The sequence below is a fragment of the Plasmodium brasilianum genome, chromosome 9 (genome assembly GCF_023973825.1).
Source record: "Plasmodium brasilianum strain Bolivian I chromosome 9, whole genome shotgun sequence".
NCBI lineage: Eukaryota > Apicomplexa > Aconoidasida > Haemosporida > Plasmodiidae > Plasmodium > Plasmodium brasilianum.
In genome coordinates, this window is record NC_090122.1 from 701,427 (window position 1) to 760,943 (window position 59,517).

General features: G+C 28.6%; 13 protein-coding genes and 1 pseudogene across 14 annotated transcripts in view; 6 read left to right on the plus strand and 8 right to left on the minus strand.

Moving 5' to 3' along the window:
* The window catches only part of MKS88_002783 (AP-1 complex subunit sigma), a gene marked incomplete at both ends in the record, with an annotated part of 779 nt that extends 176 nt beyond the window's left edge, over nucleotides 1-603 (plus strand). The window contains 2 exons of the mRNA XM_067215823.1: nucleotides 1-6; nucleotides 318-603. The exon at nucleotides 1-6 is cut by the window's left edge and continues 176 nt beyond it. Coding sequence (XP_067073364.1) covers nucleotides 1-6; nucleotides 318-603 — 292 coding nt within the window. The remainder of the gene's footprint in view (nucleotides 7-317) is intronic.
* A 1,285-nt stretch (nucleotides 604-1,888) lies between these two features.
* On the minus strand, nucleotides 1,889-4,567 carry MKS88_002784 (heat shock protein 90; the record flags this gene model as incomplete). Its single annotated transcript, XM_067215824.1, has 1 exon — nucleotides 1,889-4,567. The coding sequence occupies one exon, from the start codon at nucleotides 4,565-4,567 to the stop codon at nucleotides 1,889-1,891; it is 2,679 nt and encodes an 892-aa protein (XP_067073365.1).
* Nucleotides 4,568-8,501: 3,934 nt separating this feature from the next.
* On the plus strand, nucleotides 8,502-12,917 carry MKS88_002785 (uncharacterized protein; the record flags this gene model as incomplete). The annotated part of the gene is made up of 1 exon (XM_067215825.1): nucleotides 8,502-12,917. The coding sequence occupies one exon, from the start codon at nucleotides 8,502-8,504 to the stop codon at nucleotides 12,915-12,917; it is 4,416 nt and encodes a 1,471-aa protein (XP_067073366.1).
* A 1,318-nt stretch (nucleotides 12,918-14,235) lies between these two features.
* Nucleotides 14,236-15,150, minus strand: MKS88_002786 (haloacid dehalogenase-like hydrolase; the record flags this gene model as incomplete). The annotated part of the gene is made up of 1 exon (XM_067215826.1): nucleotides 14,236-15,150. One exon carries the CDS (start codon nucleotides 15,148-15,150, stop codon nucleotides 14,236-14,238), a length of 915 nt encoding a protein of 304 aa, XP_067073367.1.
* Nucleotides 15,151-18,976: 3,826 nt separating this feature from the next.
* Nucleotides 18,977-20,932, plus strand: MKS88_002787 (nucleolar protein 56; the record flags this gene model as incomplete). The annotated part of the gene is made up of 1 exon (XM_067215828.1): nucleotides 18,977-20,932. One exon carries the CDS (start codon nucleotides 18,977-18,979, stop codon nucleotides 20,930-20,932), a length of 1,956 nt encoding a protein of 651 aa, XP_067073368.1.
* Nucleotides 20,933-22,447: 1,515 nt separating this feature from the next.
* Nucleotides 22,448-24,094, minus strand: MKS88_002788 (histone acetyltransferase MYST; the record flags this gene model as incomplete). Its single annotated transcript, XM_067215829.1, has 1 exon — nucleotides 22,448-24,094. One exon carries the CDS (start codon nucleotides 24,092-24,094, stop codon nucleotides 22,448-22,450), a length of 1,647 nt encoding a protein of 548 aa, XP_067073369.1.
* Nucleotides 24,095-26,600: 2,506 nt separating this feature from the next.
* MKS88_002789 lies at nucleotides 26,601-32,156 on the minus strand (annotated as a pseudogene). The gene is made up of 18 exons: nucleotides 32,004-32,156; nucleotides 31,624-31,655; nucleotides 31,403-31,466; nucleotides 31,065-31,204; nucleotides 30,756-30,881; nucleotides 30,395-30,475; nucleotides 30,084-30,167; nucleotides 29,893-29,989; nucleotides 29,623-29,705; nucleotides 29,398-29,452; nucleotides 28,867-28,995; nucleotides 28,530-28,634; nucleotides 27,866-28,228; nucleotides 27,660-27,707; nucleotides 27,356-27,508; nucleotides 26,981-27,072; nucleotides 26,759-26,812; nucleotides 26,604-26,622 (listed from the first exon to the last, which is right to left on the minus strand). Coding segments are annotated over exons 1-18 (1,878 nt in total).
* A 1,864-nt stretch (nucleotides 32,157-34,020) lies between these two features.
* MKS88_002790 (actin-related protein 2/3 complex subunit 1) lies at nucleotides 34,021-36,729 on the minus strand (the record flags this gene model as incomplete). The annotated part of the gene is made up of 7 exons (XM_067215830.1): nucleotides 34,021-34,329; nucleotides 34,559-34,701; nucleotides 35,031-35,100; nucleotides 35,298-35,364; nucleotides 35,657-35,753; nucleotides 35,903-36,215; nucleotides 36,541-36,729. 7 exons carry the CDS (start codon nucleotides 36,727-36,729, stop codon nucleotides 34,021-34,023), a joined length of 1,188 nt encoding a protein of 395 aa, XP_067073370.1.
* Nucleotides 36,730-37,565: 836 nt separating this feature from the next.
* On the plus strand, nucleotides 37,566-39,225 carry MKS88_002791 (uncharacterized protein; the record flags this gene model as incomplete). The annotated part of the gene is made up of 6 exons (XM_067215831.1): nucleotides 37,566-37,904; nucleotides 38,098-38,147; nucleotides 38,298-38,443; nucleotides 38,653-38,678; nucleotides 38,999-39,032; nucleotides 39,128-39,225. 6 exons carry the CDS (start codon nucleotides 37,566-37,568, stop codon nucleotides 39,223-39,225), a joined length of 693 nt encoding a protein of 230 aa, XP_067073371.1.
* Nucleotides 39,226-39,563: 338 nt separating this feature from the next.
* MKS88_002792 (acyl-CoA-binding protein) lies at nucleotides 39,564-40,649 on the minus strand (the record flags this gene model as incomplete). The annotated part of the gene is made up of 1 exon (XM_067215832.1): nucleotides 39,564-40,649. One exon carries the CDS (start codon nucleotides 40,647-40,649, stop codon nucleotides 39,564-39,566), a length of 1,086 nt encoding a protein of 361 aa, XP_067073372.1.
* A 2,482-nt stretch (nucleotides 40,650-43,131) lies between these two features.
* Nucleotides 43,132-45,143, plus strand: MKS88_002793 (tRNA m(1)G methyltransferase; the record flags this gene model as incomplete). Its single annotated transcript, XM_067215833.1, has 5 exons — nucleotides 43,132-43,758; nucleotides 43,913-43,981; nucleotides 44,186-44,245; nucleotides 44,549-44,671; nucleotides 45,078-45,143. 5 exons carry the CDS (start codon nucleotides 43,132-43,134, stop codon nucleotides 45,141-45,143), a joined length of 945 nt encoding a protein of 314 aa, XP_067073373.1.
* Nucleotides 45,144-46,175: 1,032 nt separating this feature from the next.
* Nucleotides 46,176-46,418, minus strand: MKS88_002794 (uncharacterized protein; the record flags this gene model as incomplete). Its single annotated transcript, XM_067215834.1, has 1 exon — nucleotides 46,176-46,418. One exon carries the CDS (start codon nucleotides 46,416-46,418, stop codon nucleotides 46,176-46,178), a length of 243 nt encoding a protein of 80 aa, XP_067073374.1.
* A 1,648-nt stretch (nucleotides 46,419-48,066) lies between these two features.
* MKS88_002795 (splicing factor U2AF small subunit) lies at nucleotides 48,067-48,999 on the minus strand (the record flags this gene model as incomplete). The annotated part of the gene is made up of 1 exon (XM_067215835.1): nucleotides 48,067-48,999. One exon carries the CDS (start codon nucleotides 48,997-48,999, stop codon nucleotides 48,067-48,069), a length of 933 nt encoding a protein of 310 aa, XP_067073375.1.
* A 2,290-nt stretch (nucleotides 49,000-51,289) lies between these two features.
* Nucleotides 51,290-57,355, plus strand: MKS88_002796 (ubiquitin-protein ligase; the record flags this gene model as incomplete). The annotated part of the gene is made up of 1 exon (XM_067215836.1): nucleotides 51,290-57,355. The coding sequence occupies one exon, from the start codon at nucleotides 51,290-51,292 to the stop codon at nucleotides 57,353-57,355; it is 6,066 nt and encodes a 2,021-aa protein (XP_067073376.1).
* Nucleotides 57,356-59,517: the final 2,162 nt, after the last annotated feature.

Below are 59,517 nucleotides of genomic sequence, written 5' to 3' on the forward strand. Positions count from 1 at the left end.
CAAAAGGTATGACAGTTGCATATACACGCGTACATAAATGTGTATATGTGAATATGTATTTATGCATATCTATGTGTATGTACGTATGTATGTATATCTATGTGTATGTACGTATGTATGTAAGCATGTATGTATGTGGGTATGTATGCGAACGTGTACACTTACATATCATGAGCATAAGTGCGTTTTTTCTTCCACATTTATCTGAGAAATACCCAAAAATAGTGAAATTTTCACCTTGTGGATATTTCTTTTGACATTTGATGAATAGCGGGCGCAAATATATGTGTGTACTCGTTACTGTTTACTTGTTGCAGGTACGCCAGCCTGTTCTTCATAGCGTGTATTGACAAAAATGACAACGAGTTAATCACCTTGGAAATAATACATCATTATGTTGAAATACTGGACAAATATTTTGGTAACGTGTGTGAGTTGGATTTAATTTTTAATTTTCATAAAGCATATTATTTGTTAGATGAAATTCTAGTAACTGGAGAGTTACAAGAGAGTAGCAAGAAAACCATTCTTCGAGTTGTTTCTGCACAGGATTCCTTAATGGAAGATAATAAAAGCAGTAAGAAGTTGGGGACAATAATATAGGAATTGTACCACATAAGAAACATGTAGATATGTTTATATAGCACATATTACCCCTGCACGTCTTTCATTCCTTTTCGCTCCTTTTCACTATATTTTATTCCATTTTATCGGTTATTTTATTTTTATTTTATTTATTTATTTTTTTTTTTTTTTTTTGCATAGAACAATATATATGTGCACACACAAAAGCATTATAATGTTTTTCACTATTGATTAACATATGAAAAAAATAATGCTTTAGTTTATTTTTCTTTTTCTTTCTGATTTACCTTCATTCACTTTTTCAAAATGATAGAATATTTTATTTTTATTTATTTTATTTTTTTATTTTTTTATTTTTTTATTTTTTTAATTTATCATTTTGTGTATAAAGTAACTTAAAAGGGACTAATTTGTACCATTTTGTGCCAATTTATACTTTTTTATAATTCTTCATAATTTTTTATAATTCTTCATAATTTTTTATAATTCTCCATAAATTTTTATAATTCTCCATAAATTTTTATAATTCTCCATAAATTTTTATAATTTTTTACGCCATTTTATACTTTTCAAACTTTTTATGCTTTTTATACTTTTTACACTTCATTATATTTTTTGTGTCTCTTTTTTTTTTTTTTTTTTTGTCGTATCTTTCGAAGCAGTTTTTTCTTATCATTTTAAAAAGTCATTCTTAACAAATTGCTCACTAAAGATTTCATTGTGCTAACTGATCAGATATGCACTCGCATAGTTAAGTAATTGTACAGTTATGTATTTACGTAATTGTGCAGTTACATAGTTACATACATATAAAATAAATGCGAAAAAAAAAAAAAAAAAATATATTTTATTTAAAAAATACACAATTACAAAAAAGAGCTATTATTATGCTATATTTTTTTTTTTTTTTTTTTCTTCTTTAAAATTGTCCACTCCTGTAAGGATTGCCTATTTACAACTTAGCACAGATGGGAGAAGGTGATACGACAACATTCAAGCAGTTACTAGTTTATTGGTACGTTTTAAAATGCATATGAAATGGTAAATGTAATTTCAAATGCAAAAATATATATATATATATACATATACATATATGCACATGCATGAGTAGGTAACCTCAATTGTACAAGTTATGACAAGAATTGTCGATACGCACACTTAAAATGAACCTACAAAAAGAATGATGAAGCTGAAGCTGTAGCTGCCACCATACGTGTAAACATGTAAGCACACCTTTCACGTAAAAGTACCGTATGCTCATTTATTCATGCAGGTACATGGTATATACCCGCGCATACCTTCTTTACAGTTTGGATGTTTGCGTTTCTTTCCTTTCCACTTCGTCAGTCGAATTCATATTTCCGTCGTTTATGCCGCCGCTACTTGAACTACTGCTCATGCCGCTACCACTCACATCGTCATCATTTGCACCCCCTTCTCCTACAACTTTGCTTGACTTAGTATCTGATGCTTCCCCGTCCACCGGGCTAACCTGCTCAGATGAATCCTTTCGTTCATAGTGATATGCATACCTTGCCGTAAGTAAGAGCAATTCATTTAATCGGGTTAGAAGCGAACGAGGGTCGTCTAATATCCCTGCTGCAATAGATGCGTTGTCATAAAGTTGGTGCACTAGCAATTTCGCTACCTCCTGATTAGTATTTTTTAAATGATAAATGGATGTAATGATTGTATGCGTGGGATTCAGTTCTAAGGTTGCTGGTAAGTTATGTAGCATATTATCTTGAAAATCTGCATTTTTCATAGTTGCTTTCATAACTTTCCTAAGTGTTGGTGATAAAAATCCTGTAACAACAGCAGGTGATACAGTTAAGCGTTCAGAAAATTTTACTTCTGAACATTTCGATCCTAGTACATCTTTAAAATATTTTTGTAATTCTTTCTTCTGTTCTTGTGTAAAAAAATTGGACTGTTCATTTTGTTTTCCACTATTATTATTGCTGCTATTACTACTATTAATATTCTTATTAGCGTTTAATATAACATCATCTAGATCTTCATTCTGGGATGTGTCAATTGAAACAAACTTTGCCCCATTATATGATTGCAAATTCATTAAAACGAATTCATCGATCTCTTCTAATAGTAATAGTACATCCATGTTTTGTTTTTTAAAAGGTTCCATATATGGTGACGTTAAAGCTACATCTCTATCATTTGCAGAAAAGTAATATATGTTCTTCTGACCATCTATCACACTGTTCATATATTCTTTTAAAGATATATATTTGTTTAGATTAATGGAATAGAATCTCAACAAATTCATCAAAATGCCTTTATAATGATTCTTTGTCGAATCTTCTAAAATACCTTCTTTTAAGTTATAATTAAAATTTTTATAAAATTTTAAGTATTTCTCTTCATTATGATCTGCTTCCTTTTCTAAATTTTTTAAAATCTTTGTAACAACAACTCGAGATAACTTATTCATCAATGTACTATCTTGCATATTTTCTCTACTTATATTTAATGGCATATCTTCACAGTCAACTACTCCTTTAATGAAATATAACCACTTGGGTATAATGTTATCTGCGTTCTTTTTCACTAACATTTTTTTGCAGTATAACGATATTTCTATTTCATTATTTTGCTGAAATAGTCTTGATGGTGCTTCTTCAGGGATATAAAAAACACTCTTGATAGACATAGGTGCATCTGCTTTGTACATAAGCTTATATATATAACTAGTATTGTCATCATAACCTTTTTTCTTGTTCAAAAATTTAAAGAAGTTTCGATGCTCTTCTTCCGACACGTTCTCCTTACACCATAATGGTTTTTGATTGTTTATCAGAATTTCTTCCGTCATTACATCGTCAGCTCTACAACCCTCAGTTGCACTCCTTTTCTTTGCCTCTTCTTCTGATGGGCCTTGTTCTGCTACATCAGCTCCGGTGTTCATTCTCTCCCCTTTGGAATCCGTACGTAGGCCGACCTGCTCCACTGCATCTGCTTCGGCCGATTCGGATACTTCGACTGCTTTTGCTACTTTTGCTGCTTCTGCTGATTCTGCTGATTCTGCTGCCTCTATCCCCTCTGCTGAGCTTCCCTGGATGCGCTTTTTCTTAACTATGTAAACAGGAAAATTAATGAAGGAGGAGAACTTTTCCACTATCTGCTGAACTTTCTGGATATTGGAAAATTCCCTGCACGTATCTTTCAGATGACAAACTATTCTTGTTCCTCTGGGTATGTCATCTACTTCTTTCAATGTAAACATTCCATTTCCATCTGACTTCCAATGATAACCCACAGAATTTTCTTCATACGAACGTGTAAAAACCTCCACCTCATCTGAAACAACAAAAGAACTATAAAATCCAACTCCAAATTGCCCTATGATATCGCCTGTATTTGACAATTCTTCCTTTTCACCTGACTCTGTTAAGGTATTTTTTTTTTTTATATTTTTCTCCTTTATCGAATTCAAAAAATTTAAAGAACCACTTTTTGCAATAGTCCCCAAATTATCAATTACTTCTTGCTTGGTCATTCCGATTCCACTGTCTTCAATAATAAATAATTTTTCTTTTTCATCCGTAGAAATTTTTATGTAGAACGGAATGTTCTTTTCCTCTTCTACTGAGGAATCTGCAATTTTTATGGATGCATTTTGAGTAAATCTTAATTTTTCTATTGCATCAGAAGAATTGCTTATTAGCTCTCTTATAAATACTTCTTTATCTGTATACAGCGAATGAGCTACTATTTGTAGCAATTTCTTTGTTTCTGCTTTGAACTCATAACTTTCTCCTGTACTAAAATGTTTTCTTCTATCACTATTAACTCGACCGTTCACGTATCTCCTATTCATCCATTTATTATGTACATTATTAATACAGCTACTCACATTTCGAACTCCGTTCTGTGTTGTTATTTTATTGCTTGCTTTTTTTTCCGCTATGGAACATACTTTGCTAATTTGCAAAGTATTTCTAGCAAACTTCGACAAACTCATACTTACAAGATATGGGTTTTCCTCAATCCGGGTGGAAGAATGGCAGTTAAGAAGGAGTACACACCTCTACACGCGGATGCTGTATACCGATGTAATATATATGTATACTTACACGTACGTGTATGTATTGTTGATTATGTGCATATAATTGCAAATAAATAAAAATTAATACAGAAACTTCTGCCTCAGTTTTCTTTTTTTTTTTTTCTTTTTTTTTTTTTAAAAAAATTTCTTAAAAATGGGGTGCCCCTTACACTTGCTCGTTCAAAATGATGTATTTTCATACATTCGAACGGATTCGTACAAAGGAACGCACGCGCATACGTATACAGGTATATACAAATATAAACGCATATATATATGTTTATCTTTTTTTTAAAACAATTTTTATTTTACGGGTGTTAAGAAAAAGAGCTTTCCATATCTCTTAATTGCACCGCAAGTTCGTATGTATGTACTATTTACATATGCAATTCAAATTTGTATATATATACATATGTTTGCATATTTCTTTCCCTTTTAAATGTTTGAAGAAAAATCATTCTAGGCAAGCATGAGCAGAAAATTTATTTTTGTGCTGATTTATAAAGAGCCCTTTCAACAGTTTTGATTTTTTATTTTAGAAACTTAAAAAATGGCATGAGAGAAAATAAATTTATACGCATATACACGCTTGTATGCATACATTTATATATTTGCATATATATATACATGTTATGTATATTATAATTACATTCGCATATATACGTTTGTATAGAAGGACGTTAACCCATGTGCAGTATAATATATGTAGCAAATTGAGCTGTAGATGCCGTTTCTTAATTTTTAGTGGAATACTCTTTTTTTTTTTTTTTTCCTTTTTTTATCTATTATATAAGTACAATGCACAGTTGACAAAGGCATGGCCCCGTGAAGGTTAATTACATTTTTAAAAGAAAAAAAAAGAGGTATTATATAGGTTTCCTTAAGTGCTAAATGTATTTACTTGTTTATATACGCATACATATTTATATATGCACATGTTTATATTTATATAAGTATAGGTGCACATGTTATCCTTTTTGCAAAAAAACAGGCACATAGGGATGATTTAAACCAAATAAAAAAAAGAACGGTTTCCACAAAATTTTGGGTAATACATTGTAGTAGTTTCTGTTCATTAAAAACAGCTATTTTAATATTTTATTTTAATTTTTTATTTTATATTTATTTTTTTATTATTTTATTATCTTATTATCTTATTATTTTAATTTTTTATTATCTTATTATTTTATTATTTTATTATTTTAATTTTTTATTATTTTATTAATTTATTATTTTAATTTTTTATTATCTTATTATTTTATTATTTTAATTTTTTATTATTTTATTATTTTAATTTTTTTTTTTTTTTTCTAGCTATTTTGCAGCTTCTTTGCTGTTACTGTTTACCCCTTTACAGAGTAACATCTTTCCTACACATTAATGGATCGATATAAATTGCAGTTATTGTTGTATTAATGGGCCGCTCATTTTTTTGTGTATTATACTTTGTGTAAGAAAATTTTAATATATTTGTGAAGTATTATCTGTGTGCTGTTTTTTTAATAATGTGAGTAATTTCCCTAAATTATTAACACCTTTGTGGAGGTGGGGGGTGGCAATTTGTTGCATAGGGAGTACACACATATGTATAAAAATATATATATTTATATGTGTATTTACGCATGATAACAAGTACACGAGTACATGTAAAACGTACTTCGTGCCAACAGTTAAGGCGCAATAAATGGACAAAGAAATGCATTTAAAGTAAGAACAAAAAAGTAGGAGGATACACATACGTACATATATATATATATATATATGTGTATATAAGTATACGGAAAACGTATTATATGTCTGTCATGTACCAAGGTTAAATTTTTAAACGGAGAAGGGCTCATAGAAAAAAATATTTTATACTATGCCTCATTTTACTGTGCATCATTTTGTAGTTTTTTCTTTTTCTTTTTTTTTTTTTTTTTTTTCATTTTTTCGCTTTCATTGGGGAGAAGGTAAATTGTCATTCAGTGATAGTAATAAAATTTGGGCAACTCATAAATTTCTTAAATATAGCAAAAATAATACCCCACTCCAAGATTTAAGCACGTATGGAGGTGGTTTAACATATGTTATGAACAAGTTAAGGCAGGTAAAATATATCTCTTTGGCTCGCCCTTCTCCTCCTTTCAAAATAAACTATTTATTCATCCTATTATATATTTGTTCTCACAAGGGATAAAGCGTTCGGTTTCTTCATATTTGTTCTCACTTAAGTTTACATTAAAGCACCCTAAATCCTAATCGTATGAAGAGCTACCATCACATTGAATCATTCAAAAATGACCTATGTATGATTTCTTTTAAGTTCATTCTTTCTTTCTAATGTAAAGTAGTATAGCAACTTTCACAAAGAATTATTGTTATTCCCCAAAAAAATAAAAATTTTATTTTATTTTTTATTTTTTATTTTTATTTTTATTTATATATATATTTTTTTTTTTTCTTTATTGCTACAATAAAATGCATGCAACATTCAAATAAAATGTTTGGTTTAAAACTAAAATTACCTTAAATATAGAAACTTTTTTTTCTCGTGAACAAGAAAAAAAAAAAAAAAGAGTAAACGAGGAGTATATACTTTTATTTCACCCATTAAACGTCAACGCATATATATGTACATGGGGTGCATACATGTATATATATATATGTTACATAATACACTTACTACGTATACACATATTTCATGTACACATATTTCATATATGCATACTACGTATACACATATAACATTTATACATATTACATATACTCATATTACGTGTATACATATATATATATATAAATATATATATAAGGGCGTTCATACACGTATATTAGTGCACATACTACTTATCCAGTTTTATCCAGTTCGGAGTAGCAAATTGCAAATATGAATATATCCCCTTACAGGAAGCACATAACAATGGGGAATTTTAAAATCAATTTGCTAGTTTCAAAGGCAGATCAATATGTTTAATTTTCTTTTTTTTTAATATGTGATATAGTATTTTTTAAAAAATTTATAAACCTGCATGGAGATATAAAAAATTGTATACGCACATATACAACATATTTTTAAGATAACACAAAAAAAAAAAAAAAATTTATATTTGGTGTGGATGGCGCATTATGTATATATATATTATATACATGCATATATATTATATACATACATATATATTATATACATGCATATATATTATATATATGTATATATATTTTGTACTTGTATTTATATTATGTATGTGCATATATATATGTATATATATTTTGTACATGTATTTATATTATATATATGTATATATATTTTGTACATGTATTTATATTATATATATGTATATATATTTTGTACTTGTATTTATATTATGTATGTGCATATATATATGTATATATATTTTGTACATGTATTTATATTATGTATATATATTATGTTTATGTATATATTTATAGTCCCTAATTAATTATCGATTTGTTCTTTATTCATTATATGTAGTTTGGAAAAGTTAGTATTTACTACTTGTCACAGCAATATAAAAATTTGTGTGCACCTTTTGAGCTAATAGCATATTCTTTTGTAAATTTTTTTTTTTTTTTTTTTTTTTTTTTTGATAGTATTTTGATTTTTGCTATTTTAAAGTAATCAGTAATACATGGTACTGCTTTGCAGAGGCAAGAACTGAAATGTGCTAGATAAAGTGCTTGCAATCGAGTTTATACAGTCATCTGCGTGAAGTATCTTGTGTTAACTAAATTGCATTGTTAGGGGCTTGGTTACCCCACAGTGATATCAAGAAGGTGAACGCAGGTGAAAGGAAAAATCTACCAGGAAAATCGGCCGCACCGCTAAACAGATAAATCGATACGAGAGAGTATGCAGCACAACTACAGGCGAATAAATTACATACAGCTTGAGCATGAGCTGAGTGTAGAGGAGTACTACTCAGCAGATTCAGGGCTAAGGATAATTTTGAGTAAAATAAAAAGCCCGAAGATATATGGCTATTTCACAGTATTAACAGAAGCAGAAAATGATGAAGGGTTACCACATACACTAGAGCATTTAATTTTTCTGGGTAGTCACAAATATCCGTACAAAGGTTTACTAGACTTTTTAGCTTACAAGTGTTTATCAGAGGGAACAAATGCATGGACATCTGTGGATCATACCTGTTATACAATAGAAACATTTGGTATAGAAGGTTTTAGTAATATATTGCCAATCTATTTAGATTTTATATTAAGTCCAACTTTAGAAGAGGATATGTTTTTATCAGAAGTTCATCATATATATGAAAATGGTACACATAATGGTGTTGTATACTCTGAAATGAAATCAGTTGAAAACAATTGTGAAAATATAGTAGAGAGGACAGTAATAACTAATTTATATACTAATGAGAAAAGCGGGTATAGGTATGAGACAGGGGGTACATTAGAAGGTTTAAGAAAAACTAATAATAAGAGAGTAAAAGAATATTTTAAAAAATTTTACAGACTAAATAATTTTGCAATAATAATTTTTGGTAATTTTGATAATGACTGTATTTTAAATATAATATATAATTATGAACAATATCATTTAGAATTATATCCAAATCAAAAAAGAAAAAAAAAAGAGAATTATCAAGATAATATGCAACAGGATTATAAAGAATGTGTAGATATGTTCGTTCAAGATATGCAGAGTGTGTCAAGACCATGGAATGATGAAGCTAATATTGAAAAAAGGAATAACTCAAAAATAATAAAAAAATATTACCCATGTAATAATTTAAATAATGGACAAGTTACTATCGCATGGAGAGGATGTAAATGGAATGATTTTAAAACGAAACTGTCCATTTCTCTTTTAGGTAATTATTTAACCGATCTGACCACCTCACCCCTTAGTAAGAGGCTCCTAGAGGATAAGGAAAACACGTATTGCAGCAGTTTGGACTTTTCCCTCGAGGATTTGAAGGCCAATTACTTCACCGTGGATATATATGACGTTTCCTACAAGTTTAAGGCGCGCGGGCAGGCGGAGAAGACGGGTCAATTGGAAAAGCTAAATGATAATCCTATTGATTCCCTCGCAGATCATCCCACTGATAAAACCGCCAACCCTACTGATAAAATTGCCAACCCCACTGATAAAACCGCCAACCCCACTGATAAAATTGCCAACCCCACTGATAAAACCTCCAACCCCACTGATAAAATTGCCAACCCCACTGATAAAACCACCAACCCCACTGATAAAACCACCAACCCCACTGATAAAACCACCAACCCCACTGATAAAACCACCAACCCCACTGATAAAACCACCAACCCCACTGATAAAACCACCAACCCCACTGATAAAATTGCCAACCCTACTGATAAAATTGCCAACCCCACTGATCAAACCGCCAACCCCATTGATTGTAACCCTCTTGCAGAAAAACCGCAAACTGTTAAGATGAACCTGGTGGGTGATATAACGAGGAGCTGCTTGGAGGAAGTGTACGATCACCCAATGAACATGGACAGACTTCGAAACATCATCATCAGATCGTACTTGCAGCACTTGAGGGATCTAGAAACATCCCCACAGTATTTGCTAAACGAATTTTTGATAAAATATTTTATTTATGGTAGGAACATAGAGGATTTGGAAAACTGCTTAAATTTGAAAAAAATTTATATCGGTTTGTTAAATGAGAATGAATGTTATTGGAAGGAAATTTTAAAAAAATTTTTTATTGACAATCACTACGTAGAGGTAAGATGTTACCCTAGTTATAAAAAAGCAAAGAAAATTGAATTGTTCGAAAAAAAATTGGTAGAAAGTGAGCAGAAAAAATATGGAATGGAAAAATTAAATAATATGGTGAAACATATAAGGAAAATAAAGGAAAGCATGGAAAAGAAACCGCCCAAAAGTTTGCTAAACATTGTGAAGTCCGCCAGTCCTAAAAATGTGTTTATCGATGGAATTACAGTTTTTAGAAATTTCAAGTCGGTGGAAAGGGAATTGGAAGAGGAGATATCAAAAGAGGGGTCCACCAATGAACTGTGTGATACCAAGAATTACATGGATGGAGCAAATGGAGCGCATGCCTCGGAAGAGGGGCTTCCCCATGTAAACGGGATAAATGTATCTGACGATGTTGCTGGTCTTTTGCAATCAATTGAGAATGATTTAAAGCGAGTGATATTTCCTATCCAACTGAGTTATATTCAATCGAACTTCGTTTCGATAAATGTACTTATAAACTCGAACAACATTGATGAGGAGTTAAAGAAATACATTCCTCTGTTAAGTTACTTACTATTCGAAACAGATGTACAGGTGAATAATAGAAGTGTTAAATGTGAATTGTTTATGGAAGAGTTGATAAGAAATACAATAAATTATGACTGCAATTATGGTTTAGGAGGTAATGCAAAAAATTTTAAATCTGGAAATTTAGGAAATATATTATGTATACAAATAGTAGGGTTATTACAGAATTATGAAAAGTTATTTGATCTTTTATTTTTGTCAGTTTTTAAAATGAATATAACATTAGAAAGACTAGAGTTGATACTAAAATCTGCTTATCAGAATTTATTACAAAAAAAAATAAAACCCAAAACGTTAGTTGTTAATTTAGAATATGCATTAAGGTATATGAAGAATAGTAACTCAGGTATAGTTTCCATAGGACAACAAGAATTAATTTTACAACTAATTGAAAATAAAAAGAATTTGGACGAATTATATAACAAGTTGAATACTTTAAAAACTCAGCTCTTTCATTTGAAAAACTTTGCTCTAGTTATCGATGGGAATTTTTCAAAAATAAAAAATATTTTCGCGTGGTATGATAAATGGTTCAGTATTCACAAGGAGGGCAGTTACACTGTAAACGACCCAATCGTGGACCTGTGCTTTGGTGAAGCAGAAACGAAGAGATTGGGTGAAATCAAAGGACTGGATGAACCGAAGGCAGAAGACAAAACATACGAAACAGATGAAACGAATGAAGCAGATAAATCAGATTGTCGTAACTCTTGCAATTATTTGGAAATTGCCACGAACTATGATGAGAATAACCCCCCCTGCGCTTCTCTATATGAAGAGACTTCCAACGTAAGCTCTGTCAATCACGTCAGTACAAGCACTGGGGAAGGAAGCAAAGATGACAAAGATTGCAACATTAGAAGCAATGAGGACAGAAAAATTAACAATGATGGAGGTCAATGTAACGATGGAAACACAGGCAAGAACGAAGGAATCCTAGTAGGGGGAGTCTCTAAGCCGAAGGGGGAATGCAAATATGTTTGCTTGGGGCCGAGCGTTCACAGAAGCTTGAAGAAATACCTGGATGCAGAATTCGAAAAGGAAGACAAGAATTTCATGCATAATATAATAAAGAATGACGCATATAATGGAATAGTATGTGGCATAAAAAGTACGGATGTATCCTATTTGAAACTAACAGTTAAAGCACCTTCAGGATATGGTAACAAAGATTACTGTGCTTTGTTAATATTACGAGAATTTTTTTCTATGACAGAAGGACCGTTATACAGTAGTATAAGAGGTGGAGGCTTTGCATATGAGTGTGCATTAGAATTTAATTGTATTTTAGGTGAATTAAGTTTGCGTATATATAGGTCTAGTGATATTATATGTGCATTAAAAGAAGCATTAAAAATTTTTGAGTATTATTGTACAAATGAAATGAAAGAAGATGAATTATCCATTGCTAAGTGTAGTGCATACTATACTATTTTTAATAACCAAGAAACTGTATTAGATAGAGCTTCACAAACCATTTTTTTAAGTCTAAAAAATTTAAGTTTAAACTTTTATGAAAACTTATTAGCACAAATTGAAAATATTACTACAAAAAATCTTTTAGAAATATGCCAGAAGTACTTATCTCGTATTGTTAATTTTAAAATGGATGAGCATAACGCATTGATAGGATCTACCTTATGTATTATCTGTTGTTCAGAAAAAACGGATGAAATTCAAAATTCGTTGAAAACAGATATCAAGTTTGGACAAATTTGTAATTTGAACGTTGGTCAGCTTTTTCATTTTTTCAAGCATTACGATTTGGTTTCGTGTCTTAAGGTCTCTTCATACAAAACTAATGGGGAAGATCCGGGTGAGAGCAGCGATGCGAATAGAGATACCCATGACGACGATCGTGGTAATGAGGATGGTGAAAGTGAAGATGGGGAAGACGTTACAGAAGATTCTTCAAGCAGTTGCAAATCCTCGATTTATTTGGACGATGACAGCTATCCCGGGTATTCAGACTATTAGTCATTTGCCATTTTAGCTTATTTATGCATAATTTTTTTTTTTTTTTTTTTTTTGCAAAACGAGAAAAAAACTAGAGAGCTATTATACACACCTGTGTGACCCTATCGTAGACATGTAAAGTGGTAACGTGTAGTTCATATCGTACACGTATTATACGCATGTTATACGCATACCGAGCACCTATCGTACACATATGATGCATGTGCATACATGTGAGTACATGTTGGGGTATATACATTTCCCCCCAAACAATGTAATGCAATCTTTTGAAAAAAAATGCGAAGCGAAATGGAAGATTACCTTTAAACGTGTCATTAAGTATATACCGTATGCATAACTTGAGCGCGAAATAAGCTGAAGGAAGTCCACATCATTCAGTGCATAAATGTAATGGGTTTCTTCCCTCTCAGGCGCGCGGGTATACACGCAAGCATGCATTACTACATCAGCATATACTACACGCAAGCATGCATTCCTACGTCCGCATATACTACACGCAAGCATGCATTCCTACATCAGCATATACTACATACAAGCATGCATTCCTACATCCGCATATACTACATACAAGCATGCATTCCTACATCCGCATATACTACATACAAGCATACGTACATACACATGTATGTACACACATATTGTGCGGGGTATATGGAAAATATAACTGCAACACTATGTCAGAAGAAAATAGAAGAAAAGCCATCTTTTAAAATCGCCCCGAAAATGTCTGTGCCTAATAACCAGTAGATTATTTCTCTTTGTAGATTGGGACATGTTTTTATTTTTTTTGCATGTACATGTAAGGAAGAATGTAACACCATTTCAAGCATATCCAATGAGGATTTTAAAAATATGGATTGACCAATTTAGCTAAATAAAGTACAAGTTTTTAGTGGGGTGGGGAAATAAAAAAAAAAAAAAAAAAATGAGATGGCAAAAGATGAACTGTAAATAAATTATGAGGTATAAAATTAGACGGCAGAAAAGTATTAAATTGATGTGGTAAAAAAGCAAAGAAATTATGAGGTAAAAAAGTATGATGATGTATTGCAAAAATGTTAGTTACACATGTGTGTAGAAGTACATAAAAAAAAAAAAAAAAAAAAAAAAAAGCAGGTTAAAAAAGAGGAGAAATTATTTTTTGGTTACTTTAAAAAAAAAAAAAAAATTATTATGACAAATAAGGTCCATTAAAAATAAGGAGGCACGTAAATGGATATACGCTCATGGGGTGATAAGTAAACGTGCAAATTGTACATATACACATGAGCACCACTTCTGTAGGTATATTCTCTCCTGGATCCACCTCCCTACCGCGCTAAACCAAAATAATATCGAGATCACGGCAATGGCGTATCTCTATGTCGATGTAGTCGTATGGAAGAACGATGTCTTTTTTTCTGAACTTGGAAAATAAAACATCAGAATAAGGGTTATACTGAGTTAATGTAGAATCATTAATATTTTCAAGTTTTAATTTTAAATAAGAGTACCATTCACTCTGTGATATTTCTCTACCATCACGAAACATAGTAATCCATGCACAGTTAATGTTTTTATTTTTTGCACCCATGATATCTGTATATATATCATCTCCAACATGTAACCATTCATCTGTATTAAAATTATAATTTTTTTCTTTTAATAAATTTTCCGCAATATTAAAAATTTCGACACTTGGTTTTGCATAATTATAATCCATTGATCTAACTACAAAAGAAAATATTTCATTTAAGAATTTAATACCATTGACATCTGAATCCCCATTTGTTATAGCTCCTAGAATATAACCTCTACTTTTTAATTCTCTTAAATATTCAATAGTACCAGGACTTATAAATAAATGGACATCATTCTTTTTTTTTTTCCATAATGCTTGTATTTCGGACGAAAATTTTATTTCATCATAGTTTGTTTGTTTTGCTAAATATTTGAAAGCATCAATTCTTATTCTTGTTAATATTTGTACTACATCTTTATTTAGATCTAAATTTTTTTCTAATAACTGTTTTACCAATTTTGTAATGGACAGTTCATACTCTTTCAATAGAAAATCATATAGTCTCTTATAATTTCTCTTCATGTATTTATAGCATTCGTTGTCTGCGTAGTTTAGTAGTGCATCAATGTTCCATATCGTATGATCAAGGTCGAATGTAATCAATTTTATGTTCTTAAAACTTTTGCTTTTTCCCCTTTCGGACAGGTAGTAGCACTTCTCTTCACCTTTCATTTTATACGGCTGTTCGTAGATATGTATGCACAGGTGTGTGGTATATATAGTATGAACACATATATATGTACGTATACGTACTTGTGCACACCTGTAGGTACAAACACGCCAGTTATGATTTTCTACCTAAGGCTATTTTTTTTTTTTTTGCAAACGTGACAACAGAATTTTAAAGCTTTTTTTTTTTTTTTTTTTTTTTAAATTTTTTTTTTTTTTTTTTTTTTTTGTATTTCGCTGAACCAATTAAGTGGCAAATTTTTTCATGGGTACAAACACTTGTTGCTTAAACGTTAGTATGTACGCTGAAATGGATGTATATATAAGTGCGTATATGCATATGGGCATTTGCACTCGTTCGATAGCCTATTTACCTATTTTGCGCACGTGGCACATCTGAAAAATAGGTAACATCGCCAACGGCACATTTAATTTATTTAATTTGTTTTAACTATTTAATTTATATAATTTGTTTAATTGGTTTAAACTATTTAATTTATATAATTTGTTTAATTTGTTTAAACTATTTAATTTATATAATTTGTTTAATTTGTTTAAACCATTTAATTTATATAATTTGTTTAATTTGTTTAAACTATTTAATTTATATAATTTGTTTAATTTGTTTAAACCATTTAATTTATATAATTTGTTTAATTTGTTTAAACTATTAAATTTATATAATTTGTTTAACTTGTTTAATTTGTTTAATTTGTTTAATTTGTTTACATAATTAAATTTATTTTAGTAAATTTATTATATTTTAATCTAATTTTTTTTTTTTTTTTTTTTAATTTCCTCATAATGTATAATGAGAAATATCCTCTTACAATGCAAAAGAACTTTACATATTAATAGTTACGCTAATTTCTTTCCATGCTTTTGTTATATTTCAGGATGTTTTCTTATGTTTAGCCTTTTATTTTTTTTAATTTGTAGTAAATTTTATAATTTCTCCTAACAATTTGACAATTTATTATTTCTATGTGTCCACCTTAAAAGGGGTATTTTCATTTACATTAGCTTGTTACAAGTGGCAAAATTTTTTTTTTTTTATTTTGGTAAATATTTAAAAAAAAAAAAAAAAGATTGAACATAGCATAATACAGAATAACATAACATGATGTTACATACTACAACTCTACACAACTCTACACAACACTACACAACACTACACACCACTAAACAACACAATGATATAAAATTAGGATGAGAAAAAGAAACTAGTAGGCATATGTGTGGTACGTATTTATAAATTTGACACTTGTTACATTAGTATGAAGCAAATGGGAAAATGCTTTCAAAAGAAAAAAAAAAAAAAAATAATAAAATATAAGAATAAATTAATGAATGAATGAATGGAACGAAGGACGTACCACATATTATTACAATAATGATTTTATATCTCCTTAGACATACGCACAGATGTATACTTATATATATACACACGCTTAGACATATATATATATATATATATATATATATATATATATATATATATATATATATATATATATATGCATACATGTGTATGTATCTGCATCACTGCGCTACGGAAAAGGTTATCTAGTGTATGTCTTTTTTTACTATACGAAAAACATATCATCACGTTGACTTAACTGTTTGAAGAATGATCTTTCTAAACAATGTTTCACCTATAGCTCAGCTGTGTTAAGCTTACTGACTATATATATTTATATATATGTATATATATATATGTATATATATATTTTATTTTTTTTAATTTTCTGTACTGTAGTTTTAACTATATACCCCCCAATAAAATTTAAATTACAATTTATAAAAACCTCTTTACAAGGTAATCAATAAAAAAGGTATAAGTATAGGTATATGGTGAATGACCACGAAGATATTATCTTTACTGCTATGTTATAAAACACCAGTATTCTTTACTTTGTTCTCTTTTTGAAGGAGACATTCCCTCTAATTTATTTACTCTAAGGCGTATACATACGTAGGTACATATATATATATATAATATATATATATATATATATATATATATATTAAATATATATATTAAATATATACATACATAACATGAAGTGGTCCTATTAAGCTAAATATATATTTTCTTTTTTCTTATGTTTTTAGCAAAACACTGCTATTTTTATATAATGCCTATGAAGAAAAGGATAAGGGACATATATACACGAAATATATATGCGTATGTATATGCAGATATACACATATATATTATATATCGCTATGCTGATGCGTATGAAGTAATAAAATAATTTGTATCTAAATGTTCTCAACTTGTATATATATATATATATGTATATATATATATGTATATATGTATGTATTTCTAAAATAAAGGAGTAGCAGTTTAACAAAAAAGTAAAATTAATACGAACGATAAAATATATTAATAAAAATCATTAAACGAATAAATTAAAAATCGCCATAAAAAGTGGGGGAAGGAGGGGCGAGCAGGAAATAAAAAATATTCGCTTTAATTATAGGACGTAAAAATATTTTGTGAATATATATATATATATATATATATATATATATATATCCTTTTGCGAAATAATAAAAAAAAAAAAAAAAAAATTTTATTCTTTTATAAATCGTAATAGCGACAGTGCTTATTATGCTCCTATATAATAATACATGTAATAAAAATGTAAAGATAATTGCCTTTTTGTTTTGCTGTGTTATCCTTCAGTTTATTTGTATATATACTTTCGTTTTTACGTTCACGTTTATGTTTACTCATATATTTACACCTCTTTTTACATTTTTTTTTTTTTTTTTTTGTCGACTCTGAATTTTTAAAAAAAAAGAATGTACAATTATGAGAACGTATAGTCCCACTTACATATACGTAATGTATATATATTATATATATATATATATATATATATTTTTTTTTTTTTTTTTTTTTTATTCGCTTTACTGTATGTAGAAGAATATATATAAATATGTTGATAGAGAATAAGAAAATATATAAATATCAAGGGAAACATAAAAATATTTAAAAAAAAATTAAAGAAAATAAGGATGATCAATGAAATAACCACATGTATGTATTGATAATATTAATACATAATATAACAAAAAAAAAAATATATAATAAAGTAGGAGTCATGTATATTTTTAATTTTCTACAAACGTACATATTATTATAGATAACTTATTTTTTAAAATGCAGCATATGCAGGCTGCTTACGTGGAGCAACTGCATTTATTAAAACGCTCTGATGATGTGAAAGTAGTAAATATTTTGTTTTATGAGAAACAAAATTAGCCATTAAAGCGTTAGTTCTGCTTTTGTGGAAGAAACAAAAAAGCGAGCGTTGCTTATATGATACATGCGTATATTTTTCATTCATTCATTTATTCAATTATTTTTTTCCTTTTTTCCCTTTTGCACGCCTTGTAGAGGTTTCACCTCAAATTATAAGAGATAACCTCCCGCTGCATTTTATTATTTTCAATGGTTTGACTATTTGTGTTTCATTTTTTTGAAGGGGGAAAAGAATATACATATATTTGGGCATATCTATGTTTACATGTGCGCATGCACGCGTTTATACACTTGTATAAGTATACTTGTTAGCCTGTTTATATTCACTTGCATGTTTAGCTGCATATTCGTGTGCTATATGAGCACGTACAAGGCTCCTGGGAAAAATATACAACAAACGATAAATGCTTTGGTGTGAGCCTATTGTATAAGCACATATATATATATGTGTATCTATATCCATACCTATATGTATATTTTTCTTTTTTTTTCTTCGTGTTTTCATTTGCCCCAGTTTGTTCTAATTTTTAAAATTATTCTTTTCGTTTTAAAATGAAAAAGCTGTACATCCTGTTCGAGTGCTCAGCGGGCTATTTTTTGCTAAAAGTGAAGGAGTGGGAACAGATAGGAAACAACGAAAATTTGGAAAAGAAACTATTGGATGGTGATATATTCAATCAGCTTGTTAAGTTTAGTGCGTTCATATCATTCGAAACTGCTGAAAGGGCACTGGATAACCTACTTAATATAAATGAAGGTAAAGCAACCGATTTTTTGTTAAACTTTTTAGAGCAGAATTTGCCAAATAATAAAAGTAAATATGAATTAGGGGTGGCAGATCTAAACCTAGGAAAATTTTTATCAAATATAGGTTTTACTATAGTACACAATAATAATATATTAGAATTATTTAGAGCATGTAGACAATATTATTTAAAGAAAATAGCTACATATGTTAATAATGTTGATATAGATATAAAAAAGTTTAATATAGGATTAGGTCATAGTTATTCTAGATCTAAACTAAAATTAGACCCGAGAAAACAAGACAAATCTATTATTAACAGTATAGGTACTATTGAATCTTTAGATAAAAATATTAACCTATTTAGTATGAGAGTTATCGAATGGTATAGTTGGCATTTTCCTGAATTAAAAAAAATTGTTACTGACGTTTGCATGTATTGTAAATTAGTGAAATTAATAAAAATAAAAGAAAATTTTGATTTTTCAAAAAATAAAGAACAAATTAATGAAATAACACAAGATGAAAACATGACTGAACACATCGAAAAGGGAGCAAGCTTATCTATTGGACAAGAAATAACTGAAGAGGATTTAAATAATATCGTGAATTTCGCAAATGAAGTAATTAGTTTATCCAATACTAGAAATATATTATGGAATTATTTGGACAAAAAGTTAAATATTGTTTCACCTAATCTAAAAGAATTATTAGGTAATACACTAAGTGCTCGATTAATTAGTCATGCAGGGTCGTTAGTAAATTTAGCCAAGTGCCCTTCTAGTAGTATTCAAATATTCGGATCAGAAAAAGCTTTATTTAATTCTTTAAAGAGTAATAAAAAAACACCTAAATTTGGTATTTTATATAACTCCTCTTATATATCTAAAACACCACTAGCATTAAAGGGAAGAATGTCTAGGTACTTATCATGTAAAAGTGCCATGGCCGCAAGAATTGACTCTTTCTCAGAAAATCCGACCAACACCTACGGTCTCGTATTCAAAAAGCAACTTGAGCATAAAATTCTACACATGATTAAGGGAGTGAAACTATCCAAAAATATGGATTACATAAATGAGGCAGAAAAGATTTATCAGAAGGAAGGAGATGATACGCAGGCCGATGATAAGAAGCTGAAGAGGGAGATAAAGGAGGAAAAGAAGGTAAAGAAGGTAAAGAAGGAAAAGAAAGTAAAGGAGGAAAAGAAAGTAAAGAAGGGAAAGGGAATGGAAAAGGAAAAGGAAATGGAAATGGAAATGCAAAAGGAAATGGAAATGCAAAAGGAAATGGAAATGCAAAAGGAAATGCAAATGCAAAAGGAAATGCAAATGCAAAAGGATATTGTAATGCAAAAGGAAGTGGAAATGGAAAAAGAAAAGAAAAGGGAAAAGAAAAAGGAAAAGAAGAAAAAGCAAAAGGAAAACAAATTTATGGAGCGGGAAGATTCGACCTTAGCGGAAACATTGCAAGAAGAAGAAGCAAAATGGGATGTTGAACGAAGTGCACAAGTTGAAGTCAAAATAGGAGGAAATGATGAAGAGGTTAGCAATGAGGTGGGTGAAGATGAGGAAGAGGTAGAAGAAAAGACTAAGGAGAAGAATAAGAAAAAGAATAAAAAAGATAAGAATAAAAAGAAAGAAAAGCTGAAGGGGGAGGAACAAAATGGGAACTTGAATGGGCACATGAATGGACAAATAAATGGGAACATAAATAAAAAGAAATCAAAGAAAAACCAGAACAGGGATTATTCAGGTGATTAAGAAATGTACACAAACAAATACATATATTTATGTATGTACATATTTTTTATGTATATTTTTATGTGTACATATTTTTATTTATATGTATTTATAAATGATGCATATTCCACAAAACACAGGGGAAGAAAAAAAAATGCCCATTTCGTTACAGCATATTTGTAAGTTGCATAAATGTCCATTTTGTTGCACGTGGACAAGTATTTCTTTGTTTACGTGCATTTTTGCGTACATGATTGCACAACTCTTATTTTAATTCCATTTCGCTTTACTGTTTAGCTGTACTATTTTGTTTTTAATTTCCTCTTTTTATTACCTTTTTATATTTCCCTTTTGTATTTCCCTGTTATATTTCCCTTATTTTTTTTTCCTTTTTTTATTTGGTTTTATCGCACCGTATTACGTTATGTGACAGTTTAACTGAACGTGTGTTCATGTTTGTCTTTCTGAATTTTTTTTTTTTTTTTTTTGAGCTATGTAATAAAACGTTTTCAATATTTCCCTTTTTAATTACATTTGCACACACGAATTTTTTATTTTAAAAAGTTGAAAAAAAACAAAAAACAATCTAGATATGAACATACAAATATATGACAATTTGAACTTCTTTAAGTTTACCTTCTCATTATTCTCTCAAGCTCAAGGTACCATTTGAACATTTCTGTGACGGGTAAATATTGGCACACTTTTCTCTTTTGGCCCATGCTATATGCGCATGGAGTGCACACGTATTTACATGCCTATGTAATACATACAATTTCAACGCTTTTATTACAATTATGGTTCGAAAAAAAGAAAAAAGGGCTATGCCAAATTAATTAAAGTTGATCAAATAACGAATATTTTAAATACAGAAAAAAAAAAAAAAAAAAAAAGTTCTACAAATATACTATTAAAAAAAAAATATATTAATAAAATAAAACAACGGGCAAATATATATGAACACATACAGCTGTGCACTTTGTGTACACATATATTTAAGTGCAATACCAACATAAGGGTTATTTACAAATCAGAAAAATATATGCAAAAAAAAAGGTAAAACATTGACACAGTAGAAGAATAGTACACAGGTGAGTGTGCGCGCTTGGGTATATATATGTATGTATACATATCTGTTATATACATTTATATATGCGTAAAAATATATTACGCATTATGCTCACACACATATGTATATGTAACACTTCTTAAAACATTTAAAAATTCGAAAAACTTGCACTTAATCCGCTTATCCCCCCTACCCCTTTATTTTTATTTTTCACAGGAAAGAAATATACTAAAACTGAACAATTTAAATTGTATATGTGACAGGTAACAAACAGACATTATTACATTTTTTCCTCTTTTTTCCTGACCATATCATATTTTTTTCCACTTTTTTCCTGACCATATCATGTCTTCTCCCTTTTTCCTGACCATATCATATTTTTTTCCGCTTTTTTCCTGACCATATCATATCTTCTCCCTTTTTCCTGACCATTTTTTTTTTTTCTCCTCATTTTTCCTCACTTTTGGCTATTCGTACAGGGCCAAGTAATAGTCGTAGGAAACCCAGTGCAGTCTGCTCCTGCACAGTTCAGAATTTTTTTGGTTAATTTTGCCAAGAACAAATTCCATATGTTTTGGATTTATATAATAAATAGACTCTCCGTTTAATACATTTTTAAAAATTTCTTTTTCCTCTAGGCAAGATATTATATCATTCGTTTCGATACTCGTAATTTCGGAAAGTTCTTGAATGGACAATTGTTCATAATTAACTAAAACTTTTAGTAATGTTTCATACCAGTAGGCCATATAGGACGCAACACCTAAATCGGAGAGTGGTCTTTCTGGAGTGCCAGTTCTTTTTTCCGTTTGTGATAAGAAATAACTAAAATTTATTAAAAATTTTCCATACCCCTTTTTTTGATGTTGTGGTAAGGTAAGAATACAAGAGACATTATTTTTTGAATATTTTTCTTTTGAAAAATATCCTGTAATATGATATCCATATTCATCAAATTCAGTAATAACATAAAATAAAAATAAATTAACACGATGTTTTAATGTTTTATGATCAAGAAATAATTTTGACAAAAAACATAAATTTTCACAATAAATTCGAAAATAATTTCCATCAATTTCAAAAATAGATATTTTTTCATTTCGATAAATTTCATTTCCTGGGGGATGTCGAATTTCACATTTATTTATATGACGAGTTAATTCATTTTCTTCTTTAAAAAAAGATAAACAAAATTCACATATATGTAAAATATCAATATTTTGATATTCTTTCGGGTATGGTGAAAAATACCATGTATCAATTAGATATTTTCCAAATTTTATTTGATTAATAGTTTTTAATTTTGTATTTTCTTCATGTTCTCTCAAATATTCTTTATCAATACCAGCATGTTCATGATCTGATACATTATTATCATAGGCTTTTATGAATGGCAGCCCATCATCTGGCTCTTGTTCTAATAGCCTTAAATTTTCATAAGCTAGCCAACAATCTAATCTCCTATCAAATTTTTCCCAATGCACATAATAATCATAATCACTCTCTTTCATGTTCATATTATTCGTAGTTAACTCACTGTTAAACTTATTTATATATTCACTCTTATTAATATTTAAGGGAAATACTAAATTCATATCATTAAATTTTTTATTTTTTGCTCTTGCATATACAATAGAGCAATGCCTCCATACCTTATTAAGAGGATCCAAACCCCATAACACTTGTTTTACAGGTAATGCATTTGGGAATATTAAAGCGTATGAGTCGTTGAATTTTGATATAGAACTTACAACTTTCCCTGTACTTCTTGCTTTGTTGCTGCTGCTCTTTGTATACTTGTTTCCGCTGCTACTAATTGTTCCTCCTTTTTCTTTGCTTTTCGAATTCCACTCACTTTTTCCGAGGCTCTTACTATCGCACGACACCCCACCATCTGCACACGCGGCAGTAATCGCTTCGTTCGTTGCTGCAGTAGTGAAAGTGCTGACTTCGTTCAATGCTCTGGTAGGAACGGTAGTAGTTTCGTTCGTAGCTGTGCCTGAAACAGTCTTCTCCGTTACCCCCCTTGCCTTATTACTGTTTCCCTTTGACCCTTTACATATTATTCCTGCCCCTCTATTTAAATGCAAATTTTCACTTTTACTTCCACCCATTGTTATGGTTACTTGGGCTGCTTTTAAGGAGGAAAAAAAAATTTCTCCCAAAGTTTGGGGCCCATATAATGCTATTATTTGTTTATTCTTAAGTCATAAAAAATGTACTCAGCAAAAAAAAAAAAAAAAACAACAAAAAAAAAAAAGATAAAGAGAAAGAGATAAAAAAATGAAAAAATAATAAAATAATAAAATACTTAAGTAAGAAAACAAAAAAGTGCAAAATTGAAAATATAATAAGGTGATAAAACAATCAAATGAGAAAATGAAAAAAAATCAGCAAACACAATTCACCAGCGACGCATTTAAATCATAAATATGCGAGTTACAAATATGTATACTTATATATACATGTACGTATATATTAATATATATATATATATGTATATGACAAAATGTATGTATATGTAAATATATATTGTTTATACGGATAAACACATATGTAACATATATTACTAATTAAATGGAAAGGAAATAACAATTCCTTCCATCTTTGAGTTTTTTAGGCTCTTTAAAAAAAAAAAAAATGACAAATTTTTTTTTTCATTCATTTTTTGTGAAATTTGTTATTTGTTATTTGTTATTTGTTATTTGTTATATATATATATATATATTTTGCGCATTTTTCTCTATCATTTAGTTTTTATACTATTTTATATAGTAAGTTCTTTATATTCACTTATCTTCGTCTCTTCTGCTCTTCTGTTCTTCCACATACCATCGTATATAATTTTATTGCTTATGATTACTACTACCATTTTATTATTTGTCCCATAATTTGAATATGGTAAATGTTTATCTTTCCCCCTCACTTGATATACATATGTAATTTTACATTTTTCCTATACACTTGTGTATATATGTTCATTATATTATGTGTGTGTATTATATATCTGTACCTATCTATCTATATATATATATATATATATACATATATAAATACATATATATATATGTAATGTATAGCTACGTTAACTCATAATGGCAACTGTGATTGCCTTCAATTTTGCATCATTTTATCACACCATTTTGTTTGGCTTCTTGAAGTCATAATTATTATATATTCTCACATTTTATGATTTTTAGATTTATAATAATAGAATTTTTCGCTTTTTATATTGTAACTATGTTGGGCCTTTATAATATAATTCAAGTTTACTGTTTTTTTTTAAATTGTATAATTTTTTTTTTTTTTTTGCTCCTTTGTATTATTATGCCATATTTTTCTTTTTTATATTATATATTATGTTATATATTATGTGTTATATTTTATTTTTTTAATTTGTTCCTTAATTTTATCCTTTTTGTTGTAATGTGTGAAAAAAATTAGGTATAGAATAATATACCAACGCAATATTATAGTTTTAAATCATAAAAAAGTTTATTTCCTCTCTTGTATTTTCTTTTTTTATTTTTTTTTATTTTTATCAAGTACTTCATTATTTATTACTTGAAAAAACAAAATGTTTATAAAAAAAAAAAAAAAAAATTAAACGAGCATATTGGAGTAGGAAAAATACAAAATATAAAAAAAAGGACATTAATAAAATAACTGCAAAAATAATTTTTTTTTTTTTTTTTTTTTTATTAATACTGTTGTTTTTATTATTAATACACAAATTTGGTAAAGGAAAACTGACGGGAACAAACATATAAAAATGTAAAAAAAAAAATAAAAAAATAAATAAAAATAAATGAAAACAAAACGAAAAAAAAAAGAAAAAGAAAAAAAGATAAAAAAAAAAAAAAAAAAAAAAAAAGTTTTATATAATGATGATAATACTTGTTTAGAAGTGTTTTAAATATGTGCAAATTTGTGGATCACAAAAAGGCTTGCTTTAAAAATGTGGATCCATTGTATATAAATTTTGGCACTAGTATGCTTGCATATGTATAAGTGTACATGTAAACATGTAAGCAGATAAATATACATATATATACATATATATACAAACGTACGTACATATATATATATATATATATATGTGTGTGTGTAAATAGCAACCTGCTTGGCATACTTCATACATTTTAATTAAAATTTAGTATTTAAAAAGAACACTGATTTATAGAAAATTATATACGTATACATATATATACATATGTTTCACAATATCGATAAAGATAAACTTAAGGATGCCCATAATAAGATAGTCAAAAAAATAAATCATAAAAAAATGTACAATACATATACTCAAAATAGCTGCCAAATAATTTGATAAATGTTATTTAATATAGAAACTTATGAAGAAGAAATATAAAGGTAATCATCTAAACGTTAAAAATGAATGATTTGCTAGTATGGTAATACAACAATACAGCAATACGGCAATGCGGTAATACGACAATGTGGTAATGGCGATATTTTATGTAATCTTTTTCTCATTTACAGCTTGATACTATATGATGAATGCACTCATAATTTTTTTTCCGTTTTCTTCGAAGCAATATATATAACATTTCAACCTTCACATTCGCATTTGCTTATACAAGAAAAGAAAAAAGAAAACTACTCCTTTCCATATATCAATCTACAAATTGGTAGTTGAAAGATGATAAAATAAAGTTATGTACATAAAACGAATTTAAATGTACAGCAATGTTTTAGTTGGTGGTTGTGTGTACATAAAATATAGTTCCATTTTTTTTTTTTTTTTTAATCCATACGTTTTCAACAGATTGACATAAGATACATTAGACTCCTTGGACAGGTTTAGTTCTCTGTATAAACAAAGAAGAAGAAAAAGGAGGAGGAGGAAGGAAAAAAAAAAAAAAAAAAAATTTATATTTCGAAAATAGTCATTACTACTTTATCTTTCCTTGCTTCTTTGCTACGTTCTTTCCGTTTTTTTTTTTTTTTTTTTTTTTTTTTTTTTTTTTTTTTTTTACTGTTCTAAGTAGTCTGCCTCTTCATCCGTTAAGTTATCTCCAAACTGTTTCAAGATGGACAGTATTAGGTCCTTATGCATAAACCCAGTTTTCTATAAAAATAAAAGAACGAAAAATATGTCCGTAAATATGCATTAACATATATATACATATATATGCACAAATATGAATTTGTTTATTTGTGTATGAGCGAACAAATGGTAGGCCTTTGCAATCATAGTTATTGTTATAAAGGCAGCATCCCCTTTTTGGTAATTCAAATTTATGTCCTACTGGCTTAATTGTGTGTACGTTTGTATAATTGTGCACGTATGTCTACGCCTTTATATGTATGTATAAATTTGTACGTACATACGAGATAACATGCACACCTACCTGAACATCCCAAATTTCAAAGAAAGTTACCATATTATGAAATGCTTCCTCTTCATCTATTATAATCGTTTTAATAAAATCGATAAGATCTTCTCTACTTATTTCCCCCATGCTCTTTAATTCGTTCAATTTGCTCCGAGTCAGTGGCAGGTTCTACATGTAAAGAAATTTCGAAGGGGGGTTGTTAATGTGCTGGAGTTAATACCAAGAAACACTGATAAGGTAGATGCAATCTATGTATACATTTTTACACACTCATGAGTGGAGATGTGTATGAACTCATATAATAACATCTTTATATTACCACTTTGTATATAATATCTACACAGTCTTCGAAATTGAATTTATCAGTCTGCAAAAAGGTAAGAATGAACATGAGAATACCTCCTTTTAATTTTAATTTTTTTTATTTTATTATTCAAAACGGCAATGGGAGTACGAAATGTACAATGCTTTATCTCCTTTATCTGCTTCTATTTCTAGTTCTGTCTCTCTTTTTCTTTTTCTTACGCCTTTTTCTTCCATGCACTTGTTCACTTTTGCTATTGTCCTAGTCTCTAAATCTGGGGCAGTATTATTTTGATGATCTCCTATCTTTTTCTTGTTGATATTTCCTTCTTGCTCATCCGCCTGAGTCTGTTTAAGCACTTGTTCACTGTTCTGCTTCTGCTTCATCATACGTTCATTGTCCTGGTCCTGTTTCTTTCTCTTTTCCTCTTCTTCCTTTTGTTTGATTTCATTTATTTGTTCATTTAAGTATTCTCTGTGTTTCTTTAATTCATTTCTTTTCTTGGTATTTGATAAAACTAGTTCTTTTCCTTTTTTTCTTATTTCATCGTTCTTCCCTGATACCTTTTTCACAAGGTTATTGTACTAAGCATAGGTAGAACAACAATAAAAGGGAACACATAGAAAAAAAAAAAGTTAAAGGTTAAAAAAAAAATGCTAAAGAACAACAGTTAAAAATGGTAACAGTGGTTAAGCAGTTAAATCATCAAACCATTAGATCGCCAAATGGATAAACGGATAGTAATCATAAAACTTGTTAAGGCAGGTAGCAAAGTAGTCCAGTTATGCAAAGTACCCATAACACGAAACATATAGCAGTAAAAAAAGACAAACGCCGTAAAAGTTGTATACAAACAGAACAGAATGTAGATAAATGCACATTTACCCTTTTCTTATTTTCGGTAAAAGCTATTTTGAAATTATTTTTATCTTCATCCTTATAAAGAAACTTGTCAACGCTTGTTATCATGCTATGATAGTCTTCTAACAACTTTTTAAAAGAACAAATGGGGACAAATATGGTAGAAGTAGTGCAAGTAGGTGAAAGGGAGGACTGTAGCAATAGTTTTGCATCAGGATATGTGCGATTGTTTACGAAATAAACAAGTACCCATGTATACATATATGGAACCACAATACGCCAAGTAAAAACAAAGAAAGAAAAGAAGAGCTCCCATACATACATATATATATATATATATATATATATATATATATTTTACCTCTATCAGAAAATTGTTGTTCTTCTTTAATTCCTCCTTATATCGTAGTGTCTCTTTACTAGTTTCTTGTCTTTCTTTCTTTTCATTTTGCAGCTCTTCTAGCTTTAAATCTAGATCTTCCTTCAGACACTTTCAAAAGAGGAAAAAAAAAAAAAATTAAAAAAAAGAAAAGAAGCAAATGAAGCAAACGAAGCAAACGAAGCAAACGAAGCAAACAAAGCAAACGAAGCAAACGAAGCAAACAAAGCAAACGAAGCAAACGAAGCAAACAAAGCAAACGAAGCAAACGAAGCAAACAAAGCAAACGAAGCAAATGAAGCAAACGAAATGAACAAAATGAACAAAATGAACAAAATGAACAAAATGAACAAAATATCATAATGTACAGATCAAACGAAACGAAATGGAGGCGCCCTTTTTAAGGCATGGATGCGCTGTAACCAAACACACATATCCGTATATACACATGTCAATCTGCCCACGGGTATATCCACATTAACATGTGCAATTTATGTATATATAATTGCCTACATTTATTTGCTGCTCGCAGTAACAGATGTTCATTTCTAGCTCCTGGATTTTCATCCTGAAGAGAAATAATAACATAATGTCGACGTAATAAGGACAACATAAATATGTGAAATACCCCGTTCGATACATACATAGTGAAGTTGATGAAACTATGATAATTTCATTTTTCATCTTATATTATTTCAAATATATCAAATATTAACTCATTTTATTGAAGAATATTACGTATTGAGTATATCCGTTGCTATAGACAAGTCAGCCTGGGCTCTTGCTGATTTTATACCGTCCATCAGAATAATTTTGTCCCCCTATTAATGTTGGTTATAGTTACATTTTTTAAGTACAAAAAGTGTTAAATTATTTTTTGAAAAATAAAGAGAATCCTTTTAAAAGAAAATTTGAATTATTTGTTTTATTAGCTTCTTTATATTTACTTCTTTTTTTTCTTTTTTTTATATTTTTTTTTAATTTTTAATTTTCCTATTGTTATGTTACCCCGATTTTCTCACAACATGATACAATGTTTTCCAAGACCATTTTGTATTCAAGAAATGAGTTCTTCAACTTTGTCATTCTCATTTGCGCATTTTTGCTAAAAAGGTGCAAAAGAAAAAAAAAAAAAAAAAAAGATGAGAAATAAAAAATGCCCATTGTACATTTATTATTTTTTTTTTTTTTTTCATTACTTCTGTTCGGAATAAGCTTTACACATCTCTGTCAGTTGTTTGTTTTTTCTTCTGTCAACTATCAGCTTATTTCTGTTTAACTTACTAACAAAATTGGAGAAAAGATGAAAGGAGAAGAAAAAAAAAAAAAAAAAAAAAAAAAAAGACAAACACGAAAACTATATATATATATTATATATATATATATATATATATATATATATATACATATGTACTTATGTATACACATAGATGCCCGTACATTTGCACTAGTATATACAACTAATGCGCATTTTTTGGATGTCCACTTCTTTCTAGCTTGTTCTTTTTACTTGTGTTCCATAGCGGTCTCTATTATATCATTTTGAACATTTATAATATCTTTTTTTGTTTTAACAGCAGACTGGTATTTTCTAATCAAATAAAAAATGTCTTGTATATCTTCTTTGTTGTAAAATAAACCTGCCTAATGTACATTTACCATAAAAGAGTTTTAAATATTTTTACATAAATGAGCAATTGAATGACTCATACATGCACACTTCTTCCAGTGATTACAAAGACGTTCAGGGGGATACTTATGCAGACACATATGCGTGCACAAACATATACGCACATATACATGTACACTGATTGGTGTAAATTGTTTTTAAAAGACGCGCTCAGCTAGTTCCATGTAAAAAAAAGATAGACTATATGAACAAGTTTGCCTTAATCAGTTCCAGGTTTATCCGTGTGTCCATATTTTCCTTCAGATCATCATACTCTTTTTTCAGCATATTAAATTTCTCCTTGTACACACTTTCACTCGATTTATCTCTGTAAAAATGGGTATACAAAGTATGTGTACTACATAACTGATTGTTTGATTTTACCACATGCTACTATGTAATGTCTTATTATACAATATTTTACCATATTTTATTTATCTTTCCAGCACTATAACTCATTTTTTTCAATCTTTGAAAATTTTAACATAGCTTTTTTTCATAAAAGACGTACCTTTCATTCTGTTGCTTCCCGTTCTGCACACATGTTCCCAACGGCTCTACAATTTTTTCAAACGCATTGTTATGGACCTTATGTTTGAATGAATCTAAATAATCAATGCTGTTTATAACTGCGTTAATCTTTTCAAATTCCTATCATTCAAAAAAAAAGAAAACATAATCTCCTTCAAATATAAAAAAAAAATAGATCAGTTCATATTGATTTAACTTAACACGGACATGTGCCCTATTTATGTATATACACGTAAACGAAACCTTTTTACAACTCAATGATGCAAACATATGCCAACGTTCACTGTTCGGTAGAACATTCTGTTATAATGGTAAGACCTGCTTTTTTTTTCGGTGTTGTGTTTTCTTTCCTCCACTGTATAGTACACAGTCTCCATCAATCCTGCATTTTGTTTAAGCGAATAAGCAGGGTATACATATGTACACGTACTTACATACTTACGTGCATACGTATATATTTATGTATGTAATTATATGTGCAAGAAGACTTGATATAGCAATACATCAAAAAAGCGATACACATCTTTTTTCATTTTTACAACTTAAAGTTTATTTGCTGACTTCCTTTGTCCTGAGCGTACGTAAATGGTAAGGAGGGTTATGTATAAACGAATAGAGAACATACAGGTGCATGCAAGTGTATGTATGTTTGTACGTATGCAAGTATGAAAGTATGTATGTACGTATGAAAGTATGTATGTACGTATGAAAGTATGTATGTACGTATGAAAGTATGTATGTACGTATGAAAGTATGTATGTACGTATGAAAGTATGTATGTACGTATTAAAGTATGTATGTACGTATGTATGTACGTATGAAAGTATGTGTGTACGTATGAAAGTATGTATGTACGTATGTAAGTATGCATGCATATTATGTATTTTTTTTTTTTTTTTTTTCCTCTATCTTTTTGTACTAGTAAAAACACTGCTTCTGTGTGTAGGTCATCGTAAAAAGATACGTTGCTCCTTCTGAAGAGAGTGTCACATGGCTTTTCACTATCATAAAGAAATGTATCTCTCTTCTTATTATGTAAAATTTTGTTTATGCTTCCGTTTAAAATTTCCATTTGTCTTAATACTATTCGTGTTACACGTTTTTTCTTTTGTAACGTTTAAATTTTGCTCTATTTTTATACTTTATCTTTTTACGTTATCTTTTTACATTATCTTTTTACATTATATTTTTACTTTATTTTATTTATTTTATTTTTTTTTTCTTTTCTTTCTCTTTTTTATGAAACTCAAACACCATTATTTTGTAGATAGAACAGCTTGAATAAGCATCTCAACTTTTGTTAAAAGACAACTTTGCTAAACTTAAAATTTGGAATACTTAAAAATTATATGTAAAAAAAATGGTATTTACGCAATTAAGATGTTAGTCAATTACTCAATTATTTGACGTTCAAAATAAAAACAAAAGTAAAAGCAAAAGACGGCAAATCAACTTGTGTTGGAATGATAAGTATTAATGTTGAATATTAACCAATAAAAAAAAATAAAACATGCACTTTGGTATATACATATATATATATATATATGTATGTGTATAAATAAGTGTACATGTGTGTAAATATGTGCGAAAATGTGTATACAATGTTACGTGTGTTGCCATTGACACCTGAAAAATATACAATAAGCAAATAATTAGCATAAATATATAAATGAATAATTTTTTTCAAAAATTATAAAATATGAAATGTAAAACACGAAATATGAATTATACATTTAAAACACATTCATTTTACAAATTTCGCATTCCCCTACATTTTGCATACCGCATTATATAACATACAACGTTTACACATTATATGCATATTTCTGTAAATGTCATTTTGCTCTTAAGTAAACAAATATATTAATTTTGTCTATTTTGTCTATTTTGTATATTTTGTATATTTTGTCTATTTTGTATATTTTGTATATTTTGTCTATTTTGTATATTTTGTATATTTTGTATATTTTGTATATTTTGTATATTTTTTTTTTTTTTTTTTTGCATATTATTTCCTTGTCCAAGAAATAAATGGAATGTTATAATCGCATGTTCATATTTTTTATTAATTTTGTTTCTCTTCTTTTTAATATGCTTTATTTTGATTTTTTTTTTTTTTTTTTTTTCTTTCCTCCCTTTTTCGATATATTCATTACTCAGTTACACATACATAAGTACGTCTTTTTTACATAAAGTTCAAAGATAATTTTTCAGTTTCCCCGTTTAGTTGAGTGGAAACAAATAGTCCATTATTGTTAACGCTGCGTTTGCCACGTGTTATTGTCAGACTGATTTATACACAAATATACGAGAGTGTGAATGTTCACGTGTGTATGTATTCGTGCATATATACACACATATATGTTTAGCGATTTATAATTTATAAACAATCTTTAACTTTTTCTGACGGCAACTGCTTAGCAGTTAAAGAATAATTCTGTAAAAGGACACCCTCTTGCGTTTTTTAGTTTTTCCCTTGTTTTTCCCTTTCCCACTTTTGTACATCCCCATTTTCGTACTTTCAATTTTCTGCTTTGTATCGTTAATAAGAAAATGAATCACCGCAATCCCACTTATGCTTCATTTTTATGAAGATAAGTGTAATGTTAATATAGGGCTTTTTTTTTTTTTTTTTTTTTTAACATTCATATGTACCAATACATATGTACATGTACCAATACATATGTACATGTACCAATACATATGTACATGTACCAATACATATGTATATGCACCAATACATATGTATATGCACCAATACATATATATATATATATGCGGGGGCTTGGAATAAAATGACGTATTTTATGAATTGCGAATAATTTTTATTATTTTATTTTTATTTTATTTTTATTTTATTTTTATTTTATTTTTTTTTATTTTTTTTTATTTATTTAATTTTTTTTATTTTTGCCGTAGCTAGCTAGCCAAAATGGTCAGAAAATAAAAGTCCAAAGAACGATATTAAAATCACTGGATGCTGTGATAAATTGGGTGTATTCCTTACTTTCATATGGTTCCAACATAGATATTTGTAAAATACTATTTGAATGAGGAATAATTTCTCCAGTAACTTCATTTCCATTTATATGATTGCATTCTTTTTCTATATCTTGAATATTTTTCTTATCATAAAAAAAATCAAAACTTAAATTTTTTATAGTGAATTCTGGTAATACCACCTTTGAGATAACCCACTCACCGTTCACGCAGTCAATAATAATTGGAAATATCTCATAGCCATACTACAACAGTAACAATAACAATAACAAAAGAAAAAAAAAAAAAAAAATGTTAACAAGAGATAATACTCTTATTTAAATTTTATTTCATAAACAGGCAAACGTTATATTAGCGACTGCTTTTTCTTTTTATTCGCATATACACATAAATACACATGTAAATATATATATAAATACACGCATAAATATAAGCATAATTATGTGCTTATATGCGTAAAATACCCTTTCGTACCACTAATAGCTTGTCTTCACCGAAGAACAAACTCTTTTGAAATGTCTGACCAACCCATGAAACGAACTGAATATTAGCGGGTGATTTACAGTAATCCGCTATTATTATTTGTTGTTTTTCGTAGCTATTCTCAAAGTTGTTAGCTGCAAAATAATAAATGGATGAACGTGAATTACTTCCCTGTGTTAAATATTAATATATGGACACGTATGCACGTATGGGTATATATACGTATGGGTATATATACATATGGGTATATGCATATGGGTATATACATATGGGTATATGCATATGGGTATATACATATGGGTATATGCATATGGGTATATACATATGGGTATATACATATGGGTATATACATATGGGTATATACGTATGTGCATATACGGATATGCACGTACTGCATACATGCACTTATCTAAATGTACACACACATATGTGTGTATATTTTGTACAACAAATGGGGGCATACCAATTATTGCCACTTTTTCATTGGATAAGGAAAAAGAACTATGACAAATGACATATCCTTCACATTCAATCTGTTCTGAATGAATTTTAATGAAATCGTTTTGAAGTGCATTTGAAATTGAAAAAAAAAAAAAAAAAAAAAAAAAAAAAAAGAAAAAGAAAAAGAAAAAGAAAAAGAAAAAGAAAAAGAAAAAGAAAAAGCGAAATAAAAGGCCGAATAAAAAGAGAAAGCAAGATTGAAGTAAACAAGGAGGAATGTATTCATCACCTTGCATATTATGTCGTTATTTTTTAAATCCCTTTGTGCGATTAGATCTTCAATGTTCCCATATGCTCTGCGCAAAGGTGGAACGCATGGGGATACGTGTGTATACATACGCATATATGTAATTACTCATACATGTAATTACTCATACATGTAATTACTCATACATGTAATTACTCATATATGCAATTACTCATATATGCAATTACTCATATATGCAATTACTCATACATGTAATTACTCATACATGTAAACACGCACATATGTAATTACGAATATATATTCACATATACATATGTTCGCACAAAAACATTAGGCGAAGGAAAATACTAAACTAACGCGTAAAGCATTAGCTGCCCCACCCGTATTGTTCCTCATGTTTTGATCTTTCATCTGACAAGCCTAATGTGCATACAATCCTTGCTGTTGAATCCATGGACGTTGTAGACAATATATACCCTTTTAAAGAACAAAAAGGGTGAAGTCATATACATATATTCATTCGTCTATGCACATATTTATTCATTCCGCTAAAGAATGAGCAATTAAAAATATGAAAAAAAAAAAAAAAAAAAAAAAAAAAGAGGCCTTTATTCATGGATACATACCTGAAGAACCCCATTCTAAAAATAAAATACTTCCAGCATGACTTACAATTTGTTTTATTGTCCATTTTTCCTTTTCTTTTTTTGAACAAATAAATATATTTCCGGTAGAAAATCCTATGGCAAAAGAATAGGCATATGGATGCCAACAAACACATGTAGGTAATTCCTCTGTTGGAATATTAACATTAGTACATATCCATTTCTCACTTTCTTTTTTTTTTTTATAAATGACACATTTCATATCAATGGTAACTATGAGTAACTCATTCTGTCTTGACCACTCTAGTCCTACAATTTTGTTTCTACTCTGTATCTATTATGAGAGGAGGAAGGTGAAGAGGGGTTATGGTAATGGTAGTGGTAACGGTAGTAGTAGCAGTAGTAGTGATAGTGGTAATGATGATGGAGTAAAATATGCAATTTATGCTTATACGTATTGATATGTGTTCACATAATTATACACATATTTTGTGTATATGTGCTCATTTCTGAACATGTTAATGCAGTTATTACTTTATTTACACACAACTATATAACATAGTAACTTATCGAGAGCTAATACTACAAACTATATTTTTTATGTTTTTCTTTTCACATGCATTTGTCTACTTTTTTTTTTTCTTGTCATTAAAACTTACTCCAGTATAAATTGTGTCGGAATAAATTAATTCTGCCTTTACTATTTTGTGTAGAACTACATTTTTTCTATTGCTCATAACAGCTATTAATATATCATTTTTCTTAGTGGACACTCTTATTGGGGGTTCATAGTAGTCATTCTCTGGGATACTGTACTTTGTACAGTTACATTTTACATGCTCAATCATTATATTGGCACTTCGTTGTTTTCTCTTTTTGTGTTTAATATAGCAAGAGGAGTAGCGTATACGCATATGTATACGTATGTATACGTATGTATATGTATGTATATGTATGTATATGTATGTATATGTATGTATATGTACATGTAAATGGGAAAATGCAAATACATGCGTATATTTCTCTAGAATAGTATTTTTTAATTTTCATATTCTCAGCAGAAAGTGTATGTACATACCAATATAATCATAACATGCACTACAGTAAAAGTAATGCAAAGTGAGAACAAACTATTTTTCGACAAAAAAATAAAAAGCGCAAAATGTTGACAAAGTAAGAAATTTACGCACATGTGTGGATATAAATATGTACAAACGCAGTTATATATAAATATATATATAATATATATGTGTATTATGTTTCCTATCAAGTGTTAATACTTTTCAGTGTTAATTTGCTGTATATGCCAACTTTTAACAGTGATAAGATAAAAACGACAAGAAAAAAAAAGAAGATATAAAAAAAATAAAAGAAAGAAAACAATAGGGGGTAGAAGGTACACAGTAGCAAGAGAAAAGCTCAAGGATATTTGCAATTGACAGAAAAAAAAAAAAAAAAGTGCTTTTCATTTTGACATATACTAACCTTTTACATTCGCGTTTTAACTATTCCTAGTTTATTTTATTTACACATGAAGACATTAATTACATCCGGAGAATAAGGAAAAAAAAAAAATAATAATAAAAATAAAAATAATTCAAAATTGTAGATATAGTTAAAAAAGAAACTGTGAATTGTTAAATAGTACCCTTTTTCTCAAAAAAAAAAAAAAAAAAAAAAAAAAATGAATGCGCTTGTTCTCAGTACAGTCATACTTGCAGTAATCGATCTTTTAGCATATTTTACCTTCGCAGATTACAACATAAAAACGAACAAATTAACATTTGAGTCAAAAACAAATGAATGCAAAAGAGCAATATATATGTTTGCAGGCAAGGACTCATTCACTATAAGGAGTAAAGACAATGTTTACTTAGAAGCCCATGACAAAAAAACAGTTATAAGCAGTTTAAACGTTTATGGAAATGTACACACAAATGAATTTCTCTTTTTTCAAACAAATCAGTGGAAATTATACTACATTAATACGTTCGATAGAAAAGATAATTCATGGAGCCCCTCGGTAGGACCCCATGCTTACATAATTATATGAAAAAATTAAGGAAAAAAAAATAGTGTATCCTACTAATTTCAACAGCTCACCTCGTCAATGTTTTCTATTTGGCTTCACCTGTCATACTTTTCTTTGCTGCATTTTTTTTTAATTCTCATACATTATTTGGTTACATTCTTTTTTCAAAATATACTTTCAAAAGGATATCAGCACGTGCGGTACCTCTCCTGATACATTTCTTGGCGGGCCATGGTACAGGCAAAAAAAAAAAAAAAAAAAAAAAAAAAAATCCTCACAGATAGTTTACTTTTAAAGAAACAACAAAAATAAATACAATAAGGTAAAATTTTAGTATGAATGTATATTTGTACATTTATGCGTATGTATTTTATGCGTATGAAGCAAATTTGGAGCCACCGATGCCTACACCAAAATTGCCAACATTCCCAAGCATAGAGAATTAAAAATTAAGTTGAGGGTACATTTTTTCGATATATGGGAAAACGATTCGCTATTTTTGCAAGTCGACAATAAAACAGTTTGGACGGGTAAGCAAACACGCTCAAATATGAGTGCGCGTTTATGAGTGTATGTATGCACGTTTATGCATATATATGTATATGTTCACATTTTACCAATTTGAACAAATCTTTAACTGAAGCAAATTTTTTTTCTTTATTTTTTCGAGCGTTTTCTAATTTATGTTCTTTTTTTATATATTCTAGAGTTTTTAAATTTTTTTATTTTTTTTCTTTAGAATCTCATCAGTCTTGCTCTTCGGAAGTAATTGCTTACAAATAAATAATATATATCAAACGTTACAAAAAAGGAGCTCACTCGTTTTATGCCTATTTTGTAGAGTTGCTCCTCAGGAATAAACCTCTGCGGGAAGGATACCCCTGACCGACTATCAGTTATTAGAAAAAAAAGGGGGAAAAATTTAGAAGGAAGAAAAGAAATTTCTCCAAAGTTTCTCCTTCCCTTCACCATGTTCACTTCTTTTCCACATACATACACCTACCAAATAGTAATGAAATTACAACATCATGAAAAAAAAATCTTTTTTTTTTTTTTTTCTTTTTTTTTCCTCCAAATGCTTACAGGTACCTATAGGCGTGGAATTGGAGCATACGTCAGGTGTGTATCATAAGAATGAGAAAAAATTTAAAGAAAAAATTTATATCATGTTTATTGTCACAACATTCTCTTTTTAATTTTTCATAAAACATCAGATACGGTTAATATATTAATTGGAAATACTTTAAAAAAAAAAACTGATGCATGTACAACGTCATGGGGCATAGACGATTTCGTTGTCTACTACAAATAATATGACTTAACTTTTTTTTTCTTTTTTTCTATAATTAACGCAACGAAAAAATAAAAAATAAAAAACTTGAAAACGTAGAAAAACAATGAAAAAATGGAGAATTGCCGAAAAAATGGACAACTGTAGAATAAAAGGAGAAACGTAGAAAAAAAATTTGCATAAATAAACTCTAAAAAAAGGTTTGCAAAAATAAAAGCTGAAAAAATATTTGCAAAGATAAACACCTAAAAAATGTTTGCAAAAATTGAAAAAATTCTAAATAGTCAAATATCGCTAACGCAAGCACCACCAAGCGTGCACAAATTTTATCCCCTCCCCCCTTCCCCTCCTGATAAACTTCAATTATGACTTAGTATAGAGGTAATTGACATCCCATCCAAATTTTTTCTATTTGCATCAGCTCCAGCACTTATTAAGTATTCAATTATTTCCCTTTTTTCTGAATAAGCAGCAATATGCAATGCTGTATCACCAAAAGAATCTTCTGCATGTATATCAGCTCCTTGATCTACTAAAAATTTGACAATGTCCAAATATCCCCTATCACATGCATAATGTAGAGCAGTTAATCCACTAGTATTTTTTTTGTTAATTAAAGAAGGATGGTTTTTTAAAGTATTTTTTATTTGTTCTATATTTTCCTCTACGACACCTTGACAAAATATATCACATAGGTTACTACTATTATTATTCATGCAGTCCTCTTGATCATAATTATTATCCTTCAATGGCTTCATTTTACTTATGCTCTTGGTAATATCAAACGTAAAATTATTATTTAAATTTTCTAAAGCATTAGGAAATAGTTTGGTAAAAAATTCGACATATAAAAATTTACAAACTTTTTTATTTACTCCATAACAGTTTTTCCATGCCCTCATTTTTGCACTTTTAACAAATTCGCCATTTTTGCTTTCCTCTAATTTTTCTCCTTTTCTGTTACCGCTGTTGCAGTGGTACCTCCCTCCATGCAAATTACCATTTGTATGGTCACTACCACTAGAATCGCCCTTACCACTTGCATCCCCACTATTACTACACCATTGACTACATTTCTCATTGGTATCATTAATTAACTTTACATCTCCTTCCTTGATTTGTTTATATAACCCATACAAGTACACCCATTCCTCGAATTTCAGTTTGCTTCTATACATTTTAACAGCATTGCAAATTTGGCAAAATTTCTCTTCTAGTTCTTCATCGCTTACATTTACAATTATACTCTTATCTATTACGGGCAAGTCGATCCTTCTATATTTTCTATATATAGCCAATGGCACATTAAGTAACCATGTTTTTATGTAATATAACTTGTTTAATATTATACTTGTGTTTTTATTATAGCCCTTTAATAAGCATAGTATGACCATCGCAAAGGTAACGTTAACAAATAAAAATGACTTGTTTATGTTTTTAAACATATTTTATAGTTGCGATAAAGGGGGTAAGGATATATTGTACACGTTCGTAAACAATTGCTGCCAATACGTGCTCAAGGAAGGGCTTATTCATACGTATGATCTATATGTATATACTTAAAATTTTTTACGAGATGAAAAAAAAAAAAAAAGAAAAAAAAAAATGTCTAATTGAACTTAGCTCTGAATTCATACTTGCTAAATTTTTCAACAGAAATCAATCATTATAACATTACATATGTGTTCATATTTCTGTCCATGCATATGTGGGTTTACGCCTGTGGCTATGCGTGCCATACATACGTATATATGTACATATATTTGTATATATATATATATATATATATATATATATATATGTATATGTATATGTATATGTATATATGTATATATATCTGTATATATATATGTATACTTATTTATTTGAGTAAACGTATAAAGGTTTGTTGTCCTTTTAAATTATTCCTCTCCCGTTATACGAAATTATAGGCAAAACTTTTACTAAATGTAACAAAACCCTTATTATAATTTAAATTTTCTAAATTACAAGTTTATAAAAAGCAATTGTTTTGCATGAGCATCCTTTCAAGGTTATTTTACTGTATTTGTTTTTTATTTTATTTAAATTTCAACTAAAACCATTTCGTAACTTCAAAAAAAAATTATCGCCCGTGCGGTTATATATATATATATATATATATATATATATATATATATATATGTAAATGAATGTACTTACATAGTATATATGTATTTATGCATATATTTCTACAGGAAGTTACGTTCCATATGGTGCTACTTCCACCGCTTGAGGAAATTTTTTGCTACTACTAATTTTTATGCTTTTGCTTATTTTACAACATTCCCTCTTCCCTCTTTTTAAACAATGAAAAAAAAAAAAAAAAAAAAAAAAAAAAAAAAAAAAAAGAAAAACGAGAAGAATGAGAAGAATGAGAAAAATTACATGTACATGTACATGTACATGTACATATATTTGTACATAATTTTTTGTATATTCGTTTTGCCTTCACATATTTGCGTAGTATTCCAAATTTTATGTGAGTACAAGTGCAAAGAAAAAAAAATTAAATTATTTCGAAGAAATAAAGTTCGGAAGGTAAAATATGATCCCCGTTGTTCGTTAACTTCTGTTTTTATCTCCTTTTTTGTGTACATAAACGGGGATATACAAATATGTACATATAATTATATACATACAATTATATATATACTCTTATATACATACACTTATATACATGCATACATACGTACATACATAATACAAACATGTATACACATGAGACACCCGTAAGGATGAAAATTAATTCTTTTTTTACATTTACGCATTATACATCAACGCCTCTAAAGTAAAATAAAACAAAGAGAAACAGCATAAACAAAATAAGCAAAATATACAAAATAAACCAAAAAAACAAAGTAAAATAGGATAATTTGTTTCCACTGGTTATATAATAAAAATGCTGGATACGGCAAATATCAGGGTCCACATATATATGCAAAAAAAAAAGAAAGCAAAAACATTAGTTCTATTTGTTTTTTTATTAATATATTTAAATAGTTAAGTGTTTATATATATATATATATAAGTATATGTATATATAAGTATATGTATATATATGTATACGTATATATAAGTATACGTATATATAAGTATACGTATATATAAGTATATGTATATATAAGTATACGTATATATAAGTATACGTATATATAAGTATATGTATATATAAGTATATGTATATATAAGTATATGTATATATAAGTATACGTATATATAAGTATATGTATATATAAGTATATGTATATATAAGTATACGTATATATAAGTATATGTATATATAAGTATACGTATATATAAGTATATGTATATATAAGTATATGTATATATAAGTATATGTATATATAAGTATACGTATATATAAGTATATGTATATATAAGTATATGTATATATAAGTATACGTATATATAAGTATATGTATATATATATTTTTTTTTTTCATTTATTTCTTATTTTTACGTAATTTTTATGTTATCCCCGCATGAAGGACAATTTTACAAATTCTTCGTAGTTACTGAACATACTACTGTAGCTGTCCAGACTTAACTAAATTTTTCGATCGATAAATGAAAATAAAAAACTAACAGTAGAGGTTTTTTTAAAATAAAAAAAGAAAAACGTCTCTGTTACGTAAGACGGATATATGTACGTTCTGTGCTGTAAGAAACGAATGTGCTGCATTGCAATAACTACATACTTACATACGTACGTACATATATACACGTATGTATATATAATTATTTACACATGGAAGAAGGTTAATTCTTCGAGTTCTTTTGTTCCTTCCGCCGTACATAAAAATATATATATATATACATATATATATATACATATATATATATATATATACATCTGTTAAAATTTTGAAACAAAACTCCAAAACAGAATTGCACAAGAAAGGAAATATGGCAAACGAGGACATGGAAGACTCGTCCGCAAGTGAGGACGAAATAAACAAGTTTTTTGCGAATATATCAAACGTAATTGATGAAAAAGATATAATCAAATTAACAAAACAGAAAAAAACGAAAAAAGAAAAAAAATTAGAAAAGAGAAAATATATAAAAGAAAAAAGAAAGAAGAATAGACCAGAAGAAAAAAAAAAAAGACAAAAGAAAAAAAAACAAGAGCTGTTAAAAATATTAAATAATTTAAATGAGGAGGAGAAATTTATATTTTTAAAAGAAAGGAAAATATTGGAACAAACAAAGAAACAAAGAAAAAAAGAATTTCTAAAAAATTCTTTTAATGAAGCATATAAAATTTGTTTTAACTGTTCTTTTATACATTACATGGGAGAAAAAGAAATTTCTAGTTTAGCTAAACAAATATTCTTGTCATATCATTATATGATAAAACATGAAGTACCTGTACACTTTCATTTTTCACACTTAAATAATTCGGACGAATTATTTGTACAACTAAAAAAAAAATATTCATTAAGTAAGTGGATGGTGCAGGTGCATGTACAGGATTTTTGGGAAATTTTTCCGAAAGACAAAATTGTTGTCCTCTCTCCTGATGCGACCGAGGTAGAGTGAAGGATAGAAAAAAAAAAAAAAAAAAAAAAAAAAAAAAAAAAAGCATTAAAATCAACTGCAGTGGACCATAGAATAGTCTTCAGTGCACCTTCAAAAAATTAGCTTATTTATTTTATTCAGCAATACATATTATCCACTTTTTTAGGACCTAACAGAAATAAGGAAGGACCACGTTTACATTATATCAGCCCTGGTGGATAGGAGTGTTTCCAAGGTTTGTGTAGATAAAAAGAAAACATGTAGTTATTACATACGTGTGAATGTGCACACTTGAACAGTTTATACTTGACGTATCATAATGTTCCTTTTTTTATGTATATAATGAAAACAACCATGTAGAAATTATCTAAAACTTTTAAGGTATTTACACCCTCTTTAAAATTTTATTTTAACTACTCCTTTTTTTCTGCTGCTACAGAATTTGTCCTTCTACCAAGCGTCGTTACACGGCCTAGAGACGAGGAAACTACCCTTGGAGGTAAGGTTTAAGGAAAAATAGTTAAATAAAAGAATAAAAATATAAGAGCGCAATAAACAAAAGCATAACAAGTGAACGCAAAATAAATAGAGCAGTTTTCCATTTATATGTAACTGCCCATTAATGTACGATCGTATAACTGTATTTGATATTTTTTGTGTAGATTCTATTTCGCTATACCGTTACGATCGTTATCCCACCGAATTGCAACGTATATGTGTATATTTATATACATATATATATACATATATATATACATATAGTACATGTATTTATTTAATTTTTTTTTCCCCACGCTGCTAGCAATACGTCAAGAAAAAAAAAAGCAACGTGCTTAACGTAAACACAGTTATTGAAATATTAATAAGCTACTTAAAGGACAAAGATTGGCTGAAAGTTTTCGAAAAATGTATTCCACAAAAAAAGGTTATCTCTTTTTGTTATTAGTCCATATGTACAAATGAGGTTTTAAAAAAATAAATATAAAAAATAAGGTAGATAAAGATTATAGCAAACGGAAAAAAAGCGACTGATCATGCAAAAAAGGGTGAAAGATAAGTTAAACAAAAATAAAATAAACTACAGTAAAAATGGTAAAATCATTAAGAGCTTAGCAAAAGCAATTGAAAAATTGCACCCATGGGATTTATACACATACATATATACACATAGATATATGTATACATATATCTATGAGCATGCCGTGGCTAAAGTAGTACTTTTGCCGCATATTTATTTCAGTGTAACGTCATTTTGTATACCAACAAAAGAAAAAAAAAAAAATTATGCACAACGTTCTTCTGTTATTATTTTTTTTTTTTTCAACGAAAAGCACACCTACTTTTTTGTTATGATGATGTTGTGCAATAATATGAACAATGCAAAGGGGAATTCATAGTTATATCTTTTGAATATCTTGCAAATAATACATACATATATATATATATTCATCTTTTTGCTTATTTTATACATATTCTCCATTTTGGGTGTATGTGCATCAGAAAGGTGGTTTCTTAAGTGCAATTTAAAGTGCAATATGTTTTAAATATGCCACTTTTACTCTATTCTGATTTATCTTGCCAATTTTTGAATCATTTTGAACTGTTTTGAACTATTTTAACCATTTTGTTTTATTTTATTTCGCATTATTCTTTAATTTATCCATTTATTTATCCATTTATTTATCCATTTATTTATCCATTTATTTATCCATTTATTTATCCATTTATTTATCCATTTATTTATCCATTTATTTATCCATTTATTTATCCATTTATTTATCCATTTATTTATTCATTTATTTATTAATTTATTTATTAATTTATTTATTTACGTAACTGTTTATTATCTTTTTTTTCGTTTTGCACATTCAACTTATAATATTTTTATGTCTTTTTTAAAATTCTCTTTTCCAATCAAAAATTTTAAAAACAACAGTTACAGTCGAATGGGCAATCTTTTGTGTATCCTCCTCTGCCTGAATAAAATAAATAATTTTTTTTTTTTTTTTTGTTTTTTTATTTTATAAGTATTAAAAATAACGTTTAATCTGTTTTAAGGATTAAAATGTACAGGGAGCATGTTCGTACATATACATATATATATGTTATATATGCATATATGATACATATACATGTATGTATATGTTATATATGCATATATGATATATATACATGTATATATATGTTATATATGCATATATGATATATATACATGTATATATATGTATCATATATGCAGGCTCGCGTGGGGGCTCGTGTACAATCAGAAAAATACATGAGAAAACTATGCAAAGTACCCATCTTAAGCTCTTCCATTGAGTAAATGGGCAAACCATCAGGAGTACGTAGTCGTTCTATCGCCTTCTGTTTTAACACTTCTTTACTTTTTTCATTATTCTTTTTTATCCTGGTAACGTGCTTTTTTCCTTCTAAACTATTATTATTATTATTTTTTTTTTTTTTTTTTTTTTAATTTCCCCATCCTCTTTAACTTTCTTACAACTATTTTCTTTATCTTTAACATTTATGACGGTACTGAAGATACTCTCTATATTCGATTTGGCTTCTACCATATCTTTTTTACTCTTTTCATGGATTTTTTTTTTTTTTAATATTTTCCTTCTTTCCTTCCTCGATAAAGGTTTTTTCAAATTTTCGTTAACATCAACCATTTTTTTAAAGATGTAGTTTATTTTTATTTATATATAACTGTATGCAACGTATTTCCCAGTGCCACACTAACATACGGTACAGAATATATACGTCAAAGTAATATATTCATAATAATACTTAACATTAATAAACAGTATAATTGTTAAGAAATTTGTTTATTCCACTTATTTCTTTTTGCATTTTTCATTTTGCTTATTTTAATTGCTCATATATTTTTCCATTTATTACGCTCATATTTTTCTATTCATTTTGTTTATATATTTTTTTCCATCTGTTTTGCTTATATATGTTTCTATATATTTTGCCTTTTTTTTTTTTTTTTTTTTTTTATTCAATATATAGAGGCAGGCACGTTACATTATTTTAAGTGGTAATAAATTTTTTTTTTTTTTATTTCGTCGTTCCATTTTTTGCTTCGTCATTTTGTATAAATAATAAATTAGCATTTTTTTTATTATTGGTTTTTCTCTTTTCTTAATTATAAATAGTTAGCTTTTTTAAATTCATTCATATTAAAGAAAACGAAGTCAAAGAAGAATAATGATAAATGAAGCAAAAATATGATGATACAAATTAAAGTAAAAATGCAGGTAAAATAAAATAAAATAAAATACGTATGAAGGATAAATTCTGTGTAAAATAATGAAACACTCAAATTAAGGAGCATAAAAATTATAGAGACAAAATAGCATGATTAAACAATATTCTAAAATTTAAAAGGATGAAGAGGAAAATACAAAATATGCCATTTTATCATTGTGAACATGATTCAAATACTATCTTTTTCTTTTTTTTTTTCCCGCACAACTTTTTTAATACACATCGGTATTGGCGTTGCTGAACATGAAAAATTAGGAAAGGAATATAAACACAAATGTAATTATGGCCGCGTAAATATGAATTATAAATATATACATACGTATGTAAATATATATATATATATATACGCTATGGGTACATGGATATATGTATATACGCACACATATACGCGCATAGACCTAATTTCCCAAAGTAAATATTCATTTTAAGGGTTTAGGGGGGGGGAAAAAAAAAAAAAAAAAAAAAAAAAAAAAAGTTAAAAATTTAAAAAAACACAGAACTGATCAGAGTTACTTAGAACATTCATTCTTACTATAAACACGAAAAAATATATTTTTTCTAATTTTTTCTAATTTTTTCTAATTTTTTCTAATTTTTTTTTTTTTTTTTTACCCTTACCACTATAAAATTTTACCTTTTCTCATAAATTACCGTTTACACCATGCCACATATTAATTTTGCACTTTACAGATAAATAAATATAGAACAACATACCAAAATATTCATCTTTTTTAACACCTTTATCATTTTTAACGTTTCTCCAAAGCATCCTACATTTTAGTTATAACATGCAGGCAAAGAAAAACCTAATAACGCTTTACATTCAGATGCTGTGGCTACGTGAACACTCATATCTTTCAACCTTAACTGACTACCCTATTGTCATGTATTCCTCTGTAATAGTAAATCCCTAGCTACATAGTGAAGCAATACTGTTTTCTATTTGTTATTAACTTATTCGTCTGAATAATCTAATTTTTTTTTTTTAATTTAAACATATCTAAGCTATGATAATTGTGACAAATATTACAGATAATATGGTCATGGTCATCCTCCTCCTTCAACTACTTCGATTTCCCCCCCATCCTTTTTCACTTCCCCTTGTTTACTATCAACATTTTCATTTTTTTGTGCATTTTTCATTTCTCTTTCTTTATTCCATCTTTCTATTTTTTCTCTTCTTTCTGTACTGTTTTCACACCTCGCGTATTTATGACTCCTATCAACATCTTCATCATCATTACTATTACTCCTACTTTTATTTTTACGTTTCGATGAATGATGACCATCTCCATATTTATCCCTTTTGTGCTTTTCTCTACCACTTGCTCTATTCCTATAACTATCATGATATGCATCTTCCGAATCGTCTTTTGTTTTCCTCCTTTTTTTATATTCTGGGAATTTTTTATACATTCGTCTATATAATTTTCTTTTAACACTCCTAGGCACATGTTTGATGTGCATAAAATTACAATATCCTCCACGTCTACATTGCCCATCTACAAATTGCCTACATCTTGCTTCTCTAAAATCAGTTACAGGTGTATATTCAATTTGCAATGGTTTACCAGCATAAAACCTACCATTTAATTCCTTAACAGCCTTTTCTGCATAATCTTCATGAGTATATTTAATATATACATTACCAATAATATGATCACCTATATTATCACATACAACCATATCTTCAATTTCTCCATATTTCATTAATTCTTCAAAAACTTCTTCATAGAATTCTTCAAAATGATCAGCAGCTTTATCTAATACTTCATCATCAACCATTTGCCCTTCTGCAATTGCAACTGCCATAGGTGGATTATCATACATATGCCTTATAACTAACGTCTGAGCACTGTTTGGTTTGTAATGACTTCTACTACATTGATCTCCATGACGACACGCCCCTATTTTCCAAAAAAAAGGACAGTTAACCCTATCTTCCTCCGTTCCAATTATACGAGCCAGGTGTTCCGCCATGTTTATTTCTATTTGTGCTTTACTTATAATTTCGTATTGTAGCAGTTACTAATATAATTATAATAATAATAATAATAATAATAATAATAATAATAATAATTTACGATTATTGATAGTTTTATTTTTTTTTGCAATTATTGTTAATATGTTTATTTTTTATTATATTTTTATTTATTTTTTCTTTTTTGGCTAGTTAAAAAAAAAAAAAAAAAAAAAGCTAGTTACACTTGTGTTTATGCATTTCCTTTTCCAGTTTACATGTACAAATATAAAAAAATTTATTACATGTTCAAGCAAATTTTACCAAAATTGTGTAACGCGCAACTGTACAAGAACGGTTACACATAAACGAGAACAAGTACACTTGTGCACGTATGCATGTAGGTATATATGTATATGGTATGTATGTGTGCACGTAAGTATGTAAGTGTATATGTAAGTGAATATATATATATATATATATCCGTATAACTACGCGGGAACTGCGTATGTAGGCATATATCCCACACAATTTAATAATTTTAACTATTAAATATTAATAAACAATTACAAGTTCGGACAAGAATACAGTTACAGCCCTCGATATAACTTATTAAGTGAATATTGTGAATACTAATTTTTTAATTTATCATATATGCTCTGCTAAAAAAGAAAAAAGAGAACAAATTAATTTCAATGATTACACATGCACATACCTGTATGTGTGTATGTATGCACGTATGTAAGTATGCACTTACGTATATGTATATACCTATATATGCGTGTATATGTATGTTCGCTGAATTTTCCACCTCTTTTTTTTTTAAAAAGTAGCATACATTTTCAAGGCAAAAGAAATATTTCAAATTAAATGAAATCCATTTCACGCTCGAAAATGTACATATAAAATAGGTATATATATGTATACATGTATAGATAAATGAACAAGTTATATTCTACTAATTACGTAAAATGGAGTATATTAAAAACATGCTCATCTAACGAATAACATAAAGGCAAGAATGCGTAAACATGTTGTCATACATTTAATTAATTAGTTAAAAAGTTAATCTGCTACTATGCAAATATGCTAATCTGCTAATATGCTAATATGCTAATCTGCTAATATGCTAATCTGCTAATATGCTAATCTGCTAATATGCTAATCTGCTATTTTGATAATTTTATATTTTGTTAATTTCTTACTCCCCTGACTCGTTAATTTAAATTACAATTAACGTAACCGTGAAATATGCAATTTAGCTTTCTTCTCGCATGATTTACATTTTCCTTTATAACATAATTTTATAAAATAAGAATAATATTCCTAGTATGAACAAAAAAAAAAAAAAAAGGAAGAAAAAGAGGTAAGATGAAAAAAAAAATGCTGGTGCCTCTTCCTTTTAACCGTATATATAATGTTATTCATTGAAAAAAATAAATTTCATAGCATTATTTTGTAAACATTACACCAATGTCCATGTTAAATGTATGATAAAAATATATATTGATTTTCTTTTTTTTCTTTTTATGCAAATTTTTACATAATACGAATTTTACACATGCTTCGTACGTTTACATACGCGTATAACACATGTTTATGATGCTTGTATGCACGTATATATAAGTATTTATATTCATAAATGTATGCATATATTCCCATATATCTATGTAAATATAAATATATATATATATATATATATATATATATATATACGTACCTTTTTGTACATTATTTTTAAATTTGTATTCGCATTATGTTTAAAGGAAAAACAATTTCAAGATGAAATACATTGAAACGTTTGCAAGTATATGTAATATACATTTCTATAACAAATGCGTCAAATGAAATGTTTATTGTGAAACCTTTTTAATATTTACCTTATTATACATACTAATTTTGCGTTCTTTTTGTTCCCCTCTTTTTTTTTCTTTTTTTTTTTTTTTTGCTTTCTTTTTGTTCCACTACTTTTTTTTTTTTTTTTTTCATTTTTTCGTTGCATTTTATTAAAATTTACCATAAAATTAGAGCAATGACGCATATGTATCATTGAAAGCATTTGAGAAAATATTTAAACCTCTTCGTTTTTGCAGTCTACCCATTTTGTTATTTTTCAAAATATATGTACATGTACTCATAACGTGTATATATGTGCACGTGTGGGGAAAGAAAAACGTTGTTCCTCCTTTAGGTAGACCTCATCATTTCTTCTTAACCGTATTAACCGTATTTGAATAAAATTTACTATTTTGGCAAAATCTCCGTGGATTGTATATAATAACATAAAACGTTGACAAAATTTAAAAGAATATGTTTAATGAAGGTAGTAATAGTAGAAGAATTAACTTGAGTGGAAAAAAGCATGTTATACTGAATAAGGACTCGTTTATTGAAAAAGCTAAAAGGGAGAAAGAAATTTGTCTTACATTAACGAAAAGAAAAAATGCTTTTAAAATTATAAGTAATTATATTTGTTTTAAAAAATGTATTGAGAGTAGAAGAGAAGAAATAAATAATATTCTTCCTAAAAGAATAAATGATATAATATTATTAGAGAAAATAGTATCACCTGCTATTTATAGGAAAGCACTGAGGATATGTTTACATGAATTTTCAGTTCAGTCAACTTTTCTTTTTTCAAAAAAGGATTGTTATAAACATTACAAGGGTATGAAATTTGAAAATACGATATACCCACCAATAAAATGTTTACTCGATGTAATAAAGTTATATAACAAAATAGATCGTTTAGAGGAGGATGAAGATGGTAACATAACCAAGGATGGTACTGCTACTAGCAGTTTCGACGCAAAGGACAGTGGTGAAAGTATATTACGGAGTGATAACCAGATAAGCTGTACACAGGATAAAACAATTTTTCATGATCGTCCACATGTTGATAAGGAAAAATTAGGAAGCAGTATCGAAGTAGTAAAAAACAAATTTTATTACAGACACAAGAAAGAATTGAAAATATTGACAAATCATTTAGACATTTTGTTAGGAAATTATTATGTATATAATGTGAACATATATAGAGAATACCATGAAGGGGTAAGGAGGGAGGAGGAAGACTATTATAAGTCTAGTAGTGTAAATAGTAGTGGTAGAAGAGGCGTACAATTCGAAAAAAGTACGGACGAACTGAGCAGTAGTATGCTACACTTGTATTATTTGTATAATTTTATTTTGAATAATTTGTTCATTGAAGAGTTGGAGGTGAAAATAAGGCATTACGAGAATAACAGAAATGGGGAAAATTGCAAATATGACGAAAACTGCAAAAATTGCAATTACAAATTAGCCGCGTCGCTCAAGAAAATTAGTGATTACATAATTTTAACTATGAATGGACTGACTACCATCATAAAGAAAATACTTCAATCATATGGGGATAAAAACGTTGACATGCATTATGCATCATCAAAGTTAATAATGTATGTCTGTGATATGATATATGTATATTTTTATATATTAAAAATAAAGGGAAAAGATTTAAAGAGTGGTCAGGTAACAGAGCTGAAGCAGAAAATTAACGTGCTACTAAATTTTGTGCTTGTTCATGTGGGGCAAACGATGGGCCACACCAACGGAAGTGAATACGACAATAAAAAAGACAACAAAAGCGATAACAAAAGCGATAACAAAAGCGATAACAAAAGCGATAACAAAAGCGATAACAAAAGCGATAACAAAAGCGATAACAAAAGCAATAACAAAAGCGATAACAAAAACGATAACAAAAGCGATAACAAAAGCGATAACAAAAACGATAACAAAAGCGATAACAAAAACGATAACAAAAACGATAACAAAAACGATAACAAAAACAATAACGATAGTAATAGTAATTATAATAATAATTACTACCATGGAAGTTCTTTCCATGGTAGTTTCTTTCATCGCAGTTCTCGCCGTCGCAGTTGTGCTGGCAATAACTACCATCTTTTTATTTCTTTCTTTAAATATAATATTTTCGAATTATTCACAAGTACCGTCGATGTAAAGGATGAATTGAAACTACTGAAAAGGATACTACTAATAATAATTAACAATACCTACAAAGATGTGGATGCAATGAGAAAGTATGTGTACAACTGTGACAACAATACAATTAACTCTATTCATAACAAATCCTATATATATAATCAACATTCATTTGATTCATATCATATTTCTGGAATCAATTTATTTAAAAATCTACTATTATTTGCTCAGTGCAATAGGAAATTCTTAGACCATAATATTTTTGATTTACTTCTAGAGGCATATTTATTTTTGCCCCTTAAGTATCATCCGTATATTTACCAGGTCACTGTAATTGAAGGTAACAAAGAGAAATGGTTGGGATTAGCTGGAAATAATCTGATCAACGATTCTACAAAATTCAAGAATAATGTGAATGGAAATCAAAGGGGTAGAGAAGCGTCATTACTTGAGGAACCTTCACCAGAGCTGAAGGCGGAATGGGAAAGGCCGCAGGAGGAGGAACCGAATAAGTCGTTGCAATCGAGTCCGGGCGAAAATAAAAATACTTTTAGCACTTATCAAGCATATATGAAGAAATTACAAATGGGTTATTATTATAGCAAGGATATAATCGATTCGCTGCTGTACATATGCAGTAAGTGTGGTTTTATCAAATTAGACACCTTGCTTTTTGTTTTGCTTCCTTTTAGAAGCTTACATATAAATATATATAAAACATATAAAAATTACTACGACTATATTAAAAATGTGAGCAGCAGTGCTGAGGAGGTAATAAATGGAAAGTATGACAGTGTAAGCAGTAGAAAAAAGGAAGAACTACGCGGGTATCTTGGATCCAAGGGTAACCACGAGAAGGAGCGCATCATAAACAGGGCTGGAGGCCATGGTAATAGCCGCCATGGTAGTAGCTTCCACGATGGTAGCCTTCACGGCAGTAGCGGCCATAATACGAACCACCGTAGTAGCAGCAGTCATTATAAGCATGTTTTAAATTTTTCGAAGGGAGCGCAGGAGAAGGACCCCATTGGGGGAATGGCTTTGCAAAGAGTCCAGAGAAATTGCCTTTTTAGCTTAAACAACTTAGTAAGTGTAAAAGAAGAAAAGGAAAAAGGATATGATATGATAAACAATGACATATTATTGAGGGTGAAAAAAATATTGGTAATGCATCATATCCCTATTTATTTAATAAAAATAATATATCTCTTTTGGTTTTACACATGTAAATGCAACGATACCATGTTTTTTAAAAATTTGGTGTTTTTTCCATATTTTGACAATACAGCTTTATCTATTTATGTTTCTTCCTTTTGTTTTCTTTTTCATTATTATATTATAATTAATATGTACAATAAACTAATTGACATAAAGAGTTACAGACTTAGTAATCATTTTATGAAGCATGCATGTTTTAAAAAGGTATGCAGTCTCTTAGTGTTATCCTTGTGTGTTATTTTAAAGGTGTCAATAAATGCAATTAATTTTGAAATAATGTATAGATTATCAGATGAAGGAAGAAAAAGGATAGAGGAACTCATCGAAGGCATTGCGGATGAGGATATATATAATGATGAGGATGAGGAGTACGAAAAGGAGTTTAACAGAAAAGAGGAAGACGATGTACTATACGGGGGAGATGTAATACACGTGGAAGATATGGAAAAAATAAAAGGAAAAAAGGGACAAAATGAGGATATTTTCTATGGAGAGAAAAACCGGTTTAACGACACCCTCATATTGAATTTTCAAATATTGCATGTATCTTTGGGGGATGAAGAAAAGGTCGAAGATGATAAATGCAGATGTGGCAAAAGTTTTGTGAGAAAGGAGGTAGAAGAAGGGACAAGTAAAAATGAAGTTCAGACGGAGCATAAAAAAAAAAAAATTTATGAAAATTTTGGTAAAAATGTGGTACAAGAAGAGGTAAAGAATGAAGGTGTAGATTATACGAGAAGTCTAGGTGCCAACATTGTGTTAGGTAACGATGATGATGATTCGTTTGATATGTATGTTAGTAGTCTCCCCCAATGTGACTTGTTAAAAATACTGGAGTCGTTAGATAGATTAAGGAAGTATGAATGCACTTGCAATGAAAGGGATTGCTACTGTTATGTTAGTGGTAGTGATGGTGGTGATGACAGTGGCTATGGATGGGGAAGACTATGCACAGACTGCAGTATGAGGGAGTTCATACGGAGGAGTAGTAGAAACAGTAAATGCGTTAATTATGCGAATGATGGTATTAACAGCAGCATTGTAGGAAGCGGGTATGGCTGTGGTAGTATTAGCGGAAGTGGTAAGGGAAGCGCTTTGGGGTCTCAAGGGAGAAACGTTGAGGACTCGTCATACACGTCAACGATGATCACGTACTATCTGTACAAGAGTGATAGGAAGGGGCTGAGCTACATTTTGCCGCTGTTGTTGAAAAAGCTATACAAGATAAATAGCTATATAGATTTGTTTGAAGAAGATTTTTTCGTTATAAAGGAAACATTTAATTTATTAAAAAACCGCTTCAACATTTTAGGTGAGTGTAATAACTTAAATTACAATAGTAGTAGTTATAATGAAGAATCCCATTTATTTATAGAAAAGAATGATATATATTTAAATAATAATATAAAGCATGTGAATGTTTTGGCAAATTATTTATTGCGACATGCACCTTTTACCTTACCATTTAGTGATAGAATACTTTTATTTTATCATTTCCGTAATAAGAGTAAAGAGAATATAAGAGACGATCAACGTTTTAATTTTATAGAGGCAAAACATCATTTAATAAGACGAGGAAATATTATGGAAGATGCTTTTATAATACTACATAAACTCGATTCAACACAATTAAAACAAAATATTAGAATAGCTTTTATTGATAAAAATGGTAATGAAGAAACAGGAATAGATGGAGGTGGATTATTCAAAGAATTTATTATTTTATTATGTAGGGAAATATTTCATCCTAATTTTATTTTATTCCAAAATTTGCAAAAAAATAATACATTATTTCCAAAAACTTATGAACAGAACGACAACTTAACTTTGTATGAGTTTGCTGGTAGAGTAGTAGGCAAAGCTATATATGAAAGAATATTAATAGAAACCATTTTTAATAATGTCTTTTTAAATCTATTACTTTTTGACGATATTGATATAAATGATATATTCTTTATTGATGAAAATATCTTTAATAGTTTATTATATATTCAGAATACTAATAATGTCGAAAATTTATCTTTAACCTTTTGTACCTATGAGAAAAAAAGCCCTGATGTAGGTACTATAAAGCAGTATGAAGACATAAAGAATTTTTTCTATATTTTAAGCAAAAATGTTTTGAATAATACTTTTCCTAATAATACTTCTGGAATAGTTGGTACCTCTAGTACTAGCAGAAGTGATATGGAGCCCTTTTTTTTCCCACAAAGTGGACCTTATCCTCATGGGAACATAAACAATTTCTTCAGCATCATCGATAACTTAGATGCCCTCATAAATACTTTGGATAGGAATTTGTCCTCTATTTCAAGAAACGTTATGCAGATGGGTCGTTTGAGCAGGAATACCGATTTGAGCGACCATAGCAGTTTTGACAATTTTGGCAGTTTTAACGGTCCTAGGGGCCATAGTGCCATCCATAGAGTGGATATAACGAGAAATGACGTAAGTAGTAATGTACCTTTGTCTGTAGGTAGGGAAGACGAGAGGGTTTCATACAGCCAGTCCAGTCTGAACGGTAGAGTTGATCCTGTTTCGAGTGAAAATGTGGAAAACCAAAGTAGCGAAAACGAAAATACAAATGATCAATTTTTACAGAAGGAGGACTTTGAATGTATTGAACTAATTCCAAATGGTCGAAATATAATAGTGAATGATGAAAATAAAAAATTATATATAAAATTATATATTAATTATAAATATAATAAATTAATAAAGAAAAAAACGGAGTATTTTTTAAAAGGTTTATCACAATTAATACCAACGAAATGGCTTAAACTTTTTAATGCTCAAGAGTTGAAGACACTAATTTCTGGTAATGATAAATGTTTTGATGTAGATGATTTAAGAAAGAATGTTGTTTATGGTGGTGGGTACAGTGAGACTAGTAGAACAGTTATTAATTTATTTGAAATATTAAAAAGGTTTACACCAAAAGAGAAGAGTCTTTTTCTTATGTTTGTAACAAGTTGTTCAAGATCTCCTCTACTAGGTTTTCAAGAATTATATCCAAAATTTTGTATTTACAGAGTAGTAGATTATACTAGACTACCCACTGCATCAACATGTGTCAATTTGTTGAAACTGCCTGATTATTCATCATGCGAAGTTTTGTATAAAAATTTGGTAACGGCAATAAATGGTACGCAGGGCTTTGACTTGAGCTAACACATTGCCAGCTCCCTTTTCGAAGATACGCATGGACATATATGCGTATGGGTATGTGTATGTTTGTGTGTAGATCTGGTTCGTATTGACGCAGAATAGTCATATTTTTAAAAACACCGTCAAAACTGTATTTTATTTTGTTTAATTATTTTTTTCATTTTTTTCGGTTATCTGGGTACCCTTGCACCGCTTCTTACGTTTTTGATTTGCGAAATGTTGTTGCACCGTTTCTCTTAAGAGCTTGGTTTAAATAGCTGGCATTGCAAGATTATATACAGGGGACTATGAACAGATCTACGAACATTCAAACAAATACATAAACACGTGTACCTTATCGATTCATTAATATTTCTGGATTGCATTTAATTAGTACGCTCTCCAATATGTAGTTTTTTTTTTTTTTTTTGTCTACGCCTCAGCATTAGTGTAAAAAGGAGTGCACATATACCCATGCGTATGTGGACATATGCTTACACATATATATATATATATATGCTCTTATGGGGAATGGATTTTATTATATTATTTTTTTTTTTTTGTTTATTTCAATGATTCAGGCATATATATCTATATTTATTCATGTCGCATGTTTTGTTCCATAGCATATTGTGCTAATTTACTTTTTTTTTTTTTTTTTTCTAAATTTTAAAATGAATTAAAGAAGTATAAAAGTAAAAAGTATAATTTAAACGCAGTTTAAGCACTATATAAACATGCAATAACCCCACGGTTCCCACAAAAATGAGTTTTACCTATGAGTGTAGCATAGGTGTAGTTATGCACAATTGCACGTGAGGTATTTTCCCAAAAGTACATCGTACTTTGAAGAGGATTTTTAAAATAAAGCATTCTTATATACACAAATAGTAAAATATTTTAGAACAATAAATGATCTGTTACAGACGTAAATCTTTTTTTTGAATGTAAATATAACGAAAACGAAATGAGTAGTTGTACGGCTGCTGTATGTAAGGTTCATAGCGACGTACGTGCATCATGCGCACGTTTTTATGGGGAAATTTACGCAGACTTTTTTGTTTATGTGGAAAGTATATGTGTATAGAAGTATTAATACATATATGTATGTATTCACACGTATGTACATGTATATACAAGTGTGCACATTTATTTATATGTAGACATATGTATGTGTATATTTTATACATAACATATATATCCATAGCAAATCATAGCAAATATAAAATTATTTGCATCTCTCTATACTGCTTGCTTAATATTGCACACTCGCCATTACAAATACATTCCTTTCTATTTGATGTCATATTTTAAAACCCACAATATGAATAATACAAGATTATTATTGTACATTATAAATAACATGTAAAAAATTAACGAATTTTCTTGAATATGTGTTTTGTTCGTAAATTATTTTAACGCTGTAATATGCACACAAAAAGCTATACGTTGGAATTTTTTTTTTTTTTTTGGCATATTATTTGGTTAAAAAAAAAAAAAAAAAAAAAAGTTGTTCACTTGGGCATCTATTAATACCTATTTCGCTTCACATTTTACAGTTTACAATTTTCAATTTACATTATACAGTTTACATTTTTCAAATTTACGTTTTGCAGTTTACATTTTTCAAACTTATGTTTTGCAGTTTACATTTTTCAAACTTATGTTTTGCAATTTACATTTTTCAAACTTACGTTTTGCAGTATACATTTCGCGTTTATTTTATTTTAATTTTTTTTTTTTTCGCTTTTTTTGGTTTCCTCGTAAACTCTCCTTTTAATAAGAATAATTGTAAATTTTAATATTTACCCAGTGATGTTTTGACAATTTGGGCTTTGTTGAGAATGCGCTCTCATGGCAAATGACTACCGCATGGGAAGGTAAAATAAAACGCACGCTTGTTTTACCTGTTCTCTTCTTAAGTAATACGCGTACAGATGCATATTATGCGTGTATTTTATGCTTTGTTCGAATGTATTTTATTTTTTAATCTATTATATTACCGCTTTTTTTTTTTTCTTTTTTTTTTTTTTTTTTCCCCCATTTTTCACTTTTCGATCCACCATCCCCCTTGTATAGCACACTCGGAAAATATATGACGCATAGAATAAATTTGTCCAAAACGATGTGGCAATTAGTTTTTCGTTAAAAGTGTTTTCATTTTCTTTTCATATAAGAATAAGTTT